This window comes from Myotis yumanensis, unplaced genomic scaffold (assembly GCF_028538775.1).
Source record: "Myotis yumanensis isolate MYYU_CA2020_CCGP unplaced genomic scaffold, mMyoYum1.0.hap1 SCAF_6, whole genome shotgun sequence".
NCBI lineage: Eukaryota > Metazoa > Chordata > Mammalia > Chiroptera > Vespertilionidae > Myotis > Myotis yumanensis.
The window spans coordinates 9,451,017-9,511,031 of NW_027223757.1; the positions used below are offsets into that span (position 1 = coordinate 9,451,017).

Sequence of the window (60,015 nt, forward strand, 5' to 3'; positions counted from 1 at the left end):
GATCTTCACCTTGTCTACAAAGGCATGGATCCCATTCCTTTGCATCTTTGATGCCTTCTTCTAGATACTAAAATGTGCCAACATCCTTCAAAACATGCACACTCAAATGTGAGCATGCTGTGCTCCTGGCAGTAGGAATACGTCAAGAGCATCATTTGGCCCTGACACTTAGTAATGTATTCTAAGACTGACTTTTTGCAACTGTGTAATACAGTGGTTCTCAACCCTAATGCCACGACCCTTTAATACAGTTCCTCCTGTTGTGGTGACCCCCCAACCATAAAATTATTTCTGTTGCTACTTCGTAACTGTAATTTTGCTACTGTTATGAAACGTAATGTAAATATCTGATATGCAGGATGTATATTCATTGTTACAAATTGAACATAATTAAAGCATAGTGATTAATCACAAAAACAATATGTAATTATATATGTGTTTTCTGATGGTCTTAGGCGACCCCTTTGAAAGGGTCGTTCAACCCCCAAAGGGTCGTGACCCACAGGTTGAGAACCGCTGGTGTAATACATGAGCACAAATTGTGCTTGCACCAATCAGCTAAAACCCTCAAGACTTTTATTGAATGATTTGCTGTTATCCCGTTGTTCTCGGGCAGTTAGTTTTTAAAGCTCGTGGAACTTGATCTTTTGTTTTTAAAATATATTTTTATTGATTTCAGAGAGGAAGGGAGAGGGAAAGAGAGACAGACACATCAATGATGAGAGAGAATCACTGATTGGTTGCCTTCTGCACACCCTTTGCAGAAACCTGGGCGAGTGCCCTGACTGGGATTTGAACCATGACCTCCAAATTCATAGGTCAACACTCAACTACTGAGCCACGTGGGCCGGGCAGGACTTGATCTTTATTAAATCTCATCTTTTAAGTTTTAGTCTATAAAACCAGCTTGCTAGCATCTGTTGGATTCATGAATCTGTTTCCACTTCACTACCTCTCAGCTTTATGTCAATTACAAATTAGAAAGGCATTTTTATTGGTCTTTGGCCAATTCATTCTTACGAACCATATGGAAAGTTTCTCTTGTTGTATGTAGCACTGTTATATCATTAAAATACCTGTTCACTTGCTTATCTCTCTATTAGATTGAACTCTCTTTGTTCTTGTCAGTACTGGTTACTCAGTAAATGTTTGTTGAGTCTAGTTGAACTGAATCTTAGATGCCAGCTTAGAGCTTTGTTGATAGAACCACTTGCCAAACACATGAGACACCTGTCTCTTGCTAAAATCCTGCTAAATGTTTAGCTATGTGAAGCCGTGGTCAAGAAAAAAAAACTTTAAAGAGCTGTTCTTGGTTCATTAATACCTTTTGCATAGCTAACAATTCACTTCCTACAACATCTTCCTTATTAATAGCTTATATATTTTTTAGCCTCTTATATGTGCTAGTATCTGTACTAAGCATTTTATGTATATTATCTCATCCTATTCTTAGAGCAAACCCAAGATACACAGATTAATGCTGGTAATTGATAACCTTCTTTCAGAATGAATTGAGACCAAGCAGGGACTAGTAAGGCCTTACACATTCATTTCTAACGCTTTATTTGTTGTACTTAAAACAAGGCTGCAGAATTATAAAATGTAAATATTCACTAATTTGAAAGGCTGGATTCATTTTGTTTTTCTGTTCTCTATACTTGCCTGCATTTTTCAAGTTACCAAACGAATATTTCAAAGAGCAAATCCACAGATGCGTGGACATTTAGACACTTGGGGAACTGCTGGGGCCGCCATTCTTTCTGACCCGGCTAAAGGAGGTGGGTCAGCGGATTTTACATTGCATCACAACACATTCAAGACATGTCAATAAAACATAAAAAAATCACTTCGGAATGGTCACAATATTCCTCATAGATTTTTCTAGAAGACCAATTCACCCCACAGCACTGAGGTGAGAGAATAACCAGACTTCCTTTGGGTCTGTGGATTCCTATCAGTAGCTCCAACAATAAGCTTCTATTTAAAGAGTTAGGCAGGGATATTAGGAAATGAACTAATAAAAAATCATAGTGCTCTGCAAATTTACTGCACATGTTGGCAAATAGGAGGAAATAAAGCAAATGGTTAACAATAATTATTTTTAAGTTACAAGATTAGGGTGTGTGTTTTTTTCACACTCTTCTTATATGTTCCAAATTTTCCACAGGGAAAAAAAAATAAAAATTTATTTTTATATATCCTCCTTTGTCTTCCAATGTTTTACTGTTCACCCAGGGGTGGGCAAACTTTTTGACTCGAGGGCCACAATGGGTTCTTAAACTGGACCGGAGGGCTGGAACAAAAGCATGGATGGAGTGTTTGTGTGAACTAATATAAATTCAAAGTAAACATCATTACAATAAAAGGGTACGGTCTTTTTTTTTTTTAGTTTTATTCATTTCAAATGGGCCGGATCCGGCCCTCGGACCGTAGTTTGCCCACGGCTGACCTAGACTCTAGGACTCTAGGTCCTAGAGCAGTGGTTCTCAACCTTGGGTGCACATTAGAATCACCTGGGAATCTTTTTAAAATCCTGATTTCTGGGCCTCATCCTCCGGAAATTGTTTCTTTGTTACTAATGTTTGGCCCCACCCCATAACAAAGAAACAGAATTTCCAGAGGATGAGGCCCAGAAATCAGGATTTTAAAAAGATTCCCAGGTGATTCTAATGTGCACCCAAGGTTGAGAATCACTGACCTAGACGTTTGCCTGCATTCACAGAGTGCTCCCCTTTAACACTAAAAGCTGCAAGTACTCTAGGGAATTAAGTGCCCCAGGTGCTATCAGTAAGGGCGTCCAGGCTCAGCTTTCTGTCTGAAGAACATCAGGGAGCTGTCTCTCTAACGCTGGCTTTGAAACGGACAAATCTTCTGGTAATAGGCTGGCACATGGCCCACTTTTTATGATCGATCATAGAAATATGGCTGATGAAAAGGAAAGTGACATTTTAAATCATATCTATTTGTATGTAAGGCTTGGAGCTGTTTTAATACCTCCGTATAATTCATCATTTTGAAGTGAGCCATTTATCTCAATGGCTGTGATCTATAGCTTTTTCCACGACTGATGGGCCACATGTCATAGTACAATGGGCTGAGACAGCAGCTGCAAGTGATGAGCAAACACTGACGTATTCCTTAGAAACGGCTCTCCACACTCACAGTTTTCAAGAGATCTTATGTTGAGATAACAACGTAATGTGATCATCTTAAATTCTATATCTTTGCACCCAAGAATGCTGGGAGAAGGGAAATATATTATTAGAAGTTGCCTTTCTTATGGTTCTTAACTTTTCTGTTTTTAGTTTGTTTTTAAACATGTTTCAATAGTGTCAGCTGCCTTAAATCTTCATTAAAGTAGACATTCAAAAAATAAGTAAGAGAGAGTCATGCATTTAGCAAATACTCATATTTCCACAAGTATGGACGTGGCCATGAAACCTAGTGTTTGGATATTGAAGTCTTAAGGAATGAAAGCTTTGCTTTTCCTGTTCGATTAGTTTTAATTAGTAGATATCTGCCTCTTTTAAGCTTTATTTTCTCTGCAGCTTCTCCCCCACCATTTTCCCTTTCCAGGTCCCTGCCAGAGTTCATGCTGAACTGCTCTGCTTTCTGCCTCTAAGCTAGGAAACTCTGAGGTTTGCTTTCAACATGGAAAAAACCCCCTCATGCATGGATCAAAACTGGCGCAAGTTAAATCACTTCATTTCCTTAGACCTTAATTAAGGGGACTGCAAAAGTGTAAATTTAATTACACTTAAAAACCTAATTGAAAATCAGAAGTCCATCAACTTCTAGGTACACAAAGAATTTGTAAAAGAAAGAAAAAATGGGGTTTTAGGCTGCTTTTAAATTAGATTCCATTTTAATTTTATGAACTGAATTATTGATACTTGGGTGGTCTCAAATATTTGATATGTTGTGTGTGTGTGTGTGTGTTGTTTTGTTTTGGTGGTTAATATGTTGAGTCTGAGGCCAGATAGCCTTCCGGGATCACTAGCCCAATAATTATTTTTTCAGAAATTAATACTATAACTTTAAAAGGTAAAGAAGGAAGACCATACAGAACCTAGTGGGGCAGCTCATGCGAGAAACCAGCTTGCATGCTTTGGACAAACAGGCCCAACCTGCCATTTAAAATGTATGGGGGCCGCATCTAACCCTGCACCGTCCCTGCAGGTGGCGTGGACTCAGGCCCTGTGGCCGGTGGGGGTGGCCACAGCACAAGCTGGCCCCCAGGGCCCTGACTCTGCAGGTGCAGCACCTCACCCCTGGTCTGTGCTGGGGCCCCCACGGAGCCTGGCAGCCTTGGGAATGCCATCCTGAGATGAGAGAGGGGCTTACTTTGTCTTTCGTCCTTCCTGCTGCTGGTTTAATTGGGTCCTAACCGGAGGACATTTGTCAGGAAACCAGGACAGCACTGACTTTCATTGGGTGCAGGCTTTCCATCCTGGAGCTGCTGGGAGACACCGGGGAGCCCAGGGCCACTTGGGAATCTTCTCCTGCTCTTTGCCAGGCACTGTCCTAGGCCCTAAGTGTGTCAAGTCCACAATCCCTACAATCCCAGAAGGTAGGACCACCATGATCATTTCCAGCTTCCCGCCCCTGAGGACCCCCGATGGTGAGGGCGACACCTGCAGGGAGCACACGGCTGACCTGGAACTTGGAGGGAGGAGGCCTGGCTCCATGCTCCCGCCCACCGGGCCCACCGCGTCTCCAGTAAGATGGGGACATTCGCCTGCGGTCTGTGTGACGCCTTGAGGTCAGGAAGGAAAGACAGAGTTCCTCGCGGCTTTCAGGGCTACCTATAGTTTTTCCTTTTTAATTTTAAATGTGTGGTTTTTCTTTGCTAGATACGTCTGGAAAGCTCCGGAAAATTTTCCGCTGTTCTTAAAACAATATCTTAAAAAATAAAAAAATCTTAAAACAAGATAGAGAAGGAAGGAAGAAGGCAACTAGGGAGGGAGAAAGGAAGGAGGCTCAGGCAATGGGAAGCATTTGTGGGAAGTCTGTTTGGAGGATGGGAGGAAGGACAAAGTCAGGTACCTCTGTCTCAGGTGGTGTCCTCGGAAAGTCCTGTGGCCGCAAAGTCCTGGGAAACCAGCAGCTACCAGCAGCTCATTCAGCTCTGGCTTCCTCCAGGCTGAGCCTCTCCCACCACCCCTTCCGCCGCTGGCCCCGCCCCAGGAAGGAGAGGGTAATGTTCATCAGCTGTTGCTGCATGGTGTCCTTTGGGTTTCCAGTGCTCCCATCACCTGCGCAATCAGTTTCTTGTTTTAAATCCCTTTATGGAAATGCCTAGAATGCTATCTGATCACTTGGCTGGACCTAATACATCCTGTAGTATCTTCCTTAGCATGTGGCAGGAGGGGTGGCCTCCCTCCCTTCCAAGTGCAGAGAATGGGCCTTAGAAACAGCCTTTCAATTCCTTTTCTAGTCCAAAAAATTTACAGAAATATAGTGTTAAGTCAGCCCAAATGCTCCCAGTTTGTGACCAGAAATGAAATTATAAATGCAGGATGCCAATGAGTGAAGAGGTTGCACTTAGTTTAACCTCATCCCACCCCTGATCCTCCTACACTTACCTCCTCTCTGCCCATAATTATGTGGGTTTTGTTGTAGCTGGTTTATCTAGCTACTAAATCTAAGCGATTCAGACTCTCCTCTTTTTTTCAAGAGTGTCCACCAAAAATGCAGAAATGATTTTGGAGAAGTCTCCCAAACACCATCCAGTGATATCATCAAATCACAGGGGTTCACTGCAGTGTGCATCCTGTCAGCCAATATTGACCAAGGGCTGCCATGGGCCAGGCCCTGTGCTGGGTGGGGGCACAGAGCTGAGCTAGACTCGGTCCCTGCTCTCCAGCTGCTGGGAGTCTAGTGGAGGGCTGACCTGAGGAAGAGGATGGCAGGTGCCATGCGAGAGGCCCCTGTGGCTGCTCAGGAGAGAGGCGAGCCCAGCCTTGGTCTTTCCTGACAGAGTCAGATTGGAGAATCTGGCGAGACTTCTTCAACAAAGTGACAGAAAGTTAGGCCTTGAAGGTAAAGCCCGGAGAAGTCTATGGAAAGGTATTCTGGATCTGAGCAGAAAGGGCAACTGTGGGGATTGAGGGGTGCAGAAGATGGTCCATGTTGGGCAAGGGGGACCCAAAGTGGGGAAGGCTACCATCTCAGTGATGGTCAGACACCCTGATGCTGGAATCATCTTGTCTTTCATACACACATTCTCTCCATTCTCTCTCTCTCTCTCTCTCTCTCTCTCTCTCTCTGTATCTGAGTCTGGTGGAACTGGCCCTCAGGGCCTAGGAGACACTGTGACCGCCTGTGACTCACATCCCCTCTCTGTGACTCCCTGACCTCAGCCCACTCTTCCCCCTGCTCTCCTTTCTCCAGTTGCCTTTCCTCAACCCCACCTTGGGGGTTTTATTTTCCATCCCTTTGGTAGCCCTGCTGTTTGCTTGCTTGCTAAATGATTTATACATTCCAGGCTGGATCCAAGACCATGTGGGATGAAAACCAAATGCAAATTGACTAAGGAAAGGCCAGAATAAACACAAACTTAAAGACCTCAAACTAACAGTTTCCAAGGCTGTGTATCCATCTGAGCTGCCCTCTCCAACTCTCCAGCTCACTCAGAGCTGTCCTCACAAGGTCTGCCAGGCGCTGGAAGGTCCCTTGGCATCCCTTCTTTTCCTTTTGAAGATGAATGTGATCTCAGGCTTCCACAGGGAGCCTCTGCTGGGTCAGCAGTACCTCTGCCAGTGCAGTGTCCTGTCTCCCGCCACACACACACACACACACACACACACACACACACACACACTATCCCCCCTGTCATCCTATCAGCTCTGCCCCTATACTCCTGGGTCAGATTTACACCTTCTGAAGGATCTTCAGGAACCACACCTCCCACCTCCAGGGGATCGTGTGTCTGGACCACACCAGCGCAGCCAGGCACTATGGGAGGGACCCTGGTCATCACTGTGATCTCATTCCAGACTTTCTTCCCGGACAGGACCTTGGACCTCGGATATATTTACAATAACTGCTTCCTCCTAGTCAGGCTTTAGGGAGTCAGCACTCTGGGCTCCAATCCCAGCTTTGTCACTAAAGATAGTTTGTAATCCTGGGCAAGTCACCGTAGCCTCCAAGTACCCATTCCTTCAGCCATTCAACAAATATTCATGTAGCAGCCACTGGCACTGGAGGTATAGAGATGCACATAATTGAGAAGATGTCTTAGAATTTACAGTTTGGTCGTGGAAGATAAGTGAGTTTTTTAAAATCATGGCGGGCGGGGAAGAGAACTTTAAGAAAACAATTTGGTAATATTAAGAAAAGTTGAAATATGAATGCCCTTTGATCCAACCATTCTAAGCCTGGGTAGGTACTCTAAAAAAATTCTTATACATTTACACAAGGAGAAAACAATGAAGATAAAAGAATTTAAATGTCAACTCAGAAGAGAATGAATGTGTGATATATTCCCACAATGGTGTCAAGCAGTGAAAATGAATGAACCCAAGCTGCACACATCAGCATAGTCTGTCTCACAAACATGATATTAGCTTAAAGCAGCATGGAGCAGAAAACATGTGAAGTGTAATGTTATCTACGTAAAGTTAAAATATGCAAAATAACATTATATATTATTGAGCAGCAGCGGTATTTTTTTTAATGAATAGGAATGAATAACGCCAAATTTGGGTTGGTGCTGTCCTCTACAGAGGGAAGGAAGAATTTGGAATATGGGTCATCAGCTGTACTGATAATGTTCTTTATCTTAACCTCAGTTGTGAATACATAGCTATTTACTGTAATGTTCTTTAGAATGTGTGTGTATTTTAAATGGTGCCTTGAAATTTTTTTTACTTTATTAAGGGTTGATATGTGCTATGATGTGATCGAGAGTGGCTGGCATGGGGCTATTTGGATTGAGTGGTCAAAGAAAGCTTCTCAGACAGGTAGCAGTTGAGCTGAAAACATGAATGACATGAAGGAGCCAGCCACAACAACATCTGGGGGAGGAGCATTACAGGTAGAGAGAAATTTTAATGCAAAATGTCAGGAATTGTGAAGGGTCTGAGGTTGTACATTGCCTGCAAGCTAGCAAGGTAGCCTGCCATTTTTGTGGGAGCTGGCAGGAGACACAAGACATCTGGATCAGAGCAAGGGATTTTATTATTCATGCCAGCAGGCAGCATGAACTTCATGTTCACATGGGTTCTCCATGCTCCCTTCCCAGAGGCACTGTTCAGAGGTCAAGTCAGTAAGACGTGCTGGTGGATTTGGGTGCTGGAGATAAGAGAACGGTAGAAATTTAAGGTGCTTTCTAGGTGTTGGGCTGCATCCACAAAAGAACAAATTGAGGGTCAAGGCAAGGGAGGACAAGGACACCTAAGTACTTGTAACCGTTGAGATGCCTAATGCATATCTAGGTTCTTAGAAAACAGTTGGGTGCAAGCATTTGCAATTTAAGGGAGGGATCACTGCTGAAGGAATAGACCTGGGAGGCCCTGTGGGATGACAAATACTTAGAGCCCTGAGATGAATGAGATCGCCAGAGAATGCTTTCTGAATTCACCAGACTTCTCTGTCAGTGGAATCACCTGGAGTGCTTGTGAGAAACACAGACTCCCAGGTCCCGTTCAGATCTTGCATTCTAAAACTTTATGATCTATCTAAAGTTTTTGCATAAATTCTTTCACCAATATTTATTGAGTGCCTGTTATATTTCAAGCACTGTGCTTGGTGGTGATGGGTGGAGCTATAGCAGCATTTTGTGGTCACAAAGAAAGACCAAGGGAACACTGAGATCTTGGCAGATTTTGTGGAACCAATGGCCTGGCATCCAAACTTGTCATTATGAGGGAAAATAACCCCCTATTTATTTAGTCCATTATATTTGGGGGGGAGGGGGTGTTGCTTGTTTGTTACTTTCGGCCAAAAGCAATTTAACCTAATACACATGTTTTATTACTATATTTATAAATCTAGTAAATTTAAATAAAATAAAACAAATCATTATGATTAATATTTAATGAACTCAAGTTGCGTAGGCTAAACTCCCTTAAACCATCATTCTCATTTACACACATCACTTATTAAAATCTCTTAGACATTTTAAATTGCTTATATAGACTTAATAATAGTTGAGTTTCTGGTTTAACACTTCAAATAATTGACCTGGCAAGTTTACAACCAATTAAGCCAAAATGTTCTCAGATATTTAAACATCTCTTCTAAATCTAATAAGTTAAACTTACAAATATCATGAATGTATCCTAAAACTATTAAGGAGCTCAGTCAAGTTTTCTTACATCTTCCAACTTAAAATCAATTTCACGTTTTAAATCAGAGTCATACATTTCCACTTAAAGAATCACTTCAATAAGAAACACACGCAAGATTATTCCTAAGCTCAACATGAAAGTACCAATATTACGGGTCTGATTTATTTAATCATCGCCATATTTAATTCTAAACATTCCCAGATGCAGAAAGTCACTTACTCAACCAGGGAGCAGATTTTTTACCTCAAGAGAGTCAGAGTTACTGGGTCAGGAACTCATGACCACAATATGGTGAACATCTCAGATAAGCTGAGGTCCCTTAGGAGCAGAGTCAGAAGGCATGTGAGCGCCCTGACCCTTTCTGTGGTCACTATGACAACAGAGGACATCCTTCCTTGGGCTTTGATTTTAGAACCTTAATTCCAGTCTCCTCTTCACTATTCTTCTGTATTTTTTAATTATTAGAAGAGATGAAAATCAGCAGCTCCACCCAAGTGAGCTCACTTCGGTTATTACTTCATTGGCTTCTATGCTCTTGGTGCTCTGCAGACATTGCTAGCATATTTCCATGCTGCTCTAAGGGAACGTTAAGGCTGTTGGATTTAATCCTGAACAATTGGCCCCATGCCATGACTCTAAAGTCATGATAATGACATAAACCATTCCCCTTCCTTGGGACTTGTTATGAATTCCCCAAATAGGATGATAGCATCTCCCATTTCCTCACAACTACTGTATTTGACTTGGCAGGATCTTGGCTCCAGGTGCTGCTGTTCACCCTCCAGTGTTGCCTGCCGGGGACATCCTGTTCATTAGCTAATCTGCCTCAGGCTCAGATGCATCAGCCCCTTCTCTCTACTGGGGTGCGGGGAATCTCCTTACCATCCCCACCTCCGTTCTCTGTAGTCACCTCTCTAGCAGGTAGACAATGGCCTCCTGTTGGACTGTCCAGCCTTCCTTTTTTCTTAAAGAAAATATTTTTATTGATTTCAGAGAAGAAGGGAGAGGGAGAGAGAGAGAGAGAAACATCAGTGATGAGAGAGAGTCATCGATTGGCTGCCTCCTGCACGCCCCCTCCTGGGGATGGAGCCTGCAACCGCAGCAGGTGCCCTGACCAGAAATCGAACTGTGACCTCCTGGTTCATAGGTCCATGCTCAACCACTGAGCCACACCGGCCAGGCTGCCCAGCCTTCCTGGTGTGGGAGTGAGGGCACCGGGCAGCAGAGCTGGAGCAGCATCTGTTTTAGACTCATCACTGTGTGTAGATAAGTGTGGACTAAAACATGACAAGTATCAATAGTAGCAACAACAGTACTAACCATAATATCAGGAGCCAACCCTGAAAGCTTACCGTGTTCACCACCATAAGCTAGGTCAGTGGTCGGCAAACTGTGCTCGCAAGCCACATGCGGCTCTTTGGCCCCTTGAGTGTGACTCTTCCTAAGCCTTAGGAGTACCCTAATTAAGTTAATAACAATGTACCTACCTATATAGTTTAAGTTTAAAAAATTTGGCTCTCAAAAGAAATTTCAATCGTTGTACTGTAGATATTTGGCTCTGTTGGTATTTGACTAATGAGTTTGCCAACCACTGAGCAAGGTGAATCATCATATTCAATCGCCTCAGGAACTCTGAGATAAGTGCTACATGTATCCTCATTTTATAGATGAAGAAAATGAGGCTTTAAAAGATTGTTTTCCACAGCCTCCAACTGGCGAATGCCAGAAGAAAAACTTGAATCAGGTCCATCTGTGCTGTGCTCTGGGGACCGCATTAGTTTTAATTCCATCCCCCAGAGAGAAAGCTGGCTGCAGCACGTCCCAAATCCGTGTCTGTACCTCTGCTCAGCATCTGACAAATCAGGGCTGTTTCCGGCCTTGGTGATCTGGAGGGTGGCCAGCCCTTTGCACTCTTTTCCTCGAGGGCCCCTAACTCCTGCGCACTCTGGACTTTTCTTTCCTCCCATGTGGCCTTGTACTTGAATGACTGTACGCAGACCGCCCCCACCGGCCAGATTCCCTCTACACTCCATACCCCAAAGGGCAAGTTCTCAGCCCACCTGAGCACAGTGAACTAAAACTACCAAAGAGCTCCCTGGGCACAAATAGTTTCTAACCATAAGAAATAGAAGTTTATTTAACTTCAATTTTTTGCACTGTGATGCCAAAGCGTGTTTATTATCCTGATATTTGGAACTAATAGTGTCTTTTTCCCATTAAATACACTATGAAGTACAGTGGTTAGATTCCCATTCCAGCCCACCTAGGTCTAATAGCCATATGTACTTTGAGCCAAGCTCATTTACAATAAAGAGTACAGGACAAATGCCTATCACAAAACTAATGATTTTTTTTTTAACAAAAAGAATAGAAATAGAATGTAGGAAAGTTTGTATTTATTAAAATGTGTAGACTTGGGGGAAAGCATGTTTAAAGGAAAATGAAGATAGGGATGGAAGATTTGGGAGATTCTAAAAGAGACTTCTGGGTACTTCAAAGGACTTCGGAGGTGGAGGGCTTGGGTACTTGTAATTTCTAATTATATGTCAGAGGGCAAAACTCTCCCTTTTCTCTGACACAGAGTTGTCACCAGCTCTGACTCTCAACAATGATACTTGGGCTTTTCTTGAGTCATGTGACTCACAAGCAGAATGAAAAGAGGCAGGAAAGGTCATCCTGAGGGAACTGAGTGGGAAAAAAGAAAGTTGAGGGAGGGCACAGTAGAAGGGGATAAAGAGGAGGGTAGAGTTGTCTGATGAACAGCTATTTGATCTATGAGTGTGCCTCGGAGTACAGTCCCCCTGGAGGGGAAGACGGGGTGACAGGTGAAAGACTGGCATTCCCAACATAGCACCCGTGACCCCATCAGCTCTGAGCAGCCTGACTGCCATCTGAAGAGAAGGGATAAGTGTGTTTTATGCGATGGAGTAGAAAAGAAGGGAGCCATGGTTAGTGCTGTGAATGGAACACATTTCTCTTTAAGGAAAAAAAAAGAGATTTGTAGTGTCTGCTGATTATGGTGGTGTAAATGCTCCCACTGTGGGCATTTTCAAGCAACAAATGGTTTCATAGTAACTGGCTCACCAATTCCTGAATATTTAATAATCAGCTTCCACATGCTGATGTGAGCTGCTCCAACACACCCCTCCAACAACAGACAGGGCGACTAACCACGTATATGTTCAGATAGTTGCCGATCCAGCCTCTGTACTCAAGCCTGCACTGTTCTGCTCTGCGTGACATTTTAATTTTTCGATGGTTAATTATTCAAAACCGACAGAATATTCATGAAATTCAGTAAAAGAGTATCTCAAAAAGCACATTCTTTGCCTAAAAACCACCAGAAACCCTAGGGGCAGAGGACCATTTGATTCGTCTAAGTTTAAATTCAAGAATCATCACAGAGCTGGATTCTTGCGACTACATTATATTTTCTGATGACTGTGCTTTTTATGTGATTTTTTTTTAAGTAAAAGAAAGAAAAAATCAGCCATGATCTTTTCTGGAACAATTTAAAACACTTAAACACCAGAGCATGTTTTTAGTGAAATTGTAATCCATTTCCAAAGTGGGTGAGAAATGGAAGAGAGCGTACCTGCTGATCTTACTCTATATTCCCCGAATCACACTGTCAGAAGCAGGGGTCTCAGACTCCGAGTGCTGGAGAATGTGGAAAGGTTTCTGCACACAGAGTGCCCCCCTGCCCCCCGTGGCGTGGAGTGCTGGGGGACTTAAACTCAGATAAAGGGCAGCCAGAGACCCCAGAGGAGCAGGAGACGGGAGCAGCCACATCCCCTCCAGCATCTCCCTGCTGGTCTCCGGCCTACACAGTCACCATGACCTGATCCAGGGGTTTCCGTTTCAGGTCGGGCACCGTGGCCTCTTTGCTGGGGTACCCCACGGGCAGCAGCATCAGCAGCTTCTCATTTGTGGGGCGGCTCAGGAGCACCCTCAGACGGGGGCCACAGTTGAGAGGAGTGGTAGTGACCGTCACCAGGCCTGCGTTCTAAAACGGGAGAGGAAAAGAGTACATGGAGACGTCAGCGGCAAAGTCCGGCTCTGCTTCAAGGCTGGGGACATTCCAGTCCCTGTTAGACCTGCTTGTTCTTTCAGTTCCCGGACGTTGGGCAGCAAAGAGGCACAGGGGTATGGTGACTCTTGCCTGCTCTCCTCAATCCCCCCAGCTCCCACCTTCTTTTAACCAAACAGTGGGAAGGTTCTTGAAGAAGAAAAATGCCAGTCTTACCTTTCTTTAAGCTTAAGAAATAGGAATGGTTATTTCATGGAAAGAATTTTGGGGAATCCAACTACACTAAAGGAATGACAAGAAACCAAGTGGTTCCTATGATCCAACCATGGTCAGAGCACTGCCCCCAGCTGATAACCCCACATCCAGTGAGAGAGGACCCAGCAGCCAAGGGGGGGGAGGCAGAGAAAATACTCCATCAACCTCTCCCCAAGCCCCCCAGATCATAAACAGCTGATAAAAATCATGTGTAGCCTTAAGGCACCTCCGCAGCTGGCCCTCTCCACCGCTGGCCCTCTCCACCATTGCCCCCCGCCACGCCCACCTCCCCTGCTTGTCCAATCACCGCCAAGCCTGAGTCAGAAAGTTCTGGAACTGCCTTTGAGAGTCCAGCACAACTCGTCACTATGCCATCTGTCCAGATGGGGGCTTTGGGAGATTTCTCTTTCCTCCCTGGCAAATCAAGACCTGCACTCAGAAGGATGCCTATGGAACGCTAGAGGGCAGCAAACTCAACACTAAAGTGGCAAAAGGCTGCTGAGTCAAAGGCCTGGAGGCCACTTGTGATCTGAGCTCGCTTCTACCAGGACACCCGAAACTAATCTAATATTGTACATCAACTATAATTGAAAAATAGAAAACTATTTAAAAGGGAAAAAAAGATGGATGGAGGTGCCCTGCGGCACAGTGATTCCTTTATTTATTAGTATACAGAATCAGGAGGGGGGAAAAAAAAGATTTCAGCTCCTTTAGGACAAATTTTCAAGTAATCTATTTCTCTTTTGTGCAACAATGACCATACTTTGTGAGGTGTTTTTGACGCGCAGACTTTTCTTGGAGATAGTGAAGAAGCCCACAGTGACTTATTGTTCCTTGGCAGTATGATCACTCACTCTTATAGTCTTGTTTGCTTGACTTGTTTACCGGTTTACTGTCTCTCTCCACCCCAAGACCCCAATTCCCACCAGAACACACAATTCATGAGGCGACTATTCCTGGGGCCTCCCAGGATCTGTCACAGAGAAGGAACTCGGAGGGGATTTGTTGAGGGAATGAACTGACTCAGGTGAAAGGCATACCTCAGCTACTCTGCTTCATGCTTAGTATTGCTCTAGCTACTAGGTAGATGGACTTTTTTTAAGTACATGAACTTGTTTCTAATGCAATACAATGTAAACTCAACTTCTCAGAAGCTCAATGATATTGTCCTCCTTACAGTTTTCAAGCATTTGATCAGCACAGATAACAGCAAACACAGCTAGGAAACCAGTCCCTTGAACTTCCAGGCTCTGAAAGTGCATGTCTCCCAACACCCTTGACCTTCACATGTCACAGATGAAGGCAGACAGAAGGGCCTTTCTTCTGAGCCTGCAATGATGTTTCAGGTGAATTTCCAGGAAGAATTCCAGCTCATTGAACCAGAGTCAGTTTTCACATCAGAGTTACCTCCCTCAGGAATTCAACTTTACAATAACAATTTCAGAATGTCCCTGAACCAGAAACTCAGCTGCCCTCTGTGAATAAGGCCACTGCTTGGCCCCCAAGCATCACCTCTCTCTCCAGGGCCAGGTGGGAGGCTGACCTACCTGCAGGGCGGCGAGGAGGATGCCACACGAGATGGACACACTGATCTCGTTGTAGTAGTGGACCTTCTTTTTGCCATTGGTGGTAAAACCATGTACTTGTTTGAAAATGAGAATCAAAATGGGAGCTGTGTCCAAGTACTCTTTAATCCAATTAGTTCTGAAGGGGGGAAAAAGAAAGATATTTCAGAGAATATTTGCTCTTATGATTTTTTGTTCTTTTCACTACTTCGCTTATTTATGTTGCAAATAACAAGGTTTTGCAATGAGAAGACCAAAGCTAAGATTTGACCCAGACCTGCTATATATGCTCAAGGCAATACAGTGGTGAGACCGGGCCTAACTTCCATAATTCCTCACAGAGGTAGGTTCAAACATTTGAACACCTAAACCAAAACCGGGAAACTGACGCCATCGTTGTTTCATTGTAAGAAGTCAAACCAAACATCCCTCATCCCACCACCGTTTGTACCTCAGTTTCTTCAGGTCTGTGACCCATCGTTGTCCCATCCTTTTCAAGTAGTTTATTTTCTCTTCCTCCTCAATGATCTCCCGGATCTGATGCTTCATGTCCGGGTCCTTCACAACCACGAAGGTCCAGGGCTCTGTGTGGGCCCCACTGGGGGCTGTTCCTGTCCCCCATTAAAATCAGAAATTAACACTGCAGGGAAATGTGAGACTGTGGATTGAGAATAAATAGAGCGATTCAACACTTGCTGAAAATGAAGTTACCTCTTCTGGCAAACAGAGCGCTTGGCGGCAGCCCCTGGTGTGTTGCTGCTGCCTCCTTTCATTCGGCCTCACTGTAGGAGGTTCTGCACCCACTGGCTGAGATCAAGGCCAGTGGGTCTAGGGCTGGAGGGCCCTAGCACTGCTTCTCGAACTAAGTGGGAGGAAAAACGTCCCTAGGAACTGAATCAGGACCACAGAGGGAACTCAGAGTGGGGATTCTGATAGCCCAAATTCTCCAAAATGTCATCTGTTTTGATATCCTTGAAAAAGGATGAAGTCATAAAGTTTATGGTAAAATGTAAATGGTTAAGTCGTTTTTAAAACACTCCTCCAAAGGCAATGGAACTCTAAATCAGGGGTGGGCAAACTTTTTGACTCGAGGGCCACAATGGGTTCTTAAACTGGACCGGAGGGCCGGAACAAAAGCATGGATGGAGTGTTTGTGTGAACTAATATAAATTCAAAGTAAACATCATTACATAAAAGGGTACAGTCTTTTTTTTTTTTTTTAGTTTTATTCATTTCAAACGGGCTGGATCTGGCCCACGGGCTGGATCTGGCCCGCGGGCTGTAGTTTGCCCACAGCTGCTCTAAATTGTTTAGTGCCAACACCAAAGCTCTGAGTATGGACTCTGGGGCTTGTGGCTTCGTTGGGACACACAAGAACTCTTGGTCCTGGGTGCTCAATGCACACATCAGTGTGTCTTCTGCCTCTCACAGGCTTCGGGAGCACTCAGCCCACACCTTGATCATCCCAGGGACCCTGACAAAGCTTCATAGTACATCTCGGTATCTCGGTGCCCAAGGAGATTGCATTTCCTTTTAGATTCCAGCCATGGCCTGGGCCAGCTTCTGATCTGGATCTGATCACCCCTCAGTCCTAGAAATGGCCCCACTGTTCCTAGACCACAGTGACCCTCCGGTGGGATATTTCAGAAGCAACTATTCCTTTCTTCCTACTGAGTAATTTAATGGCATAAACTCTACATAAGAGGAGCTCAGGCCTCCAGCCTTGATGACGTCCTTGTTTGCCACCCACGACTCCTCATGGTAGAGGGGGCATGATTAAGTTGTGAAATGCTTTAGCAAGTCAGAAGCTAAACATAAAGCACACATTTCTACACAGAGGAATTCCAGTTCAGTTTGTACCTATGTTATCTGCCCAATAAATATTTGAGTCACTATCCTAAGAAATAAATTCATCCCTAATATTTTTAATTATACCAAATTTATCTAAGCATCACATGCACACACACACACATATAGATACAGATAATATACACAGACGCAATTTAATGGCTATTAGTTAGATAAAGGACTCAACAACTTAGTGCATTTGTACTCTTAATTGCAATGAATAAAACTCCAATCACAGAAGACTCTCAAAGAAGGGGCTTGCTCTTATTTCTCCTCCCACTTTCTTGTAGTTCTCATGTAGTTGTTTGCTTTTTTCTCTCTCTGTAAGCGGTAGCAATTTACATTGAAAATAGGTGTTTCTTGTTTGGTTTATTTTCCAAATGCACACAAGTAAATTTGGTAGGTCATCAGAATATAGTGTTAGAGCATTGTGGAGTATGATAGAAGAGACTTGGTTCCAAAAAGAGAAATAAATGTGGTGTGTGTGTGTGTGTGTGTGTGTGTGTGTGTGGTGTTTTTTTGTTTTGTTTTGTTTTTTTTATTGATTTTTACAGAGAGGAAAGGAGAGGGATAGAGAGTTAGAAACATGGATGAGAGAGAAACATCAATCAGCTGCCTCCTGCACACTCCCCACTGGGGATGTGCCTGCAACCAAGGTACATGCCCTTGACTGGAATTGAACTTGGGACCCTTTAGTCCTCAGGCCGATGCTCTATCCACTGAGCCAAACAGGTTAGGGCTGTGCGGTGTTTTAAGGGGGGGTGGGAGGAATAAAAATATTTATCTTCCAATGTATAATAGTGTGTTCAGAAATTTTTGTTTTTAATGAAAGTTCATAATGTTCTGTCATTTCAGAAGTTTTGAACTATTGTCACATCTGCTCCCAAGGAGTTTATAATAGTCAGACGTTTATAGAAAGTGGAAATAATTATGTTTCTGGCAGTCCGTCAGCACCTGGGTAAGACTTTATTCGTAAGCTTATCACTCTAGGCTTCCTTCACCGTGTTTGAGCTTCAACATTGCTCAATATTGTCACCGCAGTGATGCAGCTGACATTCTCAACCACCCAGTGTGCGACTACAGACCTGCTGTTTTGATGACATTCTCAATGACTTCCATTGGGACTTGCTCGTTACTTATGAATCTCACTGAGCGTCTCTTATTGAGAAGCTCATAAAATTCCTGGGATCTCGTAACCATTTCCTCCTCAGGATACCGGGTGTGGGAGAATGGGATGTGTTCAACACTTTCCTCGGACTCTTGCCACTCATCAGCATCTGCAAATAAGAACAAGAAAAGCAGCAAGTTAAATGATCTCTCTTAGTCATCAGGTGGCCACTTGGGAGAAGGAGATAAAGCTCAAAACTTTATGAGCTCAAAAGCATCAACAAAAAATGAGATGTATAGATCTACAGAATCTTGACCTCTGATCTTGACAATCCTTTAAACTCCAGATTGGTTATAAATCAAGAAAAAGAAAAATTTCCCCTACACAAAGATGAGGAGTGCAACTTTTTATTAATAGTGAACTAGCTAGTTTGAAACACTCTCTCATCAGCTGAAAACCACTAAGATCACTCAATAAAATATTGTTACAGGTCCTTTTAAAACCACCAAATTGTTGACAACATAGTAAGAAATCCCTAGTTTAAAACTAAAGAGAAAATATGAACCTACAGAGGTAAAGAATCACGGGAGCTGTCTTTTCCCTAATTGTGTTTGTCAATCCCTACACATGTCAATGTCCATTTTCAGATTTCCAGGAATCAAGCGGGACAGAAATCAAAGCTCAGGCCCCAACACATGGGGAGTCTCATAGTCTGGAACCTTCCCAGAAATGAGGAAAAATACCAAATCTACATACTGAAGAAGCCCAGTCAACTCCAAGCGGTGGAAGAAAAAGAAACCCACACCTTTTATGGTAAAATATAAAATGTTAAAAGCAGTCAGAGGGGGAAATATCACCTTAGGAAGACTAACAAGAATAACTGAAATCCTAACAGCAACAAGAATAATTGCATCGAATACCAGTGGACTAAACGCTCCTGATACAGGCCAATGAGTTACATGTTTAAGCCCTACTGTGTTTTTTTATTAGAAAGTATAGTTGACATACAATATTATGAGTTTCAAGTGTAAAGCATAGTTACTCTGAGGAATTGTACAAAGCGAAAGACTTTTGTAGGCAGAAGGGAACAGGAGCAAGGAAGTTGTTGTAGGCAAAAAACTGGATTGGTAATTGCAAAGTTAGATTCTTTTAGGACATGGCAGGGTCTATCAGGCAGATGACCTCACTAGTGCCGATCAGGCGATTCCTGGTCAACTGGTTTATGATTCCAATTCTGGGGGATCTGAAACTGTAATTAGGTTTGGTGATGTGGAGCTTAGCATGTGTGACTCCAATTTGGGCCTGTTTTTTTTCTTAACACATCTAGAACATAAGAATTTAGAGAGGTTGAAAGTAAAAGGCTAGAAAAGTTATGCCATTCATCTCATAAGCATATCAATATCACATTTTTTAAAATTAAGGGTCACTTTATAAATTTATTATAATATTAAATTATAAAATAATATAACATTACATTACATATTATAATATTAATATTTCAGTATATTAAATTATAAATAATAATTATAAGAAATTCTAAGAAAGCAATTTAAAATGTGTATGCAAATGTTAATCAATAGCAGAGTGAATAAATTGTGATATCCTCTGGAAATTAAATATATACATGAAAGCATTTTATCTGAATGTGAAAAATGAATGGGCTTCGGTCACATGCCTAACCTGGATGAATTTTACAAGTATAATGTTAAGCAAAAGAAGCAAGTCAAAAGAATTTTAACATGATGATTCTATCATTTAGGAATGCATACATAGGCAATAAATCTGTAAATAAAAGCAAAGAAATAATTCCTATACATTCAAAGTAATAACTATTTCTGTAGGGTCAGGAAGAGGTTGTTACTAGAAAGGGACATAGGGGGTTTTATGGAGTGCTAAAATTTTTTATTTCTTAACCTAGGTGATAATTATATGGATATTTGCTTTAAAATTATTTGTTAAGCAATTCATTTATGTCTTATACACTTTTTCAATAAGTATATTACATCTCACAATTTTTAAAAATAAGAAGGCCATAGAAATTAATTACCAAAGAAATCAAACATGGATCAAGTGACAAGAACTGTGAGGTTAGAACATCTGAAGAAAGAGAGAAGACAGGCATGTTCTCAATGGGTGAAAGTTTAAGTGGGTAAGGTCTAATTTAAGTGGGTTAGATCTTTAGTGATGAAGTCCTTGCCGTGTTGCTATTTTTCAAAGCACAACAACAAAACCAATTTTTAACATTCCTGTTTCATATTTAAAATTTCAAGGCTTTCAAGAAAGATTTAGAATTTGAAACAATCAATGGGAACTGAAAGTGTGAACAAAACTGGCCATGGGTACTTCCTCTTCTGAGCCAAGAGCATATTACAATCAGTGGAAAATACCACCCCCCACCCCCTGAAGCCCAGTCAACTCCAAGCGGTATAGGAACAACTCTCCCCCTGAGTTGTTCACTTTCCCTCCCAAAAATGTTGAGGGAAGAAGAGGAGACACAGTTTTAAACCTCTGATGGCTTCTCTGTGTTGCTGTATCCCTGGCTTGTGGTCAAGCATAGGAGTGACTGTTTGCAAAAGGAGCTGAGCACTCCACCTGACAAAGTGAGGGGAATAGAATTTGGGGAGAAAAGCCCAGAGGCAGATCTACAAAATGAAGAATCAAAAGACCTTTGGAAGGAAAAAAAGGCTGCCCCAAACTAATACATTGGGTAAGTGGTTGGTGGGTGGAGAAATCACTGAAAAAAGGGGGGAGGGATGATTTCCATAGGCAAGTAGGTGTGAGTGGGGAGGAAAATCACTGACAAAAACATCAGGAGGCCATGGGCCTGAGGCTCAGTGCCAGGTGATCTCATGAACCAGTTCTGGACTAGAAGGGGTCAGTGGGAAGGAAAAAATGGGACATCTGTAATACTTTCAACAGTAAAGATACATTTTTCGAAAAGCAAGAAAATAGATGTCCAAGAGGCGAGATGTCACTTCGGGAGCCTTCACATAAAGATGAGAATTACCCATGGAAACAGAGGGAAGAGAGCAAGGAGATCCAGGGCCTGAGGGTCTGTCTGGGACATTCCAGGTAGAGTTCAGGTAGAGGATTGACCGTCTCTGATACTGGCTCCCACACACTTCATTCCCAGGCAGATGGGGATGGGGAGGGGTAAGGCAGGAGGGGACTCCCATGAAGGGGGACTGACTCCAAAGGGACTGAGAACCCAGCTACAATACTAGCAGGTTCCACTTTGCTCACAGCTCTTAGTGAGAAACTTCTTTTGACACTTTGCTAGCCAGGGCAGTCTGGCCCCGGACTATACACATTTAATGAGAAGGCCCAGTTACTAAGTTAAAAGAAAGTAGGGGAGAGGGGGGAATGGCGACAATCAGCTATCAGCTTTTCAGCAAAAAATTCTGAATCAAACCCAGATGTCGTCATCACCAACCCTGAACTTCCTCAAATGTGCCAATAAAGACTTTCAACACCAATGAGACTTCCTTCCCCATTTGTTAGGAAGTCTGGCGGCCTCTGTAATCAGTACACAGTCAATGAGCAAGACCATGAAATGCTTCCTGAACTGAAACGTAAATTAACAACTCTTAAGATCCATTCAACCAGCATTTATAGAAACGGGAAGGCAGCTTACGGGCATGACTTGGCAATTTCTGCAGCTTCGAAAGTCCAGGGTAGGTGCTCTCCCTCGAGTCTAGCAGAATGAAGAACTGGCCTAATAACTGCTGGCTGGATTGTCCTGCAGGGCAATCTGAGCGATGCAAGACAGGGAGGGGGGGCGGGAAGGGGGGTTGCTGTTTCTGGAGCCTCTCCCAGGCCTGAAGGTCTACGTCCCGCCGAGGGAAAGAGCCAGGCTCAGAGACAGTGCCCAGTGACCACCAGGCCATGAACCAACACAAATGCAAAAGGCACCAATTCTCTCTCCTTCCCCTTGACCTCCTGAGGGCCCCCAGGAAGGTGGTCCTCACCAAGAGGAAAGAGAGCCACCTCTGGAAACTGCACAGCTGTCCTGCCTCCATCCTAGGCCAGCCCAGTCACCCTGGCGAGTCATTTGAGCTGTGAAGCCCATGCATTTCCAAAACAAATGCGTGCTATTATGGTCTGCTTTTTAATATACGTCCTGTGCTCCCACACTTGGGGTTGGCTCTTGATACCAGGAGTAATTCACCTTTTATCGTTGCTTTAATGCCAAGGAACACAGAATTGCTCTGTAATTAGGTTTAATGGCCAAGTAATTCCAGGTCACGTCTCTCCTTTAATGCTTAACATGGAAGTGTTTTCGTGGGGGGTTTTTATGGCATTTCTACAGAAGTTTCTTGTGTGTTTCCTGATTCTACTCCAAAATTTTGGCAAGAAGGCCAAATATTTTCAAGCTATGAATCTACAGGCCAATTGGTGTCGTGGCATCCTTGTTGCCTCCCTGTGAATTTTGGGAGCTCGAGGAGCAATGTAATGAGGCAGAGGGAGATGGGCTAGCACAGTAGTCAGATTCTGAAGGTGAGGTTGGGAGCGACTTCAGGGCTCAACACCTGTCCTGGGGACGCCTTCTTCCCGACCATCACTCTGACTCCTGCGTGGCCTCTCAGTCAGCTACCTCCCTAGCTGCGGTCTAGACTGACTATTTCAAGGGCAGCAACAGGGGTGGGTGGGGGTGGGGAGTCTGTGGCACCCAGATGAAGAACCTTGACGAGAGCAACACTATCCTTTTTCTATTTTCATTTCCAGGAACTTCCATGAGTCTGTGACATTTTATGGGAGCACTCTGAGGCTCTTACTTTGAGATAAACATTGCAACTTCTCCTTAGATCTTAGCTACAGAAAAATAGGGAACTGAAAGTACTAGCAGGACACCATTCCCCCACCCCCTGCCCACACACACACTGATTCCTGGCCTCTGAATGTGAACTAGGAATTCTCTGCGGGTCAGAGCTGGACGGGGTTGGATTGGTACCCATACTATCCTTAACTCCCACTAGAATGCCTACAACACTTATTTTACTGCTTTGTCTCTTACTGCTAATTTTCAAAATGGTTTTGGCTGGTATCTACTTGCTGTCATCACAAACACCTCTGTGTTTCTTCAGTAACGGAACCCTTTCTCTTCTCCAATTATGCCCCTTCCAAACCTGCAGTGCCCGCAGTGGTCCTCTCTTAGACCACGGTCCCCCAGCCAGTGGTTAGGAGCTGGGACTTGGGTGGCAGAGGAGACTGAGTTTAAACATTAATTCTCCCCTACCCCCTGTGTGACCTCAGTTGTTCTCACTTGTGTAAACAACAAAAAATTCAACAAGAGACTGTGAACTCTTCACTCAGGGCGTGTCTGCACATGGCTGTTGAGGGGGCCACTATGCATCAGATTCATTCCTTGGTGGGAGGACTACAGAGTGAAGAGGTAGAGGATTGGGGGAAAGAATAATCAGGTTAGAGAACCAGAACTGACCATAGAGCTTTGCTCTGTGTCCCCAACCTTCAGTCCCTCTCCCCCCCCCCCCACCCCCAGGTCTCAGATTCCCCACCAGCCTTATCAATCTCTTTCGTATCCCATAAACCAGCGGTTCTCAACCTGTAGGTCGTGACCCCTTTGGCGGTCGAACGACCCTTTCACTGGGGTCGCCTAAGACCATCCTGCATATCAGATATTTACATTATGATTCATAACAGTAGCAACATTACAGTTATGAAGTAGCAACGAAAATAATTTTATGGTTGGGTCACAACATGAGGAACTGTATTTAAAGGGCCAGAAGGTTAAGAACCACTGCCATAAACTCTTAGGTCTTCAAATCCAGTGGCCTTTCCTCCATGCACTTTGCCTCTGAGCTCTCAGGGAAGTTTTAACCCTGCAGGCCATCTCCTGCCACCTCTGTTCTAGGTCATTCTCCTATTGCAAAGGCAGCCTAGCAAACTGGCTGTGTGCCTGGGCCCTGGAACCAGACTGGCTGGGTCCTCACTCGAACACTAGCTGCTCAGGTAGTGACTTAGCATATTTGAGTCTCAGTTTCTTTATCTTCAAAATGGGGGGAAATAACAGTGTCTACTTCACTATGTTATTATGAAGACTAAATTAATTCACTTCATGTAAAATGTGACACTGGATCCCGTAAGTGCTACTTGTAATTATTATTTTTTTAAATATAGTTTTATTGATTTCAGAGAGGAAGGGATAGGGAGAGAGAGATAGAAACATCAATGATGAGAGACAACCATTGATTGGGTGCTTCCAGCACGCCCCACACTGGGGATTGACCCTGCAACCCAGGCATGTGCCCTGACTAGGAATCGAACTGTGACCTTCTGGTTCAAAGGTCAATGCTCAACTACTGAACCACGCCAGCCAGGCTTATTATTATTATTACTAGAGGTCTGGTGCACAAAAATTCGTGCACTCGGGGGGTTGGGTCCCTCAGGCAGGCCTGTGCCCTCTCGTAGCCCAGACTCCTCAGAAGATGTCCACCTGCCGGCTTAGGCCTGCTCCCCAGGGGAGTGGTCCTAAGCTGGCAGTCAGACATCCCTCTGGCAGCTAGGGAGCCCTCTGGGGATATCCACCCGCCAGCTTAGGCCTGCCTGCCCATTCACCTCTTCCTTCTCAGGTCAGCCATGACCTGACCACCCGCTCACTACCCCACTTCATTTCACCCTTCCCCAGATCAGCGCCGTCCTCCCGTCTTCTCAGCATCTTTCCCAGGGGTTTGCTCTTTTTGCTCCTCTTACCTGAGATGCCTCCTAACCCTTGCCAATCATGTCCTACTAATTTGACAAGCCTGGTTCATCCTTTTGCTAACTCCTCACCACACCCCCAGGCCTTCTCCAAACAGCTTATGATCATTTCCACCTGGTTCATCTCTTCATTACCCTCTGGTGCCTGTTTATTGCCGTGTCTGCTGACTAAGACATTCAGCTCTGAGGACAGCCGCCACTTTTGTCTCTAACCCACAGGGCCTGGCACAGTCAACGGGAGCAAGTCCCTACTTCGAGGCCACTTTTTAAATTTCAAAGTCCTTGACCAACACCTGACCACCAATCCCACGGTCGCCCCCAGCCTGTGATGTGTCCCTTCAGAAAGGTTTCACCAACCACAGCAGGTGGGAGCTAGGAAAACGTCAGCCCTCCTGGCTTTTTACTCAGAATCTGGGAATAAAGGGGGGTCAGTGCCAGCAAGCAAAGGCTGACCACCTGAGAGGAGCACCTTGTCCCTGTCACTCACGAGTCTGTTAGTAACAGAGGTAGCTGACCTGCTATCAGCATGCGCCCATCACAAAAACACCACACAGCATGGCCCAGAGCTTTACCTTCTTCCACCTGCTGGAGGTCAGTGCTGTCCTTCAGGTCTGCATCCACCCAGGGCCGAGCCTCGGACCCGGCTCTCGCCTCCCCTTTCCTTCTCTCCACGCCTCTATCCGCATTTTTAAAGATCCACACGATCAAAACGCAGACAACTGCTATCAAGACCGGAGTGAGGGAAAACATGCTCACAAGTCGGAGAATGGAGTGCGCACCTCCCCACGCTGGTATTTAAGTCAACAGAGGGGAGGCGGAATGCCAGGAGAGGGAAGGAGGGGGAGAGGGGCGTGCCTGGAGGAACCAAGTGAACTCCAGCTCTGAGCACTTGCCAAGGAGCAAAGGTCACAGCTGAGTGGGTTGGGGTGTGTTGTGGGTTTGGTAATGCACGAGTGCATTCACCTTTTTGAATTGTGTGCTCAATCAATGCATTCTTAGACAACGATTGCCAGGGTTGCGCTGAACACGTCCAGGCACCAGATCCTGCCAGCAGCGGTAGACCACATTCATCTTCCTCCTGGATGTTTTCTCTGAGAGCGTGTTGTGTCTTCAATGTGCCTGGAGCTAGGAATCGCCTGGAGAACTCCTTTGTAACAGAGGCGATTTCCAGACACCAGCTCAGATCTGCTGAGAGAAAATTCCCAGGAGAGGGGCCTGATCATCTACATTTTAAAACAGATTGTTCCTGAAACTGCCCTGAGGTTTTCATATTTAAAAAAATAATAATAAAGCCTGTGTCAACACGTAAAGAAATTCTTATTTTGCATTAGAGGAAAATGGTGGTCCAGGAAAAGTGATACAAAAACTTTAAGTGACAGTTTGATTGATTTATAATAATTTAAGTAGGGCCTTTTAAAAAAGTCTTAATTTCGGTTGCTCTAACAGAAATACCATAGCCTGGGTGGCTTAAATAACAGAAATTCATGTCTTAGCGTTCTGGAGGCTGAAGTCCAAGATCAAGGTGCAGCCGCCTTCCCTCCTGGTGAGGACCTTCTTCCTGGTTCTCCAATGGACGCCTTCTTCCTGCCCTCTCTGTCTCTTCTTCAAAGGTACCTGTCTCACCTGGGAGGGCTCCACCCTCATGCCCTAATCACCTCCCAAAGGTCCCACCTTCTAACACCATCACCTTGGGCAGTGGTCAGCAAACTCATTAGTCAACAGAGCCAAATATCAACAGTACAACGATTGAAATTTCTTTTAAGAGCCAAATTTTTTAAAACTTAAACTATATAGGTAGGTACATTGTTATTAACTTAATTAGGGTACTCTTAAGGCTTAGGAAGAGTCACACTCAAGGGGCCAAAGAGCCACGTGTGGCTCGCGAGCCGCAGTTTGCCAACCCTGGACCTTGGGGGTGAGGGCTTCAACATATTAATTTGGGGGCCATCACAACCCCTGGGTGTTAGCCTAAAAAGGCCCATGTCACTTGCTTCTTCACGGCAAGCTGGGACTATGGGCCTTTGGGAGGTGATTAGAACATGACAGTGGAGCCCTCCTGAATGAGATTAGTGCCCTTATGAGAAGAGACCTGGATACTGGCCAGCTCTCTCTCCACCCGTGAGGACATATGTGAAGGAAGCCACCTATGACCCAGGAATCAGACTTGCACCAGACACCAAACCTACCAGCACTGTGAGGTTGGACCTCTGAGCTTCCAGAACCATCAGAAGTGAATATTTGTTTTTTTTAAGCCAACCAGTTGGTGATATTTTTGTTATAGCAGCCTGAGCTGACTAAGACCACCTCCCATGGCTCATGCTTAGCTTAGGAGGAATACAGAAAAGAGGTTTAAAAATATGTATAGCACAGAAGAAAAGAACTTGGCAGTTCTGATCAGGTAATGATGAGAGGGGAAACCAGCAGAGAGGAGCCAAGACAGATACTGGTGGATGATGCATGGAAGGGAGATGCACGGTTTGGTCCCCAAGTTCTCTTATCCCAAAGCATTTGGCAGTGCTGGTCTCGGCAAAGGGTAGCCTTCCTAGGGCTCTTGTTCATAGATTTCCAGGAGACCATCCCCTTTCACTCCATGTGAATTCCTGCACTGCTCATGTGGATGGTGTGAGATACTTTTCCATCACTTATTATTAGAAATTAGTGGCCCAGTGCATGGATTTGTGCACATTGAAAGGGAATCTGGTGTGGGTGAACCAGATTTGGGGCTAACAGGGTCCCAGCAACAACCTAACCTATTGGTTGGAGTGTCTGCCCCTGGTGGTCATTGTGCGTCATAGCTACCAGTCGAACGGCTGAATGGTTGCTTAGGCTTTTACAGTTGAATGGTCACTTAGGCTTTTATATATATAGATTTTTGTTACTCCAGATTCCTTGGCCATTTTAATCATTTCATTTCCATTGATGGCAGAAAACTTAATGTTGCTATAAGAACAATTCTACCCCTTCTATTCCACAATGGAGAGAATAAGATTTCTCTCCTCCCCTTCCTTTCCTTGATTACCTGCATCATATTCTGGTATCAGAGGAGAGGCTTCTGGGCCTGGGTCGGGGGCCCTTTTTTGCTGGGTTCCAGAGAAGGGTACAGTCTTAAGAGACAGGAGCAATATGGGCTCCCTCCACATCAAACCTCCTGAGCCTCCCCACTGCCTTCAAGCCCAGATCACAGGGCCCTTGGCTGCCCAATCTTCAGGCCCCTTTGAGCGGTTACTAAATCTCTGGGAGACTCTCCTGGGATTTGGATACTGGGAGAAGGATTGACAATTTCAGGCCTCTCATTCACTTTTTGCCTTATGTATATCTATGCTATTTGAATACTTTCCTATTAGCAAGTACTTTTTTGTATTTTTTCATGTGATAAAATATAATAACATAAAATTTACCATTTTAGCCCTTTTTAAGTATACATTGTCATCAAATACAGTCATGATGTTGTGCACCCATCACAACTATTTCCAAACTGCTTCCCCCACCCAAATAGAAGCTCTGTACCCATCAAGCAAAACCACCCACTTCCCCTTCCAGATCTAACCTACTTCCTGTCTCTATAACTCAGCCTATTCTATAGATACTTTCTATAAGTGGAATTATACAATATTTGTCCTTTTCTGAATTGCTTTTATTTCACTCAGCATAATATCTTCAAGGCTCATCCATGTTTTAACTTGTATCAGAACATCATTCCTTTTTATGGCTTAAATGTGCTGTTTTTAGTAACTGAAAAATAAACAATGCATGTGGCAGTGTGGTTGAATTACCGGAATTTATGCTCTAGTGCACGTTCCATGTCTCAGTCTTGTGACTGGTGACCAAGGGGGATGGACTGGCCCGTCTGCAGAGCACACTGTGAAAGCTCCATTCTAGAAAACACATTCCCCAGGCACACATGTGCTTTTTAACTTTCAATGCTGATGTCAAATCTGATGACCCCTGTTCCATTTCCTTCCTGCTTTCCTAACATCCAGCCAGTGTGTTTGCAGGGGAAGTCAACTGAGTGAAGGGGGACTTTTCAGGAAAGAGACATCTTGGGTGTTGAGTGAGGTAACACTGTTCTAATGATTCACAAGAGCAAACTGTTATCACACATTTTTATCAAGTGCTCGTTTAGCAGGTATTATACCAAGTGTTTAAGCCAAAGGCTTGAAATAGGATGTGCCAGTATCTGTGTTATAATCTTATTTCAGTTTAAGTGTGAAGTTGGGAGGTGGGGGTGGGAAGGATTAAAAATGTTTTAAACCTAACTGGCTGCACCTAAAACCAGTCCACACTCACTAATAACATCAGAGGGTTTTATTATATGTATACTAGAGGCCTGATGCACAAATTCGTGCATGGGTGGGGTCCCTCAGCCTGGCCGGTGATCGGGCCAATTGGGGCCAGCCGGCCAGGGAGACCACGGGAGGTTGGCTGTGGGAGCGCACTGACCAGAAAGCTCCTGTGTTGAGCGTCTGCCCCCTGGTGGTCAGTGCGCATCATAGCTACCAGCCGGTGGTCTGGTCCTAATGGTTGCTAGGCTTTTATATATATAGATACCTGCCCAGAGGGCTGCATGGTATAGACATTTATGTTACCATGTGCCAGCACTGTTTCGACCTTTACCCACATTATCCCATTTAATCCACAAGATGAAGCACTTCCTAAAAAACTCCGTTGCTCCAGCAAGTCCACTTCTGGTCATAGACACACAAAAAATGAGAGCAGGGTCTCCAAGAGATATTTGCACACCCATGTTCATAGCAGCATTTTACAACAGCCAAGAGATGGAAACAACCCAAGTGTTCCTGGACAGATGGATGGATAAGTAAAATATGCTATATACAGTCAAAGGAATATTATCCGACCTTAAAAGGAAAGACATTCTGACACATGGTGCACCATAGATGAACTTCGAAGACATTGCTACGGCTCAATGAAATAAACCAGTCACAAAAAGACAAATACGTGATTCTGCGTACACGAGGTACCTAATACAGTCAAAGTCAGGCCCAGCCACCAGATGGCAGGCATGTACTTAGAGAGGGTCAGAGTGTTCGCAGAAAGGCTCTTGCTGGGCTGGGGGAGGGGAAAGGAGCCTTGTTGTCTAATGGGTGAAGGGTTTCAGTTTTGCAAGACAAGAGGTAAAGAGTTCTGGAGGTGAGTGGTGGTGATGTTTACACAACAACATGAATGTCCTTAGTACTACTGAACGCTACACGTAAAAAGAGATGGTAAATTTTATGTTGTATGTATTTCACCACAATTTTTGTTAAAAAATAAAATAAAAATAAAAGAAACTCCTCTGATCTGAAGAGAAGAGATAATGAAGAGCTTGTAGGATTTTTTTTTTTAACCACAGCAGCTGAGTTAGAACAAAATCCTCAAAGTCACACTCACTGGTTTCATGTATGTGAATGAGAAGAAAAGACCCTGGAGGTCTTTAAGCGTGTACTTGAGAGACCTGATCTAATTTCAGTTTTTAAAAGATTATTCTTGCTGCTGGGTGGAAAACAAATGGAGGAGAAATGAGGATAGATGCAGGGAGGCTGTTCAAAAGATGTCTGCCTTAATCTAGGTCACTTTGCTCAAAATGCGAGTTGCAGCCTATTCACGGGTGGTGAAATCAATCCAATGGTTGCGAACCACATCTAAAAGTGAAATAGCTGAGGCGAGACTTGAAAAGAATAAGATAGAATAGGCAGTTGAGTGTGTGGCATTCGGTAGAAGTAAATATTGTTCCATGATACCTAATGGTGTTAAAAATATTTCTATATGGGTGTATTGGTTCAAGACCAAAAGCAAACTCACTGTAGACCTTGGTCAACGAAGTTAGAAAGCCACTGAGCTCATTGATTGATAGTTACAGGTTGGGTCCATAAACCGAGACCAGAAAAGATGACTTACAAAGAAACTAAGCGTAGGGCAAAGGACCCAGGGAGTGTGATGTCCTAGGGTCATCAGTGGGGTCAGGGACACCTGCGAGAAGAAACAGACCAGGCCAAACAGCACTGGTCTAGCCTTATGAAGACCAGTGCAAAGGCGGGGCGTCTCCTACAGGTTTCGAGGGGGCTTGGCCCTGCTGAGGAGGGCAGAGAGCAGCTGGAGTGGTCGCCTCAGGTGGTTTGGGCTTTGAAGCAACATCAGTCTCAAAAAAAAATCTTGTTTTACTTTAAAAAACAAAACAAACAAAACGCCTGCCTGGGAAATCAGGCCCAGCCACAAGATGGCAGGCATGTGCTTAGAAAGGGTCAGAGTTTCCCTTTGAGAGAGAAATAGAAATCTCCTCCCCTCCCCCCTCAAAATGCAGGGGCGTTCTCACCTCACTCAGGAGGCAATTCCCCCGGTTCTCCAGGAAACTGAAATGGAAAACAGGGGTGTCAGAGCCTGAATGACCTGGAAGCAATGTGGAAGGTAACATTCCAGGCAAACTGAAGGGCTCCACGTGAGAACATTCCAAGGGGCCGCGGGCATCATCTCACAAAGAGGTTCCACGGGTCACCAGCTCCACGGAATCCTCGTCAGAAGCTCCTGCACACATACGCCGGAGAAAGCTCGGACTCGGTACCTCCCCCTGGTGTGGGTGAAACGGTGCCTGCCAAGAAGATGCGTCCAAGTCCTAACCCTGGAACCTCAGGGTGCGATCTTATGTTGAAATAGGGCCATTGCAGATGTAATTAGGTAAATTAAAACCAGGTCATATGCCTGGTGTCCTTAGAAGAGGAGAGATACTGACATGGAAATACAGAGAGAGAGAGTCCCGGGGCATGGGAGGCAGTGATCAGAGCGATGCCTCTGCCAGCCAGGGAACGCCCCGACGTGCCAGCACACGGGAGCCGGCAGAGGCAGGGAGGCCTCTCCTACAGTCTCCAGATCTCGGACACAACACCTGCTGTGTTTAAGCCACCTCGCATGTGGTGCTTTGTTAAAGCTGCTCTGGGAACTACGACATCAGACATCTCCGTGCGTGCCTTTGGGAAAAGACCACCCCGCTCCTGAGTCACGGTGGACATAAGCCACCCTGAAGGGCCAAGAAGTCTAGGTGTGGAGACACACTGCCCAGAATATTACTTAAAAGGAACTATTCTAAAAAAAAAAAACTCCTCCTCCCTCTTTATCTTCTCTTTTGAGCCTGGGTACCCCATTGGGTGCATCACTAGTATCACACTGCAGGGAGACCTCACACGGGAAGTCCTGTCCCCCCCCCCCCCCCCCCCCCCCCCCCCCCCCCCGCAAGGGATGTGGCTTATGTCTTCACCTCACACCCTGAATCTGGCGGAGGGGGCAAGAGGGAAGTCTAGACTAGAGAGTGCAGCCGAGTGAATGACTGAGTGAGAACCAGGAGCCGCAGCCCGCCTGATCCCAGTAGAATAAAATTAAATCAGCGTAAATTGTTTCAGTAAGCCCCATAGAATGAAAAGGTCTTTTACCTAAGAGGCTGCTGGCTCATGGCCCGGCCGTCCGTTTAATAGAACATCCACATCAATTACCCCAGCTCTTCTGTTAAGCAAGGACTAACAGTGATGCTGAAGGCAGGATTGTCCCAGGAGGGAGTGCTGCTGAGCAGAAGGGCAGAAGTGGGAGGAGGCGGGGAGGGCTTCCGGGAGACGGGAGGGGGGTGGGAGCCTGTCTCGCCCAAACAGATCCATTTCCCCACGGATTTGAGATGGATTTTTCTATGATGTGAAATTATTTGTTTGTTTCTCCCGTGGGGGTTACCATAGAAATCAAGACGATATTCAGAAAACCGCATTTCATTACTGAGAGGAAAACTGACCGTTTTTGAAAGTCAAACTAGCAGAAAGGAAGTGGCTTCAGGGAGAAGTGACAGGAGTCTAAACCACAATACCATCCAAGACTCAAACTACAAAATAACCCGTTTCCTGCCCTGGCCAGCTGGCTCCCGTGGTTGAAGCGGCATCCAGTGCACTGAAAGGTGGTGGGGTCATTCCCAGGCAGGGCACAGGCCTAGGCTGCGTGTTCCATCCCTGATCAGGGTAATTATGGGAGACAACTGATGGATATTGCTCTCTTACATTGGTGTCTCTCTCTCCCTCTCTCTTTTTCTCTTCCTCTTTCTAAAAGTCAATTTAAAACAAACAAACATATCCCTGGATGAGGATTTAAAACGTGAGTTTTCCTAAGGCAGAATTGCGGGTAAGGTTAATTGTTGTTCTGTGAGGCATAACAGAGACCCCTGCTTGTAATCAGATGGGCAGCTTGCCAGCTGCTCCCACAGAGCCAAGCCTGCCTTGGCATTCAGGCGGCACACGTTCCGTAAGGGGATTTGTACAGGCTGAGGGCTTTTGCTGATTCCTCAGCAGTTTTTCTGCATCTCTTTACTTATCAGAAAAAAATGGAACCTCACTGAAAAGTATTCCTCTGTACCCCTCGTTTCCATGCCAGAGAATTACTTACCGGGAGTCCGTGAGCGAGAAAAGTGGATAGCCCACTTCCCACAGCACAGAGACTTACAGAGCTTTGGGAATCCCCCACCCCCACCCCAGTAACCGCAGCTTCCATTGAGAAGTGGCTTACAAGGGCGACTACTAGTCAGTTGCCGACAGACCTAAAATATCCACCAGGTCTCCTAAATGTTCTCCCAGCCAGCCCTCGGGAGCCCCCAACCACCTACAGGCTGTTTGATCTTGGCCAAGTCTCTTATCCTCTCTGATCCTCGTTTTCTTATCTGCAAAATGAGACCCACAAAGCCTTTTGCTATTTTTCAGGTGGCTGCTCAAGTGAGACAGGCGAAGAAAGTGGTCCTTCTGGGCAGCCAAGTGTACAAAAGGGGGAATATCATTCTGACTCCCCCTCCGAGGGCAGGACTTCCCTCTGCTGATGTGAGTGATGGCCGGCCGGTAAGGCTCCTGGATCCTGACAGGAAGATGCTAACCCAAACACACAAAACTTTAGACGCCTCGGTGTGCAGAGGTAGGCCTGGGCTGGGCATGTCAGGCTGCTGGGACAACAGGCACACCAGAATTGCTTCCAGAAGGTTTGTGGCCAAACCTCCTGCAATGAAATATGTCATAACCTCCCCTCTCCCACTTCCTCCAGGCCCGGAGGGAAACACCCAGTCACCCCACCCCTCACCAGCCGCATGCAGCTCAAGAGCCGCAGTTTGCTGACCACAGATACAGGGTTTCAGTTTCCAAATGAGCCAGAATAAATGTAACTGGGAATCCCCTAACACTCTCTAAGGATTTGAGGTAAATTCTGACACAGAATGAGAAATCACTGTCATCATTGAAGTAGAAATTATATGGAGCCAATAAAATCCTCCAACAACCCATCATTACCAGGAATGTAAATGCATTCACTTACCTAGAATGATTCAGGAATCTTGTAGGGAAAATTTAAACAAACAGTCTAAATCAGGGGTCCTCAAACTACGGCCCGCGGGCCACGTGCGGCCCGCCGAGAACATTTATCCGGCCCGCCGGGTGTTTTTGCCGCCACAGTGTGCATAGGAATTTGTTCATAGTTTTTTTTAAAAACTATAGTCCGGCCCTCCAACGGTCTGAGGGACAGTGAGCTGGCCCCCTGTTTAAAAAGTTTGAGGACCTCTGGTCTAAATAATGTTCTTTGAGGTTTGAGAGGGAAGGTAGGGGAGGGTGGGGATAAGGGAGAGAGATCAACCAAAGGACTTGTGTGCATGCATATAAGCCTAACCAATGGACACAAACAACAGGGGGGAGGGAGAGGCATGAGTGGGGGGGGTTAGGGAAGGTAGTAGGGGGAATAAGGACACATATGTTATACCTTAATCAATAAAGAAATTTAAAAAATTTAATTTAATTTAATTTAAAAAGCTGCTTAAGAACTAGGAAAAATAAATAAATAATAAATAATGTTCTTTGTACCATGTGTTCTACTGAAAGGATTTGAGGCAGCTTAAAAATCAAGATAAGTACAAAGATACAAGATATTAACCATTGGGAGAAAAAAAGACAAGATCGTACCCAAAGTAATCTGTACTCGCTCCCCTGAGTAAGGCAGCCTGGTGCCCCTGGTAAAAACAGTGGGTTGCAAGTTTTCTTATCTGCTTAAGCCAATAGGAGAGCCCACAGAGAAAATGCAAATCTACTTCTAGAGATCGAGTGTGGCACATTCATCACGTTTATGAGAAGAGGTAAGAGATGCACGGGGCACAAATTCAAAAGGACAAAAGATCAAGTGAGGAAGGTCCCCTCCCCAAAGACAACCACAGCCAAGCAGGTTGCCCAGCGCTAAGCACAGAAATATAGTGTTCTCCTCGCCCACCTTTTCTCTCTATTTTTTGGGGGGGGGGGGGGGGGTGGTAGGGGTGTGTGTAGCATTTGCAGCCACTGAATCCCAATTAATTTGCAGATTTCACAAACCCTGCTCTGCCTTCCCTAGAACTGGGGCAGGGCAGGGGTCTCCCAGATGCCAGACCATTGATTCAGCCACTGGTCTTCCAAGGCCACACTGAGCCGGCCCTCATCTTGCCCACCTGGCCACAGACACTTTGGACAGCTTCCCAGCCTTTCTGGGACACAGTCCAAGACCCAGCAGGCTGCTGCTCCCCAGCTGGGAGACTGTCCAAGACCCGACCTGCCTGGCTTCCCAGGGCACTGGCACTCCCTGGGCTCTGCAGGGAAGCCGGACCCCTCTAGGCAGAGCCCTCAACACCCATCACCCTGCCCCTTTCCCTCATCTCTCTTCTTTCCTAGTTGAAGGGAAGGGGCCTTTCTTAGTCTTGTGACATTTCTCTAAACATTTGGCCTGAGCTCAGAGTCCCTTGCCTTCCTCTAACATTTTTATAGAAAGCAACTGAAGCCGGGAAGAGTCTTGCTCACACTCAAGGGGCCAAAGAGCCGCATGTGACTCGAGAGCCGCAGTTTGCCGACCACAGATATAGGGTCGGCTTTCTGCCTTGTCGCATTCCTCTCCTGAGTGATGAGAAGAGATCTCCTAGGCATTTGAAAGGGGACAGGAGAGCCTAGCACACTATCCCATTATCCATTCACTCCCAGCGTGTCCCTGAGAGCCCTGCATCCTCCAGCTCTTACCTGCCTCCACCAGTGGGCGGGCACCACCTGCCCCTCCCTATACAGAAGCCTCACTGGTCCTTCCACAGTCCTTGGTACTCACTGGGCTCCTCAAACCACAGGGCCTTTGCACTTGCTGTCTGCTCTATCTGGAAGACTCTTACCCTCTTCTCTAGTCATTAACCCCTTTCATTTCAAATGTCACTTACTCAGTAGTCTTTCTGGACCTGTTTGTCCCTTTTTAAAATATTTCATGGTTGCAGCATACTCTTCCTGGTAGGCACTCTTTCTTTCTTTTCTTTTTTCTTTTTTTAAATTGATTTCAGAGAGGAAGGGACAGGGAGAGAAAGATAGAAACATCAATGATGAGAGAATCATTGATTGGCTTTCTCCTGCACACCCCCTACTGGGGATCAAGCCTGCAACCTAGGCATGTGCCCTTGACTGGAGTCAAACCCAGGACCCTTCAGTCCTCAGGCCGACGCTCTAATCACTGAGCCAAACCAGCTAGGTTGGTAGGAACTCTTTCACTGGATACTTAATATTCATGTACCTACCTCCCCCTCTAGGTTGTAAGCTCCATAAGCCCAGAGACGGCCTGGCTTTGATATATTCTTGCCTAAAACAGAATCTGGCACACAAATGCTGAAGTGAATGAATAAATAAATAAATCTAGGAAGGAACTCAATAAAATCAATAAATAAATGTTGAGTGAATAAATGAGCTACACGACCTTTTTACCACAGCTCTGCTCTTCTCTCGTTAGCCCATACGATTTAGCTTTTATACCGACCAGCTATCAATGACATACATATTTTCTACAAAGTGCTAAAATAACCTGGATCATGTGTCTTTAAACCTCCCATCTTAGCTTCTCTTCGGTAGTTACACTGGGAGGCTTTGTGCTAAATTTTGGTTTTACCATTGAATTTATTTGTGGCTGCTGTTACAATTAGCCAACCCCTTTCAAACAACTTCTTTCTTGTCATTCGGCTTTTATTTCAAGTATGAATTATGCATTCTCACCTGAAATCTTGAATACTTTTTGACCTCGCCTCAGCTTGCAGTCTTAAGGGTCATGGGAATGAGAAATGTGAATTGCAAGCAATATTCAGCGGAAGGAAACTAACTTGAGAGTTGAGCCTCACAGATCAGGCAGTTAAATGCAATGGATGGCCTGCTTTGTTTCATGACTGGCAGGCCTCTGAGCTACACTGGTGAAATTAACTAGTTCACTTGCCCAGCTGGTGTGCACCTTGTCAAAGTGGTTGCCATAGCCACCGGCCAGAAAGCTCTTCAGTCCTTCAACCAAATGACTCATCCATAAATGCCAGCACCTCTGGGCGCCAAGTGACATGGACTTCCTGTTGTCTCTACTTTCTCCTGAGAACAAGGTGCTGGTTTTCCTGTTCCTCACCACTTCCCTCACTAGCAGTAACTTCTAAAAATAGTATTGCTGTTTAGAACCTTCATGGTAAGATAATCTGCTTAGCCCACTTTGCAATGCCCAGCACCAGAAACAAAAGGTGCTTAGTAAATACATCTCCATTTTAGAGATATATAGTAATATACAGTTGTTTTAAGTGGAGTACTATACACATTTTTTCAGACATATTGCAACAATGCATTACTTTGGGTGCTATGTTTGTCCCTTTCAGAAATAGTTATCTTTTTACTGTTTATATTTTACTAGAGGCCTGGTGCACAAATTTGTGCATGGGTGGGGTCCCTTGGCCTGGCCAGTGATCAGGGCTGATGGGGGACAGGTGGGCTGGCGAGGGAGAGGGACTGAGGGAGGTTGGCCGGCCCTAGGAGATTGGCTGTGGGAGTGCACTGACCACCAGGGGGCAGATCCTGTGTTGAGCATCTGTCCCCTGGTAGTCAAGGCACGTCAGAGCAACCAGTTGACTAGTCATTCAGTCGTTTGGTTGCTTAGGCTTTTATATATATAGATTAAGTTTAAACTTTCTCTCTCTCTCTCTCTTTCCCTGCCCTTCCTCTCTCTCATTATCTTGGTGCACCAAATCATGACTGAAAACATTTTTCAAACACTCTCCTTTTCAGAAATCAACTTACTAAAACCTTATAAGCCAAAAGGAAATACTTTTCACAGATTCAAAGCAGCTGAGGACACATCAGTGATAAGTTGTCAGGGTTCCAAAGTAGGGAAGATTTTCCATCCAACGGCGAAGAGGTAACATCTACTAATATTTCCTGCTACATTTAGGTTTGCAGATTCAATTTCAAGGAGTTGTGAGGAACTGAACCTCAGGTAAATGGCCACTAGGTGGGGTGAGCGAAACAATCAGCAGGGAACCAAGGCCATGGCAGAGTGGCCAGGAAAAGTTGAAATTCACTTTTTATTTTTCCATTATAGAACTTCCTATTAAGACAGTTGACTCTACATGGCCTGATTAGATGCCACTAAACAATGACACTTCATAGCCCTAAGTTTTACAAGAGTCCCAGTTTTACCAAGTGGGACTCTTGTCAGGCTTCCACATATGAACCTTGGGAGCCTGACAAGAGTCCCACTTGGTCCAGTTGGTGGCCTCTCCTCCCAGCTAGACAGGAAACCCTGGGGCAGGACTGTCTTTCCTCATCCTGTGTGCCCGATGGCCTGGCACCGATGGCACTGAGAGGACTGTGTCTGCCCTGAAAGGTGTTTAGTGAATGTGTGTTGAACTGAGGTCTTTGTCATCAAGAGGAACCTTCAAACCCTGACTTGGTCATGCCCGACCTCTCCGACTTCTCTCCTGGGTCCTTCCCTTGGGGCTGTGTCTTTCTGGTTGGACTGGAGTAGGGGAACCCCTTTAGACCTTGGAAACTGGGGGCCCTGGCAGCCTAGGGGAAGTATAGGAACTTGACAGTCAGAGGCCCTGGAGTTGGTACCACACTGGGCACTTCAACTGTGAGATAGAGGAGCAGCGGAGGCAGGGCCCAGCCCCAGGCTCTCTGGATCTCCTACCACCTGCAACGTAGACGTGGAAGCAAGGTTCTGTGGTCTCTTACACCTTTGAGTCTCCACCACTGCTTAGCCGAGGAAGTAAAAACCACTGGAACTCCACCTTTGATTGTCAGTGATTCACACAGTCTTGCTACTCGGGATATGGTCTGAACATAGCCTTGCTACTCAGTGACTTGGATATCAACTGGGAGCTCCTTCAAGTCTTGGGCCCCACCCAGGCCACATGACGCAGAATCTGCATTGCATAATATCCCCGGGCAACCTTCTTGCACATAAACTTTTAGAGGCTCTGAGACAGGCCCTTTGGGGCCAGTGTTCAGCTTCTCTGATATAACAACTCTGAGATCTTAGGGAGCCTTCCCCTCCCCTGCCTCTCTCCCTTTGCCCTGGGGGCATCTAGCCATGGAGGTCTTTAGGGGTAAGGTCTGTCTTAGAGATAAGGTCTGCCCCTGGCCTCGTAGGCCTCACCCCATATCACAGTGCAATAGACCCCTCTGGGCTTGGCAAGAGTCCCGCTTGGCCCAGTTGGTGGCCACTCCCTGGCCCTGACACCGGCCTCCTTGTCTCCACCTGCAGAGCCTTCTCTGGCAGGACCTACAGGGGAGTCCCAGCTCCTTGTGGGTTATGCCTAGGTCACTTCAGCACCTCAGTGATAAAACCACACCTGAGAGTCTGATCCACATGACCACCCCACTCCCAGACTCTCTAATTAGTGGGAGGGCAGGATCCCCTGACCTCCACGCACTCCTCCGCTCATCCCAGGTATCTTCCCTGTGGCCACAGGTCAGAGCAGGGAAGTCGGGAGACACACCTGGAAAGCTTCCTATTGGCTGTCCTGCTGTTTAGTCCGAATCCTCCCAGGTAAGAAGAAACGCATTAGACGGGATGCAGGTGGGTGCCTCAGGGCCACACTCCAGTGTCCAGGAAGTATGAGAGACACACACGCTCATCATTTTACTGGGGCTGGCGTGGAGCTCACGTCCTCACTGCTGAAGGCACCTTACTTCCTCACATTGGGCACATGAGCAGCAGCAAGCACAGCAAACCCTCTCTCACAGGGAGGTGGGGCGATCTCCTGCGATCATGAAGGTCTAAGTACTTGTAGACTGTCAACTGTCGAACAATTGGAACCACCTCCCACTGTTGGGTGCTTATAGTTTAGAAAGCAGTTTTGCATTTCATATCTCATTTCCTCTTTACCACCATCTTCTGAGTTGGGTAGAACAAGTATAGTCGATTCTCATTATTCCTAGCAGTTAGGTTCTATGGCGCCTCGGCAAACGCTGACTTAGTGAAGACTAAAAGCCGCTCCTGGAGGAAACACTGGCCTAGGTCCCTTCCTGCTCCTGTTCATATCATGTACATCCGCCCATCGTCACCTAAATGTGCTTTGTGTACGCTTCTGTTCAAACACCTTATTTCACATGCACTGCTGCGTCATTAACATTGCATGCGTGGCCAACAGCCCTGTGACTCATACCTGGATGAAGCTGATCTAAGACATATTTTCTCCACAAGGCATGCCATAGCTTCTGGCCTTAGGAACACCAAACAGCACCTGGGCACTACGTGTGGGCCATTTTAAGTCACCAAAGAACACACAAAGTTTCACACGCAAAAATGGAGCACGAAGTAAACAGCGAAAGGGTCGCCTGTTTCCACCAGGGCAGCAGGAGTGTGTGCATCGGGGACTCCAGTTTTTCACTGCTTTGCATAAGCCCTTCCATGACAACAAAAGTGCCAAAGGGATGGTTTGAGGGACACAAATACATTTTAGCAAGGGGGCAAATTTATATACACTGGGCCCGTGAATAATGAGGACTGGCTGTGCTGTGATCCCCATCTCACAGGAGTAAAAACTCACCTGCTCAGTGACTTGCCCAAGGTCATGTCACAAGTGAGTGGGAAGACCAGGGTTTCCTCTCCCGTGGCCATTGAGCTCCTCTTCCCTGCCCAGGTCAGCGATTTAACTCAAGGAGATGCCCGAGTAAACACAAGTTCAAGCCCCTGACCCAAGCCTCCGGGAACGGAACCTCTGCAGTCACCTGAACTCTGTCCAAAACTGAGATAAGCCAGAGGGAGCCTCAGAAACCGCTGCTGGTTTGTCTACTTCCTCTTGGACTGCCACGTAAAATGTAGGCTGAAGTTATCACCCGTAATCTGTGCAAAAAAAAAAAAAAAAGGCAGCAATCTGATTTGTGCTATTTCCTCTGACCTTGCCTCCTCTTCACCCAGTTCCTAATGCTGCCAGAGGGACAGCAGGAATATCAAAATAGATAAAAGAGTTTAAAACAGAAGGAGGAGAACCTACAGAGAGGAGTCCTCCCTAACGCTCAGCTTCCATGTATTTCTGCCCTTGTATTTTCTTTCTGCCGTTTAGAAACATTATCCCCCAGTCACATTTCAAAGTGGGAACAAGGGATTACGTACCCTCTGGCTTAACATCCACTGCGGCCCACACTCAGTCTTGGCCGCAAGGCCAGACTTGTCAGCCAGGGCCGCCTGACCTCTCCATCCCTGACCTCAGGGCACTTATGCTTGTCTCCCAGGCCTGCCTTGCTGTGGTCTCCCCCGGGAGGACTTGACCCAAGTCCTTCTCCTCAGGGAATCGCCTCCTAACTGTTTTTCCTTCTTCCGCCCTTGCCCTAAATGCAATTAAGAAAGAATTTATAAGTACAAGACAAATCAGCAGTGTGAAATACATCTTTAAAAAAAACTGGGGAGTATCAGACATTGCAAAGAGAAGGCCCCTCATCACATGGAGCTCACAGGTGCAGCAGGTGGTGACCTTGAGACCTCCACGTGGGCCCTCAACCAGGGCCTCCCTCTAGGATGTAGTGGGTGGTACCAGGGTCCCACAGAGCTTCCTGTCCTTGCCACCACATCCCCTGGTGCATCAAGAAGGTGGCAAGAGCAACAGAAAAACTCAGGAGATGTGGGAAAGCGATCATCTGTCACCTCCTGCTGCTGCAGAGTCAGGAAGGGGGGAAGTCGGCCCCCCAGGACAACTGAAGGGCATGCCACTTGTCCCTGAGCTTGTCAGCAGGAGGTGTCCATGGGTGGCTTTGATTTTTGTTCAAAGGACTGCTTGTACGAAGCTGCCTTTCTCAGAGCTCATATCTCTTTCCTTTGATCCTTCTCAGCTGCCTTTACTGGGGCCACACTCCACGAGGCTTGTTACATAAGACACCTGACTAGCTCAGGCCTCATGTTGTACTGAGACGGCAGGTCCATTCATCCGCGCTCCCTGCTGGCCCTGGAAGTGTCTCGATGGCCAGACATTCGTGTCTTTTATCTGTGGATCTCTGACACTGTGCCTGGCCCACAGCAGTGCCAATTCGTGGGTGTTCAATGAAATAATGGAGATGTGGAGCCAGTTGAGCTGGGCCCTGCCTGCATGCTTCCCATAGAGACGAGGCTGGAGAAAGCTGAGTGGGCAACCCTCAGGAGGCAGAAGGCTGGACATGAGGAGAAATGTTAGGGCAACTTTCTTCTCCCTCTCAGTCTTGTCCCCACAGTTTCCAAACAGCAGGAACCGTGTCCCACCACCCCCCCACCCCTTGGGAGGCATGACCAGTGAACCTGACAAAAGAGCCTGTGTCCCCAATGGCCTGTGTACTGCAGCTGAGACCCTCAACTCATAGTGATCAAAGGAAGCGCCCTCTGTCCCAACCACAAAGGCTCATTGCTTCTGTGCAGCTACATTTTTAAAAAGTTCCTCCATATTTTAAATGATGTCACATCCCAAGGGCTTGTGACAAAGAGGAAAAATTGTATAAACAGAAGATGCTCAGTGCCACACTGCTGGCCAGGGGCAGGGAGCCCGCAGTGCTCTCGCTTCATGAGTGTCTGCTCTGCAGCCTCACCACTGTGCCTGAACACTCACTAGGCACGAAGCCCCCGGTGTGGACGTGGCCAAGGACAGAGGCCACTGTCCCAGGCAGCAGCATAAACCGGGTTTCAAGTGTAGGCTTTTGCACTCCCTGCAACATCATGCTGTTGGGAATGTGCATTTACTCTTAGTATTTGTAGAAAGATGGGTTCCACATTCTCCTAAGGACTCAAAGTACAATGCAGCAAACAAAACAGAACTGTCTTAAGCATTGACCAAAAACGGGATTTGATAAAGAATAGAAAGTCAGAAAGTACTGGATGCAGACTTTAACAAACATCACATTACAAAAATCTGAACCCTTTTACTCTTAAAGTACTATTTATACTCAGCTTAAGGCAGTTAGAATGAGGATGAGATCTTTCCCTACATAAGAAACTGCGCAGACCTTCCTTCAGGAAGTAGACTCAGTCTCGAGCAGCCCAGCGGGTTCCAATAGAGACGAGCTGGCACTGGGCATGAGGACGCAGATGGCCTTGATCAGCATTTGACATGTTTACAGGCGGCCAGGCCCCACGGTCCGGTCCATTCTGAGGGGTAGCTGTTGACAAGGCACCTGCCCCTGTGGCATTTATGTCCACATGAGCAAGCACATGGGGCAGGGTGGCTAGTGAAAAGTGCTGCAGGGTGAAGCCCGGGGCACTGTGACAGAGGATGTGACTCAGATGGGAAGCCTGGGCATGAGGCCCAGAGGAGAAAAATAAGCAGACCGGTAAATCCCCAAAAGCAAAACAACTGAGAGAAGCAGCAGCGAGTTCAGGGGCTCTGGGGGCTGGTGCAGGCCCAGCCTGGCAGCAGGGCAGCCCACCCTGGTCTGGAGGAAGGCCTAGTAGGTGCTTGGGCGGGAGCTTCATTGTGTTCTAGAGGGATGGGCTGCCACTGAAAGAGTTCAGCAGGGACATAGCAGCCCTGACTTACAGCTTTAAAAGATCATTCTCTTCATCATGGTGGTTACACAAACAACACATGCCCTATGGTTGTGAGCACACACACACACACACACGTGCATATAAAGCTGATGAAATCCACTCTGTGCATTGCACCTGGGTCTACTTCCTGCTTTGCTTTGTCACCCTTGGGGGAAACTGGGTGATGGGTCCATGGAATCTCCCTGTACATTGTCTTTTGCAACTTCTATGAGTCTATAGTTATTTCAAAATAAAAAGTTTTAAAGAGAGAGAGAGAGAGAGAGAGAGAGAGAGAGAGAGAGAGAAGATCATTGGGCTGCAGAGTGGAGAATGGATGGGAAGCTTTGCAGTGGATGCAGAGAGAGATGGGGGTGGGGGGGCAGCTTGGACAGAAGAAGAGGTGGAAGGACTGGAAATGTCAGTTAGAAGTGGAGCAAACAGGGCTCCTCAATAGGTTAGGTGTTGCCAGGGCCAGGACGGGGTGGGCGGGTCAAGCCTAACTCAGGTTTCTGGCTTCAGCTACTGGCGATGCTGCTAATATGCTCTAAGTTGGAACAAAAGTTCCAGCTGGCTTTAGTTCTGTGAAACATGGCCTGTTAATATTAAAACTGGGGTTCTTTTTTCTCTTTTCTCTTTCTTAGGCATGGTCAATTGCACAATAGTATGTGTTTTTCCTAGACAGCAATTCTCAGAACGAAAGCTGCTTTAAAGTTGTACCTGGGCTAACTTTGCATTCCAGGAAGGGCCCCCATGTGGCTCCTGGTCCTAGAAAAATCAGCACCTTTGCAAGAGATCACCACCCAGGTGAGGATGATGGTAAAATACACTCTACACCGGAACGTGCTTCTATCTACATGAGTGGTCCCAGCTCCCTGTGGTCTACACCAGGGTTGCCTGACAGACACGGAGAAGCCACTGCTGACAGGGCTGAAACCATAACCGGGCTCGATAGAGGCAGCGAGTGTCCACTTAGTGCGAGGCCTGGCTCAGCGCCAGGACACGCAGCTGCCTCCCGCCCTCTGCTGCTGGGATTAGCCATGTCCCTCCCTTCTTGTCCAAACTATAGTCATTTCACTGGAAGCTGTATTTCGAGTCTGATTTGATAGATGCATTGCATTTATCGCACTGCACGTGTTGCCTTTCCATGTAAATCTCTTATGAAGCCCAGGGAAGGTGGTCTTCGAGAAGGTATGGCCTACGCAGGGCCCCAGCGTGAAGTCAACACTCTGCCCAGGGACAAAATGACCCACTGCAGCCCTCCCTCTACTCCGTGGACATTTATGGAGGGCCTAATATGTGACAGGCATGTGTCAAGGGACTAGGGGTCTTGTGGAGGCCACTGTCCCAGACAGAGAGACACCCAGAGAAACCTGGGCCCAGGAGCCCCTTCCCCACTGAGCAAATCACTTTCGAGACTCCACATAATGAGATTTTCCAGGTGCAAGTCTCCAAAGGACACCAACAGCTCAACACGGCCCTCTGGGTGAGAGGCATCACTCTCACTCCTGGGAGAAAGAAAACCAGAGTGCGTGGAGGAAGCAAACCAGGATTCGCACCGTCCAAACTGCCCCACCTACAAGTTCCCACCCATTTGTCTCCAGTGCATCTCGGCCATTCCCCATAGGAAACACTTGCTTTATATCCGGCACTAGATCCTTATTTCAGCCAGCCCTCACCACAATCCTATGACTTATGGCTTCTGCTCTCATAAACTCTATTTACTTTACTCCAAACACTCTTCCAGTATTTAAAAATGAGCATATGCTTTATGGAGCTAGAGTCAATGTGTTCATGCTATTTTGAGCTCTAGGTTCTGTGTTGGTTTTTTTTTAACTTACATTATTTCAAGTGCCATACCCACGTTAATCAACATTTTCACACAGCATCTTACTAGCTAGCTCCTATTCCATTATGTTTGGGTGCCGTAGTTTGCTAAGTTGACAAATACTTTTTAAAATATATTCTCAGCACGCTCGCTGCCTGGCCGGGGGTGGGGGGGGTGGGGGGGGGAGGCCTGTGCAGTGACCCGGGGCCGGCCCCGCCGGGGAGCAAACCCTGACATTTCATTTCTCTTGCACTGTTGCTGCCACAGATCTTTTCACAGTAGCTGCCTCCAGCTAAATGCCAGATTGCACCTCAAGAATGCGGGGAAGCTAATTTCCACTCCTGCCACTCACCCATCTCTTTCTGTTAGAGATCAGTGGAGGCAGTTTTAGCACTAGGAAAAGGAAGTCGGGCTGCTCGTTGGTGTTTTATTTTCATTCCCACCCAGGTCCTTTTGTGGTAAATGTCGTCTCCAGACCTAACTGTGGGGGCCATTAAATTCCCACGATGCTGGAACACGCAGGCGCTCCTCTGCGGTGAATGGATGATGCCCCACGCCCTTACCTTGGCCGGGAAGAGCCACCACCAAAGGCCCAGGCAGCTACTGTTCCCCACTTACCTCCTCTCAATCCCACTGCTCCATCCAGACCTGGAGCCAGTGTTCCTGGGAGCAGCCAGAGAGTGGAGGCTGCAAAGGCACCGCAGGAAACCTCTACTGAGCAATGTCACATGCCGGGCCCTGGGCGTGCAGACAAACGTCACACAGAGGCAGGCGTCACCCTCTAAGCGGGAACAGGACAGCTGCACAGAGAGCAAGCAGCGGCGAGTGCTGTAGCGCAGGTGTTCCTCAGGTGTGAAGGGCATTGCAGCATCTGCCCCTGCCTCTCTTGTCACCTTGGGATCTGAGGGTTCACAGCTTCCCTGTCCCCAGCTGGGCAGGTGGGTGAGCTGCCCAGGAGGCAGGGAAGCCTGAGTAGCCTTGGCTAATTATTGTTTTTTCTCATCATCCTGTTGGCCTTAGTGATTGGTTCAAAGATTAGACACCTGACCTAAACAGTTAATAGAGCAGATGTGTAGGGGCTCCTGGGAAAGAAAAAGTCTCTCTTCCCCTTGGAACCACGGGAAGTGACAGAGGGTGGGCGTGACCGCGGGATGCTGGCAGCTGTCACGTGTCCACCTGGGAATGGGGCCAACATCACGGGAGGAGAGAGATTGGGGCCCAGCCTGAATCCAGCCAGACCTCAGGCCAGGCCTCCAACTGCACTTTTTTGTTACATGATTATCCAGGTTGGCTTGGTTGGAAATTTCTCTTACTTGCAACACAGTAATAGAACTTGATCACTGTCTGGCTGGGAAACTGGCAGCAAACAGGCAGCTCTAATGTGGTGCGATGGGTGCCATCCCCACGGAGTCAAAGCCAAGTGGGAGGAATGATGAGCTCTGACTCACAGGCGAGGGCCTCTTCAGGGCCAGAGGCAGAAGGAAGAGACCAGGACACGGTTCCCTGTCAGGAGCCTTCCCGGCAACTGGGGAACTGAGAGCTGAGTACCTGCCCTTTCACCCTCAGAGAGGAAAGCTCCCCAGAGAGGGCATTCCTTGCCTCAGGTCATAGAGTGATTGGTCCAAGTTGGAGCCAGAATGGAGACCTTAATTTTACTCCAACAAGGCTTTTAAAATTTTACTGTAAATTCAAAAAGGGTTTGTTATCTTTAAATGATCATTATCATAGTCATTGGTCAAGCCCTAAGTCAAGCTTTTCTTTTATCTGGACTCATTTTCTTTTGTTAATTCATAGACGGGGGGCGCCTGGAGACCCCACGTTGGGACCAGGTTTATAGGATCCCATCAGGCCTCTGGCGGTGCTGCTGAGCCAGGATCTCAGCCGCTGGCGGACTCTGAACTGAACACCTTGGATGCTGTCTTCAGGGCCAGTCCCCAGGGACTTACAGATTCCTAAAACAGAAACAAATCCGTAGCTTCATTCATAAATTCCATGCAGAAACAGCCAAGCCTTTGGAAGGAGAAGTACGGCTTTTCCAACGCTCATGTCCCTTTCCATGGAGAGAAGACTCAATGAGGCTACTGGACATAAAACAAACACGGGAGACAGCTGGCTCTGACTCCCAGCAGCCCCGGCCTCGCTGGCCAGTCCCACCACGTGGAGAGCCTTGTTGCTGGTTCTGGTTCCTCACACGCTGGCTTCTGTGACGAAGAAAATGAAAACCCTGTCCACGTGCCGTTGGATGGAAATTGGCTGCAGAACTTTCACCATCTTCTCTCCAGTGAGCCGCAGAATTGGGAGCTTTCTGCCTCAAATTTCCAGCAGGTTCCTGAATAAGGAATTCAACCCTTTTCTGTGCTAAACTGTGTAAACAGGCAGATGGAAGGGAAATGCAATATGTTTTCTAAAATCCCTTTTAAAGCCAATATTCCCCCCCCCCCCCCCCCCCCCCCCCCCCAGAATACATAGCAAGTAAATCCCACTGATGGCAGGCAAAGGCTTCAATTTTCTAAAAATAGACAAAATGTGCTGGGCCTGCATGGCTCACTGGTTGAGTGTTGACCTATGAACCAGGAGGTCATAGCTCGATTCCTGATTGGGGCACATGCCTGGGTTACTGACTCAATCCCTAGTGGGGATGTGTAGGAGGCAGCCAAGCAATGATTCTCTCTCAACATTGATGCTTCTATCTCTCTCTCCCTCTCCTTCCCTCTCTGAAATCAATACAAAATATATATTTAAGAAAAGATAAAACGTACCTTCATTTCTTGGCTTTCAGAAGGCCGATAATTGTCACACCCTTTCCATAGAGTGACTTGTTCTGGAAATCTTTGACATCTCTGTAATCAATCTGGTTTGTGCTATGCTAGAAAGAGAAACCTATTTTCATTGTTAAAGTTGAAATTCACTGGGATGGGAATCTTCCAGAACTGACCTGGCTCCCTCTGTGCCATGCTGTTGATGTTATCACACAGTGAAGGGAAAAGTTGGCCTCACACAGCTCCAGCTGACCTACCACCCCCAGCTCATAGACCTGCTTATTCACACCCCAGTGCTGCCTGCTCCTGGGCCCAGGGAGCTAGCTCACAACTCCTGCTATCTTTCCTCCTTGACCCCAGGCCACGCAGCTGGAAACTCTGCTTAGCCTCTTGCATCCTTGGGATACTATTGGTCAACCCCAATAAAGCCACATGCTAAATTTAGCACAGCCCTGCCTGTGGAATCAGGCTGAACTGACACCCAGTGACTGTAGTCTGCTAACACCTCCTAACTGCTTGATTCCCGCTGGTTCCTGCCTCAGAGTGAAACTCACATTCTCACTTGCAATCAAGCTTTGATCTTTGCTCCCAGAGCTGCTCAAGCCACTGGTTTAGGCCACCCTCACCCCCGCCCCCCCCCCCCAAATGCACATGTGCAGGTGCGCGCACACACACACACTACCCTGAAGCAGACACCCCAGTGCTTCAACAGCTGCACACAGAAAGAGCGCAATAAATTGTTGGGGCCGAAGGGACAATAAATGCTAAGACTAAATTAGGACCATAGTTTAAAGATTATCTCAACAATTATCTTGTTAAGGATGTCAGTTTGAGGATGAGAAGCAAATCATGGCCAGGATCTAGGGACAAATGCCAACATCTAAAGCCATGACCTCCCTGAAGATACCCCCGAGGGGCCCATCAGCCTGGGGCTGCAATCTTGACTTCTTTCCCTCCTTGTCAAACTTCCCAGGCCCTGACACAGGAACAGCAGGGAGAAGGAAGTGCTGTCATGAATGACTCACTCCTTTAAGTGCTTGGTTCTCTGTAGCCTCTGTTCTCCCAGCTCAGTCTTCACAAAGCAAGTCATTAATTCCTATGATGCACTGTCGAGACTGATTTGACATGAACACATCTTCATGCATTTCTGAAAAGCTGACACTAATATGTTGGTGACGTATGTCAACTCAATCTCGCCAGGGGATGGCCTGGAGTCCCTGCCACCCATGTGAAGGCTCAAAGACCCGGGGAAGTAAAATTGTGGGTCCTCCTGGCAGAAACAGGGTCCGCCTGGGTGGCCTGGGGTGGCCCACGGGGAATGGAATAAAGGACATGGGTGCCCTGACCCCGGAGGTCACGGGAAGGCTAGTTTCTGGAAATCCAGGACAGACGCACAAAGCCCTGGGCCAAGGCTTTTTGTGCAAATCTTTATTCCTTCAGAAGGGCTTGTCAGTGTTCGCTGTGACCTGTGTCTCAATGCAGAAGGCTGGGGTATCAGAGGACATGCTAATGATTTCCTAAACAATCCCTTCCCACCTCCTCGCCCTCAGGTCTGCAGGTATTTCCTCAGAAAGGGTATTTCCCCAGCTGAAAGGGTATTTCCCCAGCTGTGGAGCAGCTCTGAGTGGTGCGCCCTCCACTTTCACTGGGGAATTGGAATGAGGTGGGCATTGTCTTCTAAAACCTTGCCTGCGGCTCTCTAGTGATATAATAGAAAAAAATTGAAAATGTCTGGGCCTCCGGGCAGAAGCCTGGAGGTTCAGATGTGCCACTCAACTCAAGTGGCCTTGAGGATATCAGTTCAGCTCTTGGAACCTAGAATTCTTATACGATGGTGTTGTTGGACAAGAATCATCCTTAAATTCCATAGTAGGAAAAATTTGCTAATATTTCAGGCATGTTAATGTTACTCCAGAGTTCACAGATGTATGTCTGATACAGAAAAGTTAGAATAGGCTGGAGTTCATACAAAATGGAAAGCAACCGTTGAATCCAGCTCTTTCCCTCATGAGCAGTTTTCAGTAAACTCTTTCTGGCAGCAGCTTGCCCGAGGTTCAACCTCTACTCCGCCCCATGGCTAGCTGTGATTGGTGGAGAAGTGGGTTCTTTTCAAGCTCTTATCACTGGTGCTGAAGGCCTTTGCATAGTAACTCAACATCCTCTCCATCAAATGCCACACCTCTTGCTCAGGTATGGGCTCATGCTTTAAAATGCCATTACTCTGTGTCCAGGAAGACAGCAGCTTCATAAAGATGCTCCCTAAACTGATTTCATCCCCCGCCCCCATCCCCGTTCCCCCCTCCCCTCAACCCCAGGTTGCCTGCACTGAAACCTGTCTTTCCCTGGACCAGTTCACCAGTGACTTTCCTCTTTGTTTGGATCCACCTTGACACGGGCCCTTGACAAAAGCTACAGAGGGACACTTCAGATAAGAAGGTTTTCTCTCAGTATCAAAGCCCCATGATTGCTGCCTCTGGCCAAGTCATTAAGAGGAAGTCATCCTGCAATCAGATCTCCAAGCAACCCCAGGCCAACATCTTGACTGTAATCTCATGAGAGAATGAGCCAGAACCACCCACATAAACTACTCTTGGATTCCTAACCAACAGAAAACTATGTGAGATAAGACACGTTTGTTGTGTCCGACATTTAGTGGTAAGATCATTTGCTATGCAGCAATAGATAACAGATGCACTCGTTAAGCTTTTAAGAGACTAGATCTTGGCTCTTGCCTGTTGCCTAAGAATATTATTGCTAATATTAATTCCTTTAGCAGGGTACGAAATGGTGGGAACCCCTCCACGATATCTATGTACAGCAAATCATCACACTGTATGCTTTAAATACATTATACTTTAATTGTCAATTATACTTCAATGAACCCTAAAAACATATAGAAATCACAATATTATGATTTGAGTATTTATTTGAGACTAAGCTATAGGCCAATATTATCACCTCGGTGTGCATGGGCTCCTTCACCTGCCTGAGGAAGTACCTACTACGTCTCTCTGCCCATTAGAAATGTTGCTGCTCCTCTGACAGCAATGACCAGGGCTCTACCACGGCCCTCCGTAGTTGGTACTTGCTCTTTTTCTCTGGAAAAGTACCTGAATGCCCTGAGGTAAGTTTAAAGGATCAATTTTAGTTTTTATAAAGAGATGAGCTGGTTCTTTATAAGCTTCAGCTTTCATACATTTAGACTTGATACTGTCAGCTATTTGGAGAAAATATCAGAGAAGTAAGCTTTACATAAGTGTTCTTAAAGCTCAAGACTTAGAATGACCAGAGAAAGCCTTAGAAAAGCCATTTCTAAACTTGCAAAATTGACAGCCACCACCACCACCACCACCACCATTCCTAAAGAAAACAGCACACCAAGGAAACCCTCTACTCTGTCAGAATGAACAAAGACAAGGATGGGCTCAGTGCCCTGAGGCTGGCCTGCGACCCTGGCTTTCTGGGCTGCATGGGTCCTGGGATGACGCTGGTCCGCTTTGGGGAGGAAGTAGGGCATTTTACTTCTCTAGGTTCATGACTCAGAAACCAGACATGCAATAAATGCTCACTTGGGGGTGGGGGGAGGTGGTAGAGAGTTCAGATCTGGCAAGAGAAAAGAAATTATAATTTAAAACAAGAAAAAAGAGACACCTTAAAAAGTAGCTGGGTCACACCACTAGAAATACAAACTAGAAGGCTTAATGCCAGAGCCCCACCAAAAGCTTAGGTCTCCCATGCAGTCCTGCAGACTCACTCACACGGTCCCAAGTCCGGCGCTTCCTGCAGAGCCCCCTGCCCTTTATTTGCTCCTATGTTGTCAGGAAATGCCCAGCAGTCAGCGACATCACTTCTCTTCCCAGTCAAGTTCTGTTCTTCTCCCCAGTCCCAAAACCCAAAGCTTCAAGGAAATGAAGAACATATCTTCCCTGTAAAACAGTCCTGAGAAGTTCTGACCTGACACACGACCACACGCTGAACTCCCTTTTCCATGATACTCGAAGTGACCAGGAGTGTTAAATCCCATTTGACCCTTCCAGTATTCCACTGGTGGAACGCCCTGGCTGAGGGCGCATCTGGACCCCTCCGTCTCCACAAGTGCCCGTGTGCTATGACCCCAACTCTGCCATTTCACAGAAATGTCTTATAATATAATCCAAGTGTTGGCTGTTGTGGTCCCAAGCCTTTCTTCTGGGAAGTCATCCTGGCTTTTAATATCCAAACAAAATGGTGTGGCGTAACTGGAAAGGACAGGGGCCAGGCAGCCCTCAGAAATATGTGCATCTTAGTATTCAACAAAATGAGCATTTTTTGAGGACTTGATATGTTAAAAAAAAAAAAAAAAGCTGTGATGCTAGGTGCCTATAAAGTAAACAGAGTTTAAAAAGTGGAGGTCCCGCCTGGCCGGTGTGGCTTAGTGGTTGAACGTTGACCTAGGAATCAGGAGGTCACAAGTTCAATTTCCAGTCAGGGCACATGCCTGGGTTGCCTTGATCTCCAGTGTGGGGCCTGCAGAAGGCAGCCAACAATGAGTCTCTCTCATCATTGATGTTCCTCTCTCTCTCCCTCTCCCTTCCTCTCTGAAATCAATAAAAATATATATATTTTAAAAACACAGTTATTTAAAAAAAAAGAAAAAGAAAAGTAGTAGTCTCATCCTCAAGAGCTTTTATAATTCAATGAGTTTTCTTTCACCCTCACCTAAATCTCAGAAGAGCACAACACCAGGGACTTGGGAGTTCATTTTCAGTAAAGGTTGGGAGTGAGTGGCCTCCAGAGGCAAAGTGACTTCAGACAGTCAGGAGTGAATCTTGGACTGGAAGCCGGTGCCCAAGTCTCTAAAACATCAGGATGGGCTGCAGTAGGAATAAGCACACAAATTATAGATCAATTATTTGCTGTTTCTGTAGGCATTGGAACCATGTCACCTCCCTTCTCCTAGCTGTGAGCATTTGTCATCACATTTTGCCCATAGGAGGAGTTGGCAAGCCCGTAAGTGCAACCAAACACTTCAGTGACATGAGATGTTGCTTCCTGGGACTCAGTTTCCCCATGAGGAAAGGTCCCACTAACCTATGGGGCCTCAAACAAATTACACTGGGTTCCCAATAGTTTCCGATGAAATCAAGTAGAAAATGAAAGTCTAGGGAAGGAACAACAAAAAAAAGGAGAAGACATCTCATCATGCTCTTAACAGGGGTGCTGGGAAGACAGGAAGACTCTGCTGTTGCCAGGCAACTCCCTCCCTCTCTGAGCTTCAGGTTGGGGCCCTGACTGTGGGAATGACTTCCTTTGTCCTCACATGTGCCTCCCTGCTGCCAAAATGTCCTCTGGCAGTCTTGTGTGAGACCGGAATCCCTTTCCTGATTTGTGCTATCCCAGAAATGTCTATTTCTGAGCCTCTTTCTTTCCCAGGAACCCAAAGTCCTTCTCTGTATGTCATGGATGCCATATAATCTTTATGCAGACAGCACGTATGAACACATTACACATGCAAATCAAGTCAGCTTCTTGAAAGTTCTCTGTTCCTTCCTTGCCAGCTGCCAGACTTGGTAGGCCAGCTGACACCCAGCCAGGCCACTTTATTCATTATTGCACAAAACCAGAGTTTGGCTCCTCTCTTCCTAAGAATCACAGAATACAAAGGCTGGGAAGAGAGGGGATCCCTCAGCCTTAACAACTCTATCCCTTTCGTGGGGCCTTTAGTAAGCATGTGGCCCAGCTATTGTAAACCTGTCTTCCTTGTGATGGAGCACTTGCGACTTTATTCTTTGGGCAGCACTGAGACGGGGTCTAAATAACAGCTGGGTGGATGTGAGAAGGGGCAGTCTCGGCCTCTGGGGCAAATGTCCATCAGGTTTCTATGTGGCAGGAATGCGTGTGGCATGAAGATTCAGGTAAAGTGGACAGAAACAGCTTATAATCAACATTCTTTTGGGCAAGATTACAAAACGAAGTCTTATTTTAAAAAAATAAAAATAACAGAACCTCAGTCCATCTGCTGTGTGTTGCTGGCCAATACTGTGTCCTTTCTCACATCAGTTTCTTAGACTAAGCTACTTAAAGAAGCAGGAAATGAAGAAAGGCAGAAAGTTTATAAAGGGAATCCATGTAGAATCAGTAGAAGTAGAATGAACTTTGAATTAGAGCCACTTAGGTCCAGGTCTTTATGGCTGTGTGATCTTGAGCAAGTTGCTTTACCTCTCTGGGTCTCTAGTCATATGACCTTAGGCAAGATACAGACAATGATCCCACAGAGTTGTAGAATTAAATATCACATGTATGAAACATCTAACATGGTGCTTACCACATTTGCTCAGCAATAATAACTATTAAGATGATTACTATATATCAGTTTCTAAAACTACACTCCTTTTTTGAGATTTTTTTAAAAAGGCTCAACCAACAGGAAGACTAATAACCAAAGAAGATGACCTTCCTCCTGCTGCTCATTCAGTACCAACTATAAATATTGATGGAGTCCTTAGTCTAAATTGAACATGGGTCTTGGACTCGAGTAGTATTCCAGCTGCACCAGCGAGTCAGCCCTGTCTCCTTCCCAAGGAGCTCTAAGGAGAATGAAACTGGTTCTCAGGGATGCCTTCCTCCAACCATCCCCAAAGATGGTCCCACCAAGTCTCCATCCTGGAGGAGTCAGGCCACCCTTGCTGACAGGGGAGTGGTTCTTCATTCTGTAAACATTTACAAAACAGCTTCTAAATTGCAGACTCTGAATGGGGTGCAGGGACATGGAGACTAAGAGAACATGGCCAGTGCCCTTGAGAGGGTGATGGGCCTGTGGAGGAAAGAGCAGGGAGAATGGATCCTGACAGCCTACTGAGAGGTCCCTCAGGATGTAGGTGGAGGTTGTGGGAGCACATGGACTCTGCCTGGGGAGATCAGGGAAGGCTTCCAGGAGGCAATGCTTGGTGGGGCCTTAAAGGCTGAGCAATATTTTGCCAGATGGACAGTATTGAATTCGTAGGGGCTCAATATATAACATCCATTTATTTTTCCCTTTCTCAAGTGTGGAATCAATAGAGAAATAAGACACCAGGGGTAGACAAATGGAGGTCAACATGTCAGCTTTATTGTTGAGAAAGCCAGTTGGGGACCATGGCTCTTATGTGGCTAAAAGAGCATTGCGCCCCTCCCCCTCAAATAATTTTACAGTGGAGAAACTGACAGACACTGCCTCAGCCAGGTGATCAAGGTCAACATCAACAGTCGTAAATCATGTTGACAGCAAGTGGACCCTTGTGGTCTTGCTCCCCAAAACCATAACCCCAGTCTAATCATGAAAAATTTTCAGCCAAATGCCAGTTGATAGACTTTCTACAAAATACCTGCTCAGTACTTCTCAAAACTGTCACGGTCATCAGAAACAAGGGAAATCTGTGAAACTGCCACAGTGAAGAGAACCCTAAGGAGACAAGAAAACAGTGCAACGTGGTACCTTGGATAAGATCCTGGAACTGAAAAAGGACATAGGTAAAAGTAAAGGAAAAGAAGAGAAGGCAACGCTTCCAGCACTACTCTGACCTGAAACCCATCTCAGCACCTCCCCACTTTCCTGTTTCCTAAGTTCACTTCCTCCAGCCCTGGCCCTGTTTCCGGGATGCTGCTGACATGAAAAGAAAAGCCGGGGGTAGAATCCTAGTGGCGAGAAGGAGAGTGGAGAGTGGACTGTACCGGGGTGACTGTTTCACCATCATCCTGGTGCCTTCATGCTGGAAAGCAAGATCAACAGTAATTAATATAAATTCGAGAAGTCCACCAGAAGGCTGAGTTTGGGCTTTGATATTCACAGGGTGAATTTGCATTTAATTACCTACTGCTGACTCAATGGCTTAAAGCAGTGATGGCGAACCTTTTGAGCTCGGCGTGTCAGCATTTTGAAAAACCCTAACTTAACTCTGGTGCCGTGTCACATATAGAAACTTTTTGATATTTGCAACCATAGTAAAACAAAGACTTATATTTTTGATATTTATTTTATATATTTAAATGCCGTTTAACAAAGAAAAATCAACCAAAAAAATGAGTTCACGTGTCACCTCTGACACGCGTGTCATAGGTTCACCATCACTGGCCTAAAGCAAACTCCCTCCAAACCTGATAATCTTACTGATTACTAAACATTACAATTGATATGTCTGTTTGCATTCCTAAAAGGCAATTGTGTATTCTAGCAAATAAAAGCAGACAAGAACGGAGACTCAGTGGAACTTGACTACTACAGTTGAGTTTCCCCGTCTTCCCCCCATAATTTCAAAATTAATATTTCTTGTCTTGTGTGTCCATTTGTGCACCAGCTCTTTCTCCAAGGCTTTGAACCCAAAAGCCACACTAGCCGTGGCCTTTCACACCTTCAGGTCTCTCTCATCAAAGACCCAATAAGGTAATTCATTTCAGAAATTTTGTGGCCAACTGCACAGCTTGAGGAAAGAGAATGTGGTTTTCCCCTGAGAGTATCATTTTGAACACCAGTTTGCCCTTTTGAGCTATTGGAATGTGACTCTAAAAGAAGTGTGAAGTTGTGAAGTTTTATTTAACCTCAAACCCAACCCAAACCCCAGCTGCTGTGATGGTTGGTTACTCGGCCCAGGAGTCTGCCAGATTGGCCGTCTGCCCTCACCCACAGGGTCAGAGGCAGCCTGGCTGTGGGGAGCCCTCAGAAGAATGTTCATGGGCAGCAATGCCACAGACACTCCTTTTGCCAGGACAAGAGCTGCAGCAGGCTAGACAGACATGCCCTGGCCTGTCATGTTCCATTGGGGATGGAGAAGGCAAAGACGGATACACATATGCTAACTTTCTGTGGCAGAATCAGAGCACCTGTCAGGGAGCTCTCTGGAGACGCTGCCTGTGAGCACAGCTTTTGTCCACACACTCTGAAAGCAGAAAGCCCTTGCTAATTCAGTGCACTCCATCACACCCCCCAGACGCCTGGCAGGCCCTTGGTGGGTCTACCAAGCAATTTCTTTGTTGTCTGAAGAAGGCTGTGGGCCTCTCACACCAGCCAGGTTGGTCTTCTCATGTATCTTAGCTCACGGGCTGTGCTCATAGTAATCCTCAGACCTCGGGTGTTTGTCTTTGCCCATCAGAATCTGACTCCTCCTTCTCTCCACTTTCTCTGAATTCCGGCAGCACTGGGGGCCACCCTCAGTTTCATGCTCAGTCTTCCTCTTGTGGGGCCTGGATGGTTGGCGAATGTCACCCTTCTGCACATCCTCAGAAACCAGGGGCTGTGCCCTAAGCAGGTGACAGTTGCTAGGTCTGTCACTGGATGAGTCTGATTAGTGAGTGGATTAGTGGTGCGCCTGCTTAGTCACCTGGCCCTCACCCTTGAAATAGGAGTTCAAGGAAGAGGCAGGGATCGGTGTAAGAGTGAAGAGAGGACATGATAAGGCAGGGGAAATGGAGGGCAATGAATAAGAAATTAAATGAAAAAGGAAACACTTTTCCCTCTGGCTAGACAATACATTCCGGTCTCCACCTGGTGCCATTTCCATCCAGATGGTACCAGTTTGACCTTGTAAGGGCCCGTTCACGTGATCTGCGTCACTGGATTTTTCAATGCCCACATGAGTGTGACACCAGAGTCCAGGTTTCCCATGATGCCTCCAAATTAAAAACCCTCCCTGCACTCGCATTCCCCAGCAGCTGGGGTTGTGCAAATCTGCAAATCGCTGACATTTTGTAAGCATTTGCTACATTTCCATCATCCCAGCTCCCAAAACAAAGTCCTGCCCGTGCTTTTCTGTGCACCATACTGCTGGGGAAACCAATCTGCCTCGTCAGTGGCTGCAAATTTGGATAAAATCCAAGGTGCTTGACCTGTGTGAAGCCCTTTGTGTCTGACCTAATATCTGGGCACCCATGGCCCAGTCAAGTAGACACATAAAATTAACCATCCAACTGCACCTCTCCCTGCCTCCCCACTGAACGCTGATGGCCTAGACCAGTGGTTCTCAATCTTCTTAATGCTGTGACCCTTTAATACAGTTCCTCATGTTGTGGTGACCCCCAACCATAAAATTATTTTCGTTGCTACTTCACAACTGTAATTTTGCTACTGTTATGAATCGTAATGTAAATGTCTGATATGCAGGATGTATTTTCATTGTTACAAATTGAACATAATTAAAGCCTAGTGATTAATCACAAAAACAATATGTAATTATATGTGTTTTCCAATGGCCTTAGGAGACCCCTGTGAAAGGGTCGTTCGACCTCCAAAGGGGTCGCGATCCACAGGTTGAGAACCGCTGGCCTAGACTCACCCTCCCCAGCCCATTCTTGGCCAGGTGTGTGAGTTTGCTGTTACCTCTGCTACCACATCCTTCTCCAACTTCCAACATTACTGCCTCCTGTGCCTCCTCCTGGCCAGTCCCATTCGTCCTAGGGGTTCCAGCACCTCATTCATTCCATCAATCAGTCTGTCTGCAGGCATTCTGCTAGTGCTAATCCTAAGTGCACCAGACACTGAGAATACCACCTCAAACAAGCAGAGCTGGTCCCTGCCCCACCCCCACCCCACCCTGAGTTTATGGCCCAGTGAAGGGACACAATTAAACAGGCAGTGATAAGATGCTTTGATGGGTGGTATACTATAGGATAAGAGCAGGATGTATGTATTAAATGTTCTCCAGACAAACAGAATAGGCAATAGAAAATGTGAATGTGTGTGTCTGGGGAGAGAGAGAGAGAGAGAGAGAGAGAGAGAGAGAGAGAGGTTTTGAGATTTTAAAGAGGTTTATTATAAGCAGGTTGGCTCATTGGACCATGGTGGTGGGAAAGTCTTAAGATGTGCAGAGCGAGTGGGCAAGCTGGAGACGCATGTCAGCCAGCAGGCTTGAGGTCCAGAAAGAGCCAAAGTTTCAGTTCTTGTCCAAAGGCAGAAAAATATCTGATGTTCCAGTTCAAAGGCAGGCAGGCAGGAAAAATTCTCCCTTACTCAGTGGAAAACCAGTCTTTCTGTGTCATTCATGCCTTCAACTGATTGGATGAGGCCCACCACTCCGGGGAGAGCAATCTACTTTACTCTGTCTACCACTTCAAATATTAATCTCATCCAAAACACCTTCACAGAAACACTAGAATGATGTCTGACCTAATATCTGGGCACCCATGGCCCAGTCAAGTAGACACATAAAATTAAGCATCACAGGGTGTCTCGGGGACATAGCTGGAACCTCTACTCTGAAAGTGCTTCCATGACCCCCCACCCCCAAGACTCCTTGCTTTCTGCTCCCATAGCCTTCAACCCCATCCTTATCATGTCATAATTCCTCTTGGCTTGGCATCAGTTGTCTGTGAATGCTTTGATGTTTATGTGATGCTTTAGAACCTTGCTCTGAAGTTGGACCAACTAGGTTGACTTTCTGGCTCTCTTACTTTTTGCAGAGTACCTGGACACATTTCTTATCAATCCTGAACCTCAGTTTTCTTATCTGTAAAAGGGGTAGTTTTAGTACCGACCAGCCTCACAGAAATGTTGTGCTGATTAATGAAGTAACTTGTGGGAAGTGTGTAGAGCTGTGCTGGCACAGGGGAAGTCCTCAGATAAAAGAAGCTCCTACCCTCATTCACTGTTGAACTCAAGCACCCAGCACACTTTCCAGAAACTGAGAGGCTCTTGATTAGACTTGGATGACTCACCCTGACTCATTACCAGCCAGCAGCTGTATCTGTTGCCAAGAGCCTCTCAGGGACTCCTTCCAGAACCCGGCCAGCATTAGTCCCCTCCAGGCAGGCGCAGTGGGAAGGAAAAGTATCTGATCTTGTCTGAAGGGAGGTGACAACAGGACAGATGTGTGTGGAAGGCTGTGGAGTGCCTGGAGC

At 46.2% G+C, this 60,015-nt stretch overlaps 1 protein-coding gene across 1 annotated transcript; it reads right to left on the reverse strand.

Annotated features, from left to right (window-relative positions):
* Nucleotides 1–8,963: 8,963 nt before the first annotated feature.
* On the reverse strand, nucleotides 8,964–25,596 carry IYD (iodotyrosine deiodinase). The gene is made up of 5 exons (XM_070417471.1): nucleotides 25,389–25,596; nucleotides 18,077–18,268; nucleotides 15,595–15,754; nucleotides 15,126–15,282; nucleotides 8,964–13,299 (listed from the first exon to the last, which is right to left on the reverse strand). Exons 1-5 carry the CDS (start codon nucleotides 25,564–25,566, stop codon nucleotides 13,117–13,119), a joined length of 870 nt encoding a protein of 289 aa, XP_070273572.1. The 5' UTR covers nucleotides 25,567–25,596; the 3' UTR covers nucleotides 8,964–13,116.
* Between the last annotated feature and the right edge of the window lie 34,419 nt (nucleotides 25,597–60,015).

Excerpts from the sequence above, each read along its gene's own strand:
- IYD (XM_070417471.1), bottom strand. The coding sequence starts at position 25,566 with ATGTTTTCCCTCACTCCGGTCTTGATAGCAGTTGTCTGCGTTTTGATC. Across the intron at positions 18,269-25,388 it reads CCTCCAGCAGGTGGAAGAAG|ATGCTGATGAGTGGCAAGAG; the intron begins GTAAAGCTCTGG and ends TCTTATTTGCAG. Across the intron at positions 13,300-15,125 it reads TCCTCCTCGCCGCCCTGCAG|AACGCAGGCCTGGTGACGGT; the intron begins GTAGGTCAGCCT and ends CTCCCGTTTTAG.